A 72,089-nucleotide genomic window follows, 5' to 3' on the forward strand; every position below is an offset into this window, starting at 1 on the left:
AGGCAGCTCACAGTCACTACAACATCAGCTCTGGGGAAATCAGATGCCTCTGGCCTCTATAGAGAGAGCCTGCACTTAAAAGTACATATCCATACACACATAAACATGTAACTAAAATACTATTTTAAGAGGAGCTTTTAAAAAACTGGTTCTTCTAATTAGCTGTGTGACTTTGAGCAAGTTTTTTTAACCTACAGTATTTGTCCATTGATGTGTTAGACGCGCGGCTCCAGACAGACCACACCAGGCCAAACGGTTCCACGTGAGGTTTATTGTAGGAGAGAAGGGCAAAGGTGGCAAAGGTGGGGGCGAATAAAGGGGGGAAGAGGGAGAGAGAGGGAGAGAGAGAGAGAGAGAGAGAGAGAGAGAGAGAGATCAGAGGGGTCTTCCTTTTATATGGAAAATGACATAGCTGCAGGAAAAGGTGGGAGATGAGCCAAGTGGATTCTATGAATATGGTGGCTGTTGCCTTGGCAACAGGTGTGTGGGTTGCTGTCACCTAGGTGTGATGTCACTGGATTCAGAGCCCATCCTGATACCAGCATCCATTATGCAAATAAGATAAAATTCAGGAGGTTTAAAAAATAAAGATAAAAGTCAAATATATAGTGCTTCAAGCAACAGAGGAAGCAGGTAGTAATGTATCCTCAGTGAAAATCCTTATTTCTATGACTCTGGAAATGTGTTTCACAATAGGAGAAAGGCCAGTTTTATATGGAATGAGGAATACAGGTATATGACTTTTTGTACTTTCCCCTTTCATCTCTCCAGCCTCTGAGTTGTCCTGCCTTGAACCATTCCCGTATCTGTGCTCTCAGGTTGATAGCTTCCTTGTCTTTATTATCTTTACATACACATATCTCAAAAAATGATTATAAGTATATTCAAAGAAATTAAAAACGAAAATAAGCTCCCAAATGTAAGGTAGAATGAGGTAAAAAAAAGACCAATGGTTAGGTACTGATTTATTGACTTAATTAATGGTTTGCTTAAAGCACTGCCTGTGCTGCCTGTTTGCTGAGCAAGACTTCACTTGTAGTCTGCAGCAGAATGACCTGGAGAAATAACTGAGACAACGGGTCATTGCCTTTAACAACCTGCTGACTGTCATGTAGGCTTGGTGTGTGTATCCTCAAACGCGTATACCTGAAATAAAGATTCTCCCCTTGGCTAACTCACCTATCTCTTACTAAAGCATCTGAAGAACTAGCTGCATCCTCTGGGTTAAGTTAGTGTTTTGTCTTAAATACGAGTAATATAATTCTCTCTCCCCCTCCCCCTTCCCCTCCGCCCCACCCCCCAACCCTCCACTCCCCCACCCCCGCTGAGTTTGCTTTCCTTGGTGGTGCATATACTGTAAGTGTTGCAGCTCTGAAGGGAAAGGTATCCTAACAGCTGGGAACCAAGGAAAAAACGATACAAATTCACTCCGCACAAAAAACGTCACACAAGGAATTTATTGGGAGGGAAAATCCTAAGAGGATGGCTGCCTCTGCTCTAGTGAGAAGACAGCAAGGGGTTGAATAATCGAGAGGAACTTATATAGATTTTTGTTTTGTTTTGTTTTTCAAGACAAGGTTTCTCTGTATAGCCCTGGCTGGCTTGGAACTCACTTTGTAGACCAGGCTGGCCTCGAACTCAGAAATCTGCCTGCCTCTGCCTCCCTAGTGCTGGGATTAAAGGTGTGCATCACCACACCCAGCTAGATTGTTTTAAGGGGTGGAGTTTTCTGCCTTTTCCCTACATGGGTCAGGAATGGAAGACAGTCCTTGCTGTAGAGAGGCACTTAGGGAGGCTGGAGAGGAGGTACCATCATAGCTGAGGCAGCTCCTGCAGTGTTACCTCACTGGACAGAGGCAGTGGCGGTCCCCACAGCTCACTACTCATGAACTACATATATGATTTCAGAAGGGTTTCACTTCCGGGTAAAGTTAATTCTCCTCTCAGTGCTCAGAAGTTTCCTGTAGTTCTTTGTCTAGGTTTGGGGACCCCGTGAAATTTTCAACCTTCCATGTTAACACGGCCATGGGCATTTCCACTGTCTTAGGAATATCGGGAAATAAGGAGCTCATTAGGCTTACAGAAAGTATTTATGCATGAAGACTAACACAAGATTCGGTTGCTAAGACCTACAGATGCAAATTAGCTATCCGCTGAGGTTTAATTCTGGAGTCTTACTCTGAAGTTAGAATTTTATTTCTGTAATGCGTCGGCTGTTAAATACATCCACCTCTTGTACAGCATACTTCCTATGCCGCTAAACTGGGATTCTGAAATCTCTTTTGCTAAACATGTGTAAACTCTGCCGATAATGGAGACTGAGAAACCCAGGAGGCTACTGGAAGAGAGGCTGGATTTGCTGGTTTGCATTTGCTTGCTAGTCATTTCCATGTTGCCATAACAACAAAGCCTTAACAACAAAGCACTGGGCAATTGCTTCCTGTATCCAAACCAATTTTTCTTTCTTTTCATTTATTTTTTTTCTCCCTGCTCTTTCCTGGTTTTATCATACTCTCACAGGGATTTTAGAGACCACCCTCAACTTGTTCTGAGAAGTTTGAGACCCAGATTTTATTCTCAGATGGTCCCCTGGAGTTTCTGAACCAGGGCACTAGCTGCAGGGGATCTCTGCTCAAAATTCTGCATCTATAGAGCTTCGCCTCCAAGCCCCAGGCTCTTACAACTTCAACATTGACAGTGGTGTTGATAATGCTTCCAAAGCATCAGTAGCAACAGGAATTCAATGTTCCTGTTTAAGTTGCTCAGTTTTGAAGTATCTCCTTAACACATTTCTTACATTAAGTTCTGGGGCATTGGTACACAGAACAACTCTTTTCTGAAAGGACGCTGACTGATACCCAAAGAAAAGATTTCCCCTAATACTAGGTCACCTACCCTTTACTAAGGCATCTAAGGAACTAGCTGTTCCTGTTCATTGGGTTGTTAGAATTGTAAATGTTAAAGACAATTTCCTGGGTCCAGCTACCTCAGGAACAAGTTCCATCTTGCTGTCAGGGCCCAAATGAGTTTATGTTCTCAGGCCCCAGAACCATCTCCTGCTCCCTCAGGTTTTTATGTTTGTCTGTTAATCAGTAAAGGATATAAAGAGGGAAGTTGCTGTTATCTCACGATCTAAACTAAGGTACAGAAATAGTAAATGTACTATTGCTTGTCTTGATTTAATTGACTTCGTGTAGCTTGCCCATTCCTCTGTTCTCTGATCATTCTAAATTCCAGACCAGAGTCCAGGAGGGGACCTGACTACAAAAGCAGAATCAAGAGCCTGAAACCAGGTGACCGGGATAAGACCTAGTCACCAATGTTAACTTCCTTGCTTACCCCCTTGTGTCAAAATATGATTGGTCAATGCAATAGTCTACACTGCCCTGCCCCACCCATTTATGTTCCCATCCTATAAAAATGCACAATCTCCTTTCATGGATGGAGTGCAGATCCCACACTGGCTGCCGCCCTGCCAGAAAATGAACCTTTCCTTTTTAAGCTTTTGTCTGTGAAGAGAGTTTTCTTGGCTTCTACCCCAAACCCAACAGCAAGCCCCTTGAGATACAATTTCTCTAACAGATATAATGGCTCTTTCCAGGTCCTTGATGTGGGTGAACGGCCAGGCCTTCCCTATAGAGAAAAAAAAGAAAAAAGGTCACGCCAAGAAAACCCCACCAATCCCTGAACTTACTCCAGGGTCAGGCCACAAAATCCCTTGAAATCCAGGTTATCCTGGAAAGCCCTCCCCACTTAAAACAAACAAACAAAACCTATATAAAGCCTGGTTTCTGCCTACATATTTGCTGCTTTTCTCTCAAGCAGAGGCAGTCACTTCTCGCCTGTTTTTCCCAAAATTCTCTCGTGTGAGGTTTGTTGTGTGGTGTGGCTTTGTGGTATTCTTTGGCTCCCTGACTGCCGGGATGCCTTTCCCTTCAGAGCTGTAACACTTTAAGTATAGTATCATAAATGCAGGGAATCGTATGACTTTCCATGAGCTATTAAGACGTCACAAATCTCTGCTTGCCTTAGGGGCAGAGGGCAAACATCTTTGTGCCCTCACTCGAATTTGGTCACCAAATAGGGTGTGATTACTGAATCCCTCCAAGATCAAAGATTGAAAAAGTGTTTTATTCTGAATCACTGAGAACAGCTTACGTGCATTACATTAAAGGTTATAATAAGAGACAATGCCGTTAAATATTGTGAAAAGTGTGAGTGTTTTGTTTCTTTCTATGGAATATTTTGGTTTGTTTTCTATTTCTGTACTAACCATCTGAAAAAGGTTATCTTGTTTATTTTGTGGATCCTACAGAAGACTCCAGACTCTGGGAACAGCTAGAATACACTTTACATAAGTGAGTATAAGATTTAACTGTCTATCCAAATATTTCAATCCCCCAAATGATATTATTAGGCTGAATAATTTTGAAGCTAATACGTCTAGAATCTCTTTTTCATTCATCTACTCATAGAATGAGTTTCTCTACCATGTCCAGAAGCATTATCCACAATAATATTTGAAAACATACCCCTCCCTTTGTCTACACAGATGAGACTGGATAATGTTGACTAATGGCTGTTGGCTTCTCAGCCAACATGTACAGATCTTGTCTACTGGACCTGGAATCTGAGGACCTGAAAGGATGAAGCAGACTACAGTCTAATGCTGCAGACAATCTCATGTTTGTTTTGGTGTACTTTTAGACGTGAATGTGACAAAGGAAGCAATGACCCAAAGAAGGTTATTTGAGTTCAGAAAGACATAATCAGAAAAACATGTAAACAAACATTAGTAAGCACATGCTAAATATTACCAGAGTAATTTTTTTCCCAAGAACTTTCTGAAGACAGACCAACATAAACATAATTGCTTGGCATGTACTAATAGATTATATCTAGCAAAGCATGAAAACAAGGCAGAAAGCCATATGAAAGTTCAGGGCATACTGACTAGATTGGGTTCCAACAAGAATAAACATTTTGTATAAATTGAATGTAAAAGTTTGTCACAGGAGGCATGAAAACAAGTCCAAAAACAATCCAGGAAACAAAATTCAGAGGTAAAAGGCCCTCTGCCCTTTTTCCTGAAGCCTCTCCACAGGTCACCAAGGCATTGGTCATCATGGGTCATTCCTTTTAACCTGTGTTCCAACAATTGGCAAGTCAGCTCCAAGTGGAGGGAACTACAATGAGCTATAACTGTCAGTTTACAAATGAAAACTCCAGTGAGAATAAATAGCTTTCTTTTCCTTAACTATACAGAGTTCCCAATTGTGTTTTTAGAAAAGTGAACCAAGAGCTGTAGAGTGACCAAAGCTAAGGTCCCTCTTGGGGTTTAGTAATGAAGACAAAACATGAAGATATCTGTAAATTCTAAGGCTGTTGGCCTCTTTTGTGGGACAGTCCCTCATCTAACCGACCACATTCAACCTGACTTCCCTGACACTGGGTTTTTCCATGGGGCTCTCTATCTGCTTTCCCTCTCTTTCCTGTGCCCTTTCTGTGTCCATCTCCCTGCTTTTCTCTTCCTCTCTCCTCCCCTGCTCCAGCCACCAGCTTTTTATTCCTCAAAGGCCACACTTCTTTCTCATACAAAAAAGCTATTAGCATAGTGGGAGAGATTCTTCCCCACCAAGGCAGCTTGCCTGGCTTTTTAGGCAGGTGAGGTAGCTGCAAACATTTACATATCCTGGCACCTCTAGCATAGCAATTAATAATAGAGAAATTAATAATAGATTAATAATGGCTGTCACTCTGCAAATGCTGCAAGTGGAACACATCACTTACACTCATTCATTTCAAATGGTTTCAGTCAACATGTATGAAAATCTAAGTTAATCAGAGGAGCCTGGGTAGTATTTCACCAGCATAAGTGTGCATTGCGGGGGGCTGTTATTGTGTACTTCTTTGTAAAAGAAATCGGATCCTCATCTGTAAACAGAATTTATGGTGATGAAAGAATATTGGGTTTTCTGTATATTGTCTATGAAGATTCAACCTCAGACTCAACTTGGAGGATTCTAGGTGGGAAATAGTCTTGAGGACATTATGCTAATAATTTTATTTCTTTGTTTCCCCATTTTATTCTTGTTGGGTCACTTCAAAATTCTGACATTATCCAACTGGATGATTGAAGGTGTTAAATTAGAGATGTTTCCTGCCAGTAGGATGGCAAGAGTTTAATTTGTCATTAGTTGAATTAAATTGGCATTTAGTTTGCTGTCATTAAGCAGCAGCAGGCACTCTGTAGCCCACATGCACTTGTAAAAGTTCCTCACAATTTCTTACAAGGAAAGGTAATAACTGAGAAGTGAAGAGAAGAAATAAGATGGAAGTCCTCAGAAACTGTAGCCACCTGTGAAAGGCGGGCCAGGGCTGAAAGAGATCAGACATCGAGAAAAGAATGAGGCCAAGACAAACCTTTCTGTTCAAAGCCTCAGAAGTTTACTGAGAGTCCATACTTATAAAGAGGGTAGCCCATCCCCCGCCAGCCCATTCTTGGTGCCTGGAGTCAGCCCGTAGGCAATCTACAGTGTACGTCTCCGGAACGTCTCAAGGACCTTTCAGCAGGAAGTAGACTCTTGGAGAAGAGCAAATAGAGCCATCAAGGTCAGAAGGCTCTACCCTAGGTAATCTTCTTAGTGGCAACAAGGTCAAAGTCTGGATCAGCCTGCTTCAAGGCTGAGGGAGGCTACAAGAAACCCCCCAACATAAGATATTTCTATCTTATTTGCATTGATTGCTATATAATAGAACTATGTTTACACTTACTGGTTAAGTCACATAAAAATGTATTTCTCTTGTACACTCTTATGGCTGGACTCAATTATTTGTTGGTTCCCTTTAAAGTCGCTAATACGGCTTTAAGTCTTTGTCTACTGCATATGGGCAGCATGACCTAAGATCACCACATGTAGTTGTTTAATGAGGATACCTCCTATAGGTTCATGCACTTGAATATTTGGTTCCCAGTGTGTGTCCCTGTTTGGAAGATTTAGAGACCTATACATAGCCTTATGGGAGAATGTATATCACTGGATGTGGGCTTTGAGGTTTCATAGCCGATGTTCTTCTCTGTTTTGTGATTGTGGTTCAAGACATGAACTATCAGTTTGCTGCTACAACTGCCATGCTGCCCACCTGATATCGTGGTGCCTTCTGACAGTGATAGACCAATAGAACATGGGTTTTCAACCTGTGGGTCATAACTCCTTTGGCGAACTTCCAGCTCCAAAAATATTTACATTACGATTCATAACAGTAGCAGAATTACCATTATGAAATAGTAACAAAAATAATTTTATGGTTGGGGTTACCATAACCTGAGGAACTATATTAAAGGATCATAGCACTAAGAAGGTTAAGAACGATTGCTTTAGGACCATAAGCCCAAATAAGCCCTGTATCTATTAGTTACATTAGTTAGGGGGTTATATCAAAGCAATAGAAAATTAACTAATACACTGCACTCACAAGGTTGCTTTGGGTATTGGCTGTTACAAAACCAATTTTCCCATCTTCCAGTAGTCCAACCTAGGCTTCCTTCCTCTGTGGTCTCAAGTCCTTCACATGAAAACAGAAGCTGAAGTTTGCAGTAGTACTTCTTAGTCATGGCAAGAAACAAGACCCATCCAAACACGAGTCACAATATAGAGACAGTCATGTAGCAAGGATGGTACAGTGAGAAGAGGAATTCTTCCAACAGTTTCAACAACTATACAGTCCCCTTGCCTCTCTGAGGCAAGTATAGTTTCATTTTCTCTAGGTAAATTTCCAAGGAAGGATTTAAGACAGAGGTTCTCAGCCTTTCTAATGCTGTGACCCTTTGATATAATTCCTTGTGTTGTGGTGACCCCTGAATAAAAAAAAATTGTTGCAACTTCATAACTGTAATTTTGCTACTTCTATTATTAATAATGTAAATATCTATGTTCTCTGATGGTCTTAGGTGACTTCTGTATAAGGACGGTCTTTTAAGTAACTTTAGTGCTCAAATACACTTTAAAATAATTTTGTCCTATGAAAACCATTTATTGGGAGTAAAAATTGGACAAACTACATGCTAATGTTTGCAAAAAGTCGACCCTAAACAGAAATAATTTACTTTTTGTTATCTCAAGTTTCTCTTTCCCAAGTGAAATTTGACCTAACTCAGCCAATTCAGTAATTTTTCACTTTCTTTGGGGGGGGGGGCAACCATTCAGATGACTTAGTCCAAACCTTCTCACTTCCGTTACACTTTTTCCAGGGAGGACATCTGACACTAAGAAGTCAGTAATTCTATGGAATCTACTCCCCATGTGTTTACTGGCCAACATCTGTCTCGAGCAAGCCTTGAGTGTGTCAGGAAAGCAAGCGTTATAGAGATGCCATGGGACTGGGATATGTTCATATAAAAAGGATCTTCACATCAAAGAAGGTTCATAATATTAAAGGCAGGAGATGGAGACTTCCAGACACTATGTGGCTACTCTGCTTCTTCAGCTTAGAACACACTCAGTGTACCTTATCTATAAAACTATATTTCCATGAACAATTAGCTTAAAAAATTACTCTTTTTTTATACAAATAATCTTTTGTCAGTCTTTTCTGACACTGCTCTTTTATAGGTGGTACTGTGTTATAATCTTGTCTCTCATCAATCAAAGATGCAGGTATGCCATTTTCCTGTTAGAGAATTGTAGCGTGCCTCTTCTAACCTCCTTCCAGTAGGAGTATATGAAATTACATATGGAAAGAAAGCCCTCTTCCTCGTAGTGTGAAACAAGAGAAAGGGCATATGGAATGAATTTGTCTGCTTCCTTGATCATCAGCCCTATCTCAAAGACTGAGGCCAAGGCATGCATTTCTCAAGGGAGTGACACAGTCCCTTAAAGTGCAGACACTCAGAAGTTAAAGAGCCCTGGCACACATTCTTCTGAGACAGTTATTGTGGAACTCTCTCTTACTGTATGAATTGATAGCCCCAGAATGTAACTCAGGCCTTTGTCACTGAGGCATAGAGTCCATTTTCTTCAGTGTGTTATAGATAGGTTCTGACAGTGTTTGAACTAGAAGAAGACTACAGTAACATAAGAAAGCTCTGAAGACATTCCTTCAGAAACATCTCTTGAGAAGGTCTTCAAAGAGCCCTCACAGGTCTTTAGTCTCCCACATCTGTCTGTGTGAGGGCAAGACTAACTTTCAGGCCCTCTAACTTTTAGTCTATAATGAAACTTACTATGTGAAAGTAAATTTGAGGTCCCTCTACAGAGGAGGAGAGATTATCTTTCTTTTATGAATTGATTATTACAATAGCAAGTGCATAAGTCATCTTTATTTCAAAAAGCATAGTAATTGCTCTAATTTTTGACAATATTAAAAACACAGGTAACCAATGACAGTATCTGAAATTACAGTTAACCATTTTTGAGAATACAGATCCTTCAAAATGTAACATAGGATGAAATTTATAATTAAACTAATATTTTAGCAAAAGTGTGCAATTTTCTTTCCACTCTATAATAAAAAAACATAAAATGAATAAATTCCCATCTTTCCCCTAAGTCAAGAAGATACACCAAGAATGCTGAGATGGTATAGATGTTTTAAATATAATCCAAAGACCGTAAAAATTGATAAACAGTACCAATGAGTATTCTTCAGATGAAAATCCACTTAGATTTTACCGCTTTCCTGGGTGAAGTTATATGTATCATCACCCTTATCTTCTATATTTTAAAAAGAAACCAAAATAGAAAATTTTGATTTCTTAAGAATGTGAAACTATTTTCTGTGTTATCGATACTGTAAGAAATTCTGCAGCAATGTTGGTAACTGGAGCTGAGGGATAAGATGGAACCTTTGTCTTCCTATGTAGTTGCGAATGCAGAGTCGGCACAGTTGGCAAAGAGAGCTTGGGGTAGCTACAAGAAGACAAGAACATATTTGTTAAAAACAAAATTACACATGGTAAGATATAGTAATTGAAAGCATACAAATTTTAATTTGGCGGATGACAAATGTCTTTTATTATTTATATTGCCTTTATTTAAGAAATCTTGAGGTATATTTCATGAGATCTCATGACTGAGAAATGTCCAATATATGTTCTTTAAAGCATTAAAGTTCATAGTATTGGAGTTAAGAGCACGTGCTGCTCTTACAGAGGACTTGGGTTTGATTCCCAGCACCCACGTTATAGCTGCCAACCATCCTTAACTCCAATTCTAGGGGATCTGGTGCCCTCTTCTGGCTCCTGTAGGCAGCAGGCATTCAATGTACTTGCATGCATACAGGCAAAACACACAGCATACAAATAACTGAGAAAAGACATAATTATCTTAAGATTGTCTAATTATTCTCTCACTGAAAGTTTCAAAACAAATTCCGATCTTTAATGGAGATCTAAATCAATCTAAGATACATTACCAAAAGGCACAATTTTAAGTTACAATTATATTTCTGAACTAAGGTTTGCAAATTTTGTTTAAGAGAAAAACATAAAAGGTAAAAGTAAAAATATTTCCTCCAGAACACACACCATCCCTTATACCATGGTGCATGAATGGCTTGGAGATGGAGCACGGTTGGGTAGACAGCTTGCTGGAGGATATAGAGATCTAATTTGAACCACAGCACTGAATAAACTAAGCATGGCCACGCATGTCTAGAACCCCAGCCCCAGAGAGGCAGAGGCAGAGGATTAGAAAAGTTCCAGGCCAGCCTGAGATACAGGAAACTCTGCTCCCTCCTCCCTCCAAAGAACAGCAACAAGGGGAGGGAGTGGTTGGAGAGGTATTCAGGTGCCTATAAATGTGGCTCATTGGTAGAGAACTACCCTAGCGTGTGCTGCTGTGTTGTGTGCTAGACCTAGGGCTCAATTACCCAGTACTCAAATATACTTTTAAAATAGTGATGTAGCTAAAAATTGTGTCAGAAAACTACACATTATACATTGTTGAAACATCCAACATATTATACTAAAGAAATATAAATATTTAGACACACTAAAAGAATTCTAAAATTATATTTTCCTTACATAGGACCTAAATTGAGGTTTTTTTTCCCCCACAATAAATAACTGGAATTTCATGCCACTGTTACTTCGTACATTAACAAAGCACTTTTCACTTTCATCTATTTTGGGAAAGTATATTTTTCCATTCACAAGCATTCCCATATTTTCTCTCTACCTTCATGTTGAAGAAGTATTCTTTCTACAGCACTGTTAGATGTAGCCAAGTCGACAGGCCGCAAAAGATCCGTGTTCTTTGCATTGATATCTGCTCCAAATTCTAGCAGTAAGTTCACGATTTCGGTACTGGGTTGTTGAGCAGCAGCATGCAGTGGTGTGTCCCAGTACTTGCCTTTGTGCACATCAGCACCTGTATGTGAACAGGGAGGAATGATGAAAAGGCAATCACTCACGAGGAGTTACCTCTGTAGGGAAAAGAGGGGAAGACAACATGGAGAAGGACACATAAAGGACCTTTATTGATAATGAGCGTTTTGTTCATAATATAGACTTCATAAATATTGCATATATAAATTGTTAAACTTGGTATCTCTGGAGATGCAATATATACATTAGTTTTTTTCAAATATTTAAATGCTGTTCTTGTAAGAGTTGCCTTGGTCATAGTATCTGTTCACAGCAATAATACCCAAACTAAGACAGTAGGCAGTAAAGTTTTTCAAGTACTTAGAACTCTAAAGTTTTGTGGGATTTGTTTACATACTTAGCAATATTATATTCAGTCTGGAGAATCTTAATTTTATGACTGCTTACAAAGAAAGGCTTTTCTACTCAATTATGTAACAAATGTGTTCTGATTACTCAGCTGCAGCTCATAGAGAGTGCATATTCATCTATGAGCTTTTTTTTTTTTTTTTTTTTTTTTTTTTTGGATTTTCGAGACAGGGTTTCTCTGTATAGCCCTGGCTGTCCTGGAACTCACTTTGTAGACCAGGCTGGCCTCAAACTCAGAAATCCGCCTGCCTCTGCCTCCCGAGTGCTGGGATTAAAGACGTGCGCCACCACGCCCGGCCATCTATGAGCTTTGACATATTCTCATGAAGTAGAAGTTTCCTTAGTAGACTGCATATGCATAGGTGAGAGCACTTATAATAAGAACCTTTTAGCAATGAGATGTGACTTTTGAAAGAAGCTAGTTAGACGAACAGATAATTATCTACATGTATGGATAGAATGGAAAATTACCAGCATAAAGAAGCTTCCAGATGCAATGGAACTGCTGTGACATACAAGCTACATAAAGAGGAGTTCCCAAGTGAGGAATGTCTTGGTCAACGTCTATGCCCCAGGCTATCAAAATGTCGAGACATTCATGGTGACCTGCCAATGCAAAGGAAAGACAGCTTTACATTTTGTCGATGCTCTCTTGAACACATACCTCCCCCTACCCATGTTTCCCACAGAAGTAGAATCCATTGAAAGACAAATCGGCATATGCATTATCCAGAGATATTTTCCTTTTAAACTCCACCCCACCCTGTTAACTAACCTTTACTGGCAGCCTCATGTGTTGGAGATGGAAAACAGGTCTCCAGTTGGGCTTTGGCGCCATATTCCAAAAGGAGTTCTGCACAGCTTGCGCTGCCTTGTGAGCAAGCGTTGAACAAGGGAGTCACGCCATCTATGGTGATTGCGTTTGCCTAAACAAAACCCAAAACCTGAGAATGAGATTTGAAAGCCATGTGGGACTAAGGAACTTGTTTATGCACTGTCAAAATTTCTATGACTTGCAAGTCTGACAATGTGTATTTACTTCATACACATCAAAGAAAGAAGCTTAAACCTTCGAGAGATCATCGAAATGTGATGCGGAAGAGGAGTCACAGGAATGGGGACCCTACTATTGAAATGCATTGGAATAAAAACACGAGTCAGGTACAGAACCCAAACAAATTCAACAGGAAGTCAAAAAAAGAAAGAAAAGAGAAAGGAAGGAAGGAAGGAAGGAAGGGAGGGAGGGAGGGAGGGGGGAGGGAGGGAGGGAGGGAGAGAGAGAGAGAGAAAGAGAGAGAAAGAAACCAGTAATGGTGAAGGAAATGACAAGGCCACTTTACTAGTAGAGAGTTAAATATGGCATATCGTGGTTGTGTGTGTGTGTGTGTGTGTGTGTGTGTGTGTGTGTGTGTGTTTGAGAAGATCTCACATCACCTGAGCTATCCTCCAACTGTCTATATAGGAGGATCTTGAACTCCTCATTACCCTGCCTCCAAAGATACAGAAATACAGGCATGCACCAAAGCTATTATTTCTGAGAATTTATTTCTGGAGACTTTGTCAGAAAATAAGCAAAGATACAAGATGCAGATGCTCATCTTTTGTTCTTTTGATTCACAGAAGCAGGAAATCTAAGGAGCCCCAGTGTGCTACTCTATACAACGGCTGGGATTCCTTTACAGGGTGTCCTGAGGAGCTGAGGCAGTTCTAGGGCACTGTTCATACATACTCTTGTTTTCCATACTACTATGAAAAAGAGAGAGAAAAGGAAAAACGAGAACCTGGCTTCTGTTGGTCAATAGATGTGAAATTCTTAATTTACTTTTTGAACTTACATTAGCCCCAGCTTCCAGGAGAGTCCTTGCACAGGCCACGTGGTCACCCAGGCAGGCCTCATGGAGTGGAGTGACATGGTCTATGGTTACTGCATTTACATTATAACCCTACAGTAAGAAGAGAAGGTACACAATGTCATTCATCCCCATAAATGTCACAGAGACTTTTTTACAAGATGAAAGAATCTAGTCAACTGGTTTCCAGTTTAGCAGTTGAGCCAATCAATTGTTGAAACTCCTTAGCCCCCACTTCTAGCTACACACAGTATGCATGTTAGGCTACTGTGATGTTATCTGACTTATGTTCTAGAATTTTTTAATTTCAGCTAATCATTAGTCTGTCAAGTCAACTATTTAAAGCTTTCCTCCATGTGGCATTTGTGTCAATTGCTTACTTAATATTCTGCATTTCATTTTACTTCTGCTTCTTTCCTTGAGCTTTTTAGAGGAAATGTCTAACTGACAGAAGGAGGGCCCTTTCATTCAGGACAAGTTTATGAGTTATATCCTTGCTGCTCCTGTTCAATGTTCTCAGCTTTTGATGTGTGTGAATATAACAAGCAGTGTGGTGTGACTGGCTGGCTCCCCACCCCAGCCCCAGCCCCAGCCACCCAGCCTCTTCTGCAGAACAAGGTAAGCCAGAGCAAGCCTTTCCCCTGAGTGCCTTCTTGCAAGACAATTGGTCTCAGTAATGAGAAAAGTAACTGATATAAATCAATTATTTTTCTTTGCCCTGTCACAGGGAATACTGTTGAAATATTCCTATCACAGGAATGGGTTGTAATATTATACTGTACTCAATAAATATGCTCAATTATTAAATATCAATCAAAATTGATTTTAGAATGTTTGAGATGGAAAGGTTAACTACCTTTTATCATTATATAATATATACATATTTTATCATACCATGCCTATGAATATGTAATCATTTTAATATGCCCCATTCACAAGACTAATTGAAGCTTAGGAACCTCATGATTACTATAGCACTCTTACCCAATAATGTCAAGCATTTTGTTACTAGATTCTGGCATGTTTTCTTTAGAGTTCGTTTTCTTAAGGTTTCTCATTTGATAGGATTAAAGACTTTTTATAAACTGGATAATTTGATTTGACTGTGATTATACAATCAGTGGTTAATCTAAACCAGGAAAATAGAGTTTAGTAAATTGATTTATGAATGTGCCACTCAATAGTTATTCATTTAATAGGTAAGATTAAGTTATATAGTAGGATTGTCTTCAAAATTAAACTTGTGTTTAAATTGTGACTCACACAATAATCATGAACAAATACTTTGATTTCTAAGTTTTAGGGTAGTCATAAGAGTTAAACGGGATACATACTTTTACAACAATTATTACCATTTCCAGTGGGTAGAAAATAAGAGATTTCATTCCATTTTCTACATTAATCCACTTACTGTGCTCCAGTTTAGCTAACAATATGAGGTTAAATCATATAAAATTATTAGGATATAAATTTCTTTGCCTTGTAGAGGATCATTTATAATTTATTGCCCATTAGTGATCATTTTACTAAGAAAATTATATGATGTTTCAAGGCAACAATATCTTCCTAACATAGTACTGAGTGTCATAAGCTGTAACAGGGAATAATATGAAGCCATAGGCATAGACAGCCACACTGTATCTTTGTGGCTAGCCAGCGGCATTTTTAACCATCCTTGTCCTTTCCAAGATCTGGAGTTCCTAGTAAGCAATTTGGTTTGAGGAGATGCTACCACCCCCTAGTGTGACCAGATACCAGAAACATGTGAGAGGGCTCGGCTGGAGCCTCTCTGTTCCCTTAGCCAGCATATCTGTGGACAGGAGGTACATTGAGAAACACTGTGACTGCCTTCCTCTAGAAGCACTAGGTGACCCTCTCCAAATGATTATCTCTTGAAACCACTGACCTTTTTATACAGGTCCTTCCCCCATCATGAAGTAATGAGCAAAACAGTCACATGGCTGTCACAGGACTCCAAGGGAACACCTTGGACACATGGTCATGTTACAGGTGAGAAAATGAAACTCTGGGTAGCCCGTGGCTGCCCTCAAGCGTCAGGTGTTCAAACTAGGTTGTTAGGAACTAACCTTTCTCATAGTCATCTGAGAAATTTCTTTTTATGTCACATGGGGAGTTATTAATGCCCCAACACTGAGTATACATTACAGTCAGATAGGAGGCTGTGAATATTCAATGGGCTGATCCAAGCTAAGTTACTTTCTGTTTGTAGGAGGAATCCTTGCCTTTCTTTCTCCCTCTGCTCACTCTGAAGAAGCAGGCAGGCATAGAAATAAGTACTTTCTTGCATTCACAAGCAGTTTATCATAATATTTCATAAACTACCATAATGTAAAATGTGCTGTTTCCACATCAGCTCTGAGTACCCCTTTGGAGATATTATATGACCAAACTAAGTCTATATTTAGCTATACATATTACACCAAATTAAGAATATTTAGAGTAATATGTAATACATAAATAAAAGTGCTAGTCTAAATATCTTTATTAATGGCCAAATATACTATGAGAGACAGTTGAAATAGGAAGACATAGCAATATAACAAAGCATTCATGAAGGAATTTTAAATGTAAAATGGAAACTATGGTCTTCCCTAATACAAGTTACAAAGAAGGAACAGTAGTGACACTTTTAAATTCATTACTTTTGAGTGGATTTGTTTTGAAGGTGTTCTATGCACATAGGAAGGGAGCTGACATAAAGTAATAGTTTACTTGTGATAGCAATGTCCTCAGAGCAAGAAGACGGCCTTGACTTGCAGCTTCATGCAGTGGTGATCGATCTGCCCAGGATCCTGTCCAGAACAACAACAAGGAAATCGTGGGGTCAATGTAAACTCTATTAGGCTCCATCAGTTCTAATATCATATAAATTAGACACAGTCAGCATTTAACAAGGTGACCCAGTGACTGTTCCGATCTTAGGAAACTTGCCCATACATAACCAGAAATAAATGCATTTACTGTATTTTTAGCAGTGCTCACAGCCAGACTCATGTCTCCACACTCTAAGCCTGTCCTGTTATTCCTCCTAATCACAGGCCTCACACTGTCCTGGTCCTGATGTGAGCTGTAAAATGTTGCTAAGAAGGTCAAGTAGCTAATCCTGAAGTCTGAAACATAGCATAGCCTCAGGGGGTCCTAGAAAGGGTAATCAGAGGGGCACAGGGGCAGCTATTTTTGAAATGGTGCTACTATTGTCAAAGGCTCACTGGTAGAGCATCATTCTCCATGTATTTGGTGTGGGTGGGTCAGGGCACTTAGCTCCCAACCTAGATGTCATGCCCCATAATTTCCCCTTCTCAAGTGACTCTTATGCCCCACCCACTAGGTAAAGCAGTCTTCTTGCGTGAACTTTCTTCTCTTCCTCTTCTAAGAGACACATCAAGTGCTCCTACCTCACTTTCCCTGTGGTCACTTAAGCAGTTAAAAATTATTCTGGGTATTTTTCCTGCAAATTCCTGGATATTATAGATAATATATTATAGATTCAGTGTGATTACTTTAAAGGGCTTTAAAGTGATAAAAACAGACAGAAAACACCTATTCAGATAAATTTTAAGACATAAAAGCAACACTGACTAAAGAGAAAATGTTCATAAAATAGTATGGTTATGACTACTAATATCTATCTTCTTGTCTGCTTCTCTTCCACTGTTAAATTCATAAGATATGGTAATAATTTTACAGGTTTTGATTGGTTTTACTATACAAATTGTTATAAAGTCACTTGACTGTTCATAAAAATGCAAGTTTTATGAAACACTTTCTAAATAAATCATAAAATTATTAGAGCCATAAGTACAGAAGAATGCTGTATTTTAGAAATGATTTCATTATTTCCATCTTTTAGAGAATTTAAAAGCCCAATTTGATTCTACCCAAGCTTGACTAGAACCCTGTAAATGCTGGCCAAGTAATTCCAGTGACCAAAGTCTGGATATATGTGACAAGAAAAAGAAGAGAGCACATGAGTGTGACATGGAGGCTTGGAGTCACTTGTCAGTCAACAATCTCTTTATATGTAATGGCATAACAACAGTTTACTGAAAATTACAAATGTTAGAGTAAGGGGGCAAGAGAACATTTTCTCTTTACTGTTGACTTATAAATCACGATGGTGTTAGTTGATGTTAAATTGACTATGTGTATGACACTAGGTCTAAGCACTTTACATGTATGCACACGTATATACATGCAAACTGACATGCACCCAGGCACATACTCACACACACATATTCAAAGAAGGAAGGAAGGAAGGAAGGAAGGAAGGAAAGAAGGAAGGGAGGGAGGGAGGGAGGGAGGGAGGGAGGGAGGGAGGGAGGAAGGAAGGAAGGAAGGAAAAGGGAAGGAAAGAAGGAAGCAAGCAAGCAACCAAGAAACGACAATTTCATGGCTGGTGAAGTGGCTCAGCAGGTAAGGGTGCTTGCCAACTTGAGTTGGGTCCCTGAAACCCCCAAAATGGGTGGAGCTAACCAACTCCCACTACTTATGTTCTGTCTTTCATATATGTGCTGTGACCTAGTTTCCAAGATGAAATATAATGCTTCACAAATCACACACATTTGTTTGTTTTATTACTAAAGATTTTAGTGCAAAATGAAATGTGGGGGACTTCAAAATGTAGATTAATCCTTACAGTGAGCAGTCAAACAGGAAAGAAAATGTTGGCTTTCAAAACAGATCACATATTGGGACTACTACCCTTAGTTTCGTCCACAGAGAGGTAGAAAATCAATGAGTTTCAAATAATCAGTGCTTGAATTCAGTAATGTATGATATTTGCAAGGTCAAGGTTTTAGTTCTTTTATAATGTTCTTTTATAATAAAGTTCTATTTGTACTTGTCTTAAAGACAGATGCCAAATTATATGATTCTGCTATATTATGACTACCCATTTTTCTACTGTCTCTGACAAGACAGACAGATGCTAAGATTGACAAAGGCCTAAAAAACTGACACCTGAAGGTTTGTTTTTAGGGCAGGTCCTTTCCAGTGTTATGAAGGCCAGTGTTATGCTTCTTAAAGCAGCAACAAAGCTAACAAGGTTTATAACTGAGAGCTTCTCCACAGCCTTCCCAGCAAGCTTGCCTCTGCATTCTAATGTTTTGTTAACCAGAATGACTGCACTGATGCTCAGAAAAATTGGTCCCATCTACACCAAAATAAATAACTGCATTACACTTTTTCTTTCTGGATTAATCAATTAATCAATGAACCAATTTATTAAAGAAATGATTTATAATATGCATACAAGCCTATACAAAAATCATTTGTTAGCCAAAAGGTGATGGCATACATATTTAATCCTAGCACTCAGGAAACAGAGGCAGGCAGATCTCTATGCTTAAGGCCAGCCTGGTCTACAGAATGAGTTTAAGGACAGCCAGGGATACACAGAGAAACACTGTCATGAAACAAACAAAACAAAACAAAACAAAACAAAACAAAAACAAAAACAAAAACTGGTTTGTTTTAAATTCCACTTAACTAATTCCCAAATGACCTCATATCACTTGCTTCCTCTAATTCCTTAGGAAATTTTCTATAATTAATCTTAGTAACATGAAAATCAAAAGATATTAGATTGCATCCTAATTCTGTTTCAAAACCTTTTCACCCGTCCCTTCTATTCCTAGTCAAAATCAGAAACTTAGCAACTATAAGTTGCAAGTATCTATTCAAATACTTTCAGTGTAAAAATATCATACTTTCCCATATGAACATGATTTATATTATTTTTATATGTTTTATGTTTTCTAAGATCAAACAAGATATAAATATTTTCATATATAGCTATTTCAATCTCTGTCCAGTATCTAGGAATAAAATCCTTACTGGAAAAAAATATTCAGCTTAACTTATCAAGATAAATTATCCGTATGAAATTGTTTTACAAAATATCTGTAAACACATACTGCTATGGTCTGAGGAGCTATGTGGGGTGAGCGTCTGTATTTAGAAACAGCACTCGTTCTCAGACATCTGGTTTATTATTACATGGTAAGAGCCTGCTCCTGCTTTGTAAATATCACAGCACAAGAGCAAAACATTCATGGTTTAATATCTATATGTATACAGTTTCATAAAGATCTATACCATACCTAAGTCACCATCTCCCCATGGCACTTCAAGCCAGCCACTGCTGAGGTAAACCCGACTCATCTTTTTTTAGAAGCACAAAAAGAAAAAAAAAAAAATCACTTGTCGTCTACTAGTTGTGTTCAGCCATTTTAAGGACCTTGAAGCTCCTTGTAATATGACTTGGTGCTTAGAAAATCCGATCTATCTTCAAAAATGTTTTCTCACCCCCTCACTGAGTGCCCTCTCTGAGAAATAGTAACCCTCGCTTATTTTTATCCTTAAGACCACAGCTCCTGTCAGGAAATGAAAGCATTTTACTTTTACTTCTGCCCTTGCCTATGACACGATCTATCGTGTTAGTTAGTCTTTGCCTGCTTAGAATCTTGGCCCCATCAGTGAAGTGACATCTAGACTCTCTGAAGAGCCAACTTAGCAATGTTGTAAAGGACTTGGGAGTTTGGGAACACCTGCTTGGGTTTTTTGTTGTTGTTGTTGTTGTTTGTTTGTTTGTTTTTGTTTTGTTTCTAATAGAATCCTTTGTAAAACTCTGCAGCTTGAAAATTTAAAGAAGTCCCCAAACATATGTAAGCTGCAGGCCCAACAGCATTTAGTCAATATCCTTTCACATGTTTATAAATAAGTCACCAGACAGGAAATGAGCTATTTTGTGTGCTTTCAAACAACCAGATTAACAGAAATTCTCAAGGTCATGCTTACTGTGAGGGAAGTAAACTGTCAAGCCTGTGTCTTCAAGAACCGAGACTGATCATGTCTTGCTATAATTATCATCTCTATGAAACTTTCCTTTTAATAATGTTATCCTAGATTTAGCTGGACTCTCAGTTGCTACAGAATGATAGACTGAATTACATGGTCATGCAACTTACTCTAATTTCTTATTGTTCACTATGAGTCATTCAGATTCTCATAGGACAGCCTATATGCCTATGGGGTTAGACAGAAATACAAAAGCTAAGAAAAATAAAACCTGTTACAGTTTATCCTTGGGAAACGAACTAAATGTTCAATGTCTTCCCCGATCATTTTTTTTCTATAAATATCCCCAAATCAAGAGATATGAATTTGAAGATCATTTTCAGGAAAAAGTTTTAATTTGAGGGAGATAATCTAATCATACCCGTTAACCACTGTAGATCAATGGTGCTTCCACACACTCATAATGATCTTGGACATCAGATAAGATATTCTTGTTTTTTTTAAAGTGTACATAAGTAACTACCTATGTGAGCTTCGGAAGTCAGCACATGAAAATCAGGTTTTGATAACTGCAAATGTTTCAATAACTCCACCTCCTTCATGGAATTGAAGGCACTGTTAATAAAGTACTTAGCCTAGTACTTTTATAAAATAAATATTTTCATGTTTCTTTCTCTGGAACTTTTAGATGTATATCACTTTTTTAAAAAATTAAAAATTGTTCCTACTTTCTAAAATCATTGACAAAAAAGAAAATAGTTGATCATATATATGTATCATATATATATATATATATATATATATATATATATGGTAAAAATGTTCACAGAAAGCAGCTAACACCACTGCTGAGTTTATTAGAATCAAATAAATAAATTATGACTACATAACTATACTCAACTGATTTTAGGTAAGTTTATCTTTTTGTCATAATTACAAAAAAGTCATAGATTCTACTGGATTCTCAGCAATCAGATCAGCATTGTAATCAATAGACATTAGTGGCCATTTTTGTGATTGCTGATTAAAATATTATGTGAAGCCAATGAAATGGAATAGCACATTTTATTTGAAAGCCAAATAGTGATGGTATACTTAACTACTTTCTTCTTTAAAACCGTTAATAATCACTTGTCATACAAAATGTTTTAAACATATTCTTTCTCCTTTCTCATTCTCCCAATTCCTCTCATATCCTCCCCACTTACCTACCCAGCTAATTTCATGTTTTCCCTACACCTTTTCTAAAAACAAAAGAAAGAAAGAAAGAAAGAAAGAAAGACAGACAGACAGACAGAAAGAAAGAAAGAAAGAAAGAAAGAAAGAAAGCTAAAAATGGGAAAGTCCTCCAAAAAGAAAAAAAAAGGAAATCAAAATAGAAATACACTAAATACACCAATAAGACAAAAAATATCAAAACCAAAAACAGACACAGAAACCATGGAGACAAGTAGAGGACTGGAAAGAGTTCAGTAGTTACAAGAACTTGTGCTTTCAGAAGACCCTGTTTGGGTCCCAACACCCACATGATGGTGCACAAGCATCCATAACTAGAGTTCTAGCATGAAAAACCACCTCTTCTGATCTCCACTGGTACTAGATGTGCACAGTGCACATACACAAATGTACGGAAAACTCTCATCCCTCATACACATAAAATAAATGTAGAAAATTGTTTAATGTTATACTTTGAGATGGACTCTTGGAATTAATGAGTTTATGAATAAATACATCATTAAGAGATTAGCATTGTACAAACTAGCAGCTAAGGCTTTGTGTCTCTTCACTAACTCATGAGATCTTTACCAGTCCCTGGGTATAACTATCACCCACAGGTTGATCTTTCATTTCCACCTAGCTATTCAACTTCTTCATTTAGATGTCTAAACAGGCAATTCAACTTAAGGGAATCCTTCATTTGAGGCCCCTAAAGCCCTGCTATTGGCAAATGACAATTCTACCACTAGTCATAACTTTAAAAAAAAAATGAGCATGTCAATTTGAGATGCAACCACACTGTTCACACTCCTTTGAGTCTACTTGGGGTTTTGTTTTCAAGGTTTTTAGACAGTATAGTCCAGGCCATACTGGATCTCACTAGGTAACTCATGCTGGCGTTAAACTCAATGGAAATCTTCCTGCCTCAGCTTCTAGTAGGCTGAAATTACAAAAGTCACCCACCATGTCAGTACTCTGTTTCATTTAGTTACATTGTTTGATGTCACAAAATGAAATTCTGTAATATTTTACATAACCACTATATGATAGAGTCCAGTTCTGACAGCCATACTATACCTCACCATATATCAACTAATGATTAATATACTTTTTATTACATTTAATTGTTTAATGTGTGTCTGTGTGTATGCATGTACATGTGTCACATGTACACTCAGGCCAACACATGTGGGTAGAGGTCAGAGAACAACTTGAAGGAGACATTTCTGTCTTTCTACTATGTGGATTCTAAGAACAAAACCCAAGTTGACAAGCTTGGCCAGAGGGCATATTTCTCTTATACTCTGAACCATTATTCTGGGCTTAAACATTCCCCACATATTGGTGACTCCAATTGTCTTCTCAACTTGATATTCTATTTCTAGCTGACTACTTAATGACTCCCCTTAGATATCAAAGTAGATAACCCAACGGAATTGAACCCTTGATTTGAAGGCCTTAAAATCTCCTTATTGGTAAATCATAAAATTCTACCTATCTATAATTTTCCTGGCCCTCAAATGACTTCTAGATTTAGGAAATCAGCAGAATCATGTACCTTTGTGAATATCCCTACACATATGCTTAGGATAAATTTCTAAAATTTTGATCTTTATCATCAAATGACCTGCATCATGTCTGGACCTATTTACACTCATATTAACAGGGTTGGAAAATTCTGAACCTCAATCTAACAGAAGTTTGCTTAAATAAGTCTTGCTTTTTTCCCCCTGAAAATATATGCAGACAATATCTCATTTCCCATAATTTCAATAGGTTTAAAGTAGGTCAAAGGTCATTTATCAAAGTTAGATTTGGAATGTAATTTTATGGCTTTCTTTCAACCTTCTATGGAGTTTCTATCAACACTAAGATGCAAGAGACACATTGAGATGAATTTAAACACTAGATTTTTGCCATCTCCCACACAAAAATTATCACTACTTTCTGAGGTCTACCACAGAGATCTTTTCCTCTCCATTCAGGAAAAGTCTGTAAGATCTTCATTTCTACCATAATCACTGTGGTCACTGAAGACATAAAAGCTTATAACGTGCTGTGAGGCTACTTATTGATGCTTTCCGAACCCTAGCAAGTAATAAATACATTATAAAATAACATTGAATCAGGCTTTTGCATTTTAAAATGACAGCTCATTTGTTTCTGCTTGCTTCCTTTGTAGTTAACTCTTTGCTCATATCATTGGGCGATTTTATTGTTAAGCATATTGATAACATTTAAAAAGGAGACAGGTTTGTAATGAGAAGACACAGTCCAACTGCTTGTTTCAATCTTTTAAAGAAAACAACATATGTTCCTACTTAAAAATGCTTTGTCTAAAAAGTGACCATCATTTACAACTAACCATCTTCAAACCCTATCTTATAGTAAACACAACTGTTAAGGTGGGATGACACTGTTTCAGACTCTCTATTTCCAACATTTAAATCATCTTTTATGTGTATATAAAAATTTTATTTACAATTAATATTTTAGTAAGTAGATAAAATGAAGTACAAATAAACAGGCATATGACACCCAGGGCTAAATCACATTTCAATCTTTTATGGACTATATTGGCGTTCTGTTCTGCTAAGGTGTTTTCTCTTTTTAACATAAAATTCCCCCATAATTGTTCCTTTAACTGCCATGTTCATCCTTTTTATACTTAATATGATTTTCTATTATTAATATTCACAAAGTGTGAGGACATCTCCACAAAAGTCTCACACTCATTTTCTGAAATCATCCTTCCAGCCTATGGCCTAATTTACATGATTTTTAAAAGTCGATGTTGCTTAAAAACAGCCTTTTCCTGCTTAATAGCCAGCATCCATTTCCATGCCAGTTAGAGATACTTGATAAAAGGAAAAGAGGATTAAGCCAGACTCTAAAAGTTTACCATCATCTTTAATATACAATCAAAGTGGAGAATCACTTTTGTGGCATTGTCACAAAACTAAAAGATGAGAACGCTGTTCATGCCGTACAGTCACACCTTAAAATCCGCATTCTGGAAAGCACCCACAGTTTCAAGTTAGTATTTGCAAAAGAGGTCACCATAGTTTATTACAGCGCCTGCTATACTAACCTTGACTTGTCAGAATACCCCAGCTAGCTTTTCGCTTAGAAGAGCATTCCTCTACATTTGCTAGCTTTCTTTTCATGAGCATTTGCTCAATGCCGTTCCTTTCAACAGCAATGTCTGCAGACATACTTGGTTGGGTTGGTGGGGTTTTTTTTTTTTGTCTGTAACAAAGCAGGTGTCACAAGAACAAGTGCTCTACCCAGAAGAAATAGTAGCATCTGGCTTTCTACCTACTTCTTCCTTCCCTTCAGACTTTCACAAAGGTTCCTGTGTGCAGTCTGGAGAAAGGCTTCAACATTGAACTCTACTCAGAAATACTTGGAAAGGGGCTGGTAGATGCAGTGTGGGGGGAAGGGCCAGACATGCTGTACCATTTTCTATTTTTAAATCAGAGACTCTCGGCAGCAAGAAATGTTTAACTCTTTGTGGGATCCAAAATGGGAAACGTTACTAAGACAGCTTTTCTTGGTAAGAACAGAAGACAAATAAGCTGTTACTTTGGTGTCAAAGCCTATTTGTATGATATGCAAGTCAATCAAATGTAAAATTGCCCACTGATGATGGCTGCAGACAGAACTTCAGTCATACAGCTCAGTGATCAGGGAGTGATTAGGGAGTCTAAGGCTTGCTCCACCATCATCAGACATAAGCATTATGTGTGCATTAGGACCAGATGGTATCTAACTCATGTCTTACGTTTGTGAGGATCTAAGGTTAGAATTTAAAACTTGCAGACATCTTGTTTATATAGGCACAGCTCATTATCATGCTTTTTCCCCCAGAGGTCATTTCTAAACCAAAAGATGTCAGCAGGCAATTTAAGTACAGCTGAGATTTTTTACCCTAAATGGTAACGGAAGGAGAAGTTGGAGGGATGAGAGGAAAAAGTAAACATGTGCCTGTTCTCTTTTGCTGGCATGTAGCGCCGAGCAGGGCTCCCAGGCCATGATGGAGGGACGAATAGCAACTGAACTGCGATGGGACTCCAAGGATTAACTGAGCCGCTCATCATGTTACCGGGTATTAACAGACTGAGATCTGCCCAGATGAATACTGGCGACAGAGCCTGATATCTGACTTCGTTATTACCATCGATAAGGCTTTAGCTGCTATCGGCTCAGAGAGGAAACGAAATAGCCAGAGCTCTATCTCCCTGCAATAAGTCAAGTAGGAGGAAAAATATTTAATAAAGAAAATGAGTTTCCACACTACCTGTTTACATCTGCTGCTGTTTCAGTGCTGGTATTTACATCAAATGAGTCCTTAACGGATACCAAAAAAAAAATGTCTTTCTTATTTCAAGTTCTGGGCTTACTATTTGGATGTCTCTGGAAATTTCACCTAAAGATATCCCATCTTCGTTTCCTTTACCATAGGTCATGTGGGTGTTATCATAGTCTTCTAACTATAAGAGTCTTTGATTCAGTTTTTAGGAGTCACACACAAAAGAAAAGCTAGTACATGAGTTTTAGGTACAATGTATTACCACTGGATATATACCACTAGAGGGGCTTAGATACTTCCAATAAAACTTATACTCTGGGACAGCTCATCTTAGGCAATTTGCATGGGTAGCTCATTCCCCAGATGAAATAAAGGCTAAAAAGGCCTTTTCAGTTTTTGGTGTTCAACTTGAGCCAATGATTTAACTATTGTGTCCTTACTGCAACGTTTATTCTTTCAAATAAAGTATGAATTCTTTACAATAAAAGTAAATATTATTTTTGTTTAATAGTAATTAAATCAGTGAAAGGAAATTCAGTTTAAAGCGCGGGATTTTTCAGTTTCATGTTTTTATTAATGTACAATAAATACAGGAAGCCTCAGATACTGGAGTAACTTTGTCCTTAAAACAGTGGTAGAGATGATGAATTCCACTGAACTGTCTCTGTGCTCAGCTCTCCATCTATGCTCTGCAATTAGATTGCAAAGCCTGAGTCATTACGTTATTTCCCAGGCCTTCATTTCTTAAATGCTGTGCCACTTTAAAGAGGACTTGACATAGAAATTTAAGAATGCCTCAGAAGTTTCTCTATGGCTCTTGTGTTATAAACAAATTTCTAGTGCAGTTAGGGGGAAAAAAAAACAACCAAAACAAACAAAAACCTATTATACCCACTTTGCTAGTGCAGTATAAGTCCTTACTACTTTCTAAGCACTCTCTTTATACCCACAGATAAATGTAGCTCTCACTCCTCATCTAAGAAGCTTCTCTTGGGAGCAAATGGAAACCATCACAGAAAACCACAACTGGACACAATAGAGAGATCAACAGATGATGAGAAGCCTGGCTCCAGTGGATCCAACGCCATCATAGCTCTGCCACTATGGCTCAAAAAACATTGGGGAAGAGAGGGAGGAAAGGCTATAAGAGCTAGAGCACCAGAAAGTCTTCTGTGAATCCAGTTCTCCTGTAAATGGCTGCATGAGCAAGACCACGACAATGGCAACATCAGTGGATGTGTTTATGTGAAAGGGAGAAAGTATCACAGGGTCCCATTCCTAGACAAAGAACTATGGGTCACAAATGACTTCTGGGAGAAGGAGAATTGGCTTCTACTAAGAATGAACACACTTATTGCTTTTCCAGTGCAGAGGGGAAAGTGATATACAAATGACTAACCAAATCAGGTTCTATCAAGATACATATACACATACATATGTGTGTATGTTAATACATATATACACATATAAATATAAACACATATACATATATATAAAACCTTGGAGAGAGAGAGGGAGAGAGAGAGAGAGAGCATAATAGTTAAGGAAAATATCAACTTGAGGAATAATTGGAGAAGTTGGAGTGGAGGGAGGGTATCTGGGAGGGTGGCAGGGAGGAAAGAGGAGGTAGAGGTGATGCAATACTATTTTAATCAATAAATATGTATTTTAAAAATAAGACATTAGCTTTGACCATGTCTATGTATGTAATTGAGTTATGTTCTGGCTTTGAGATAGACTGTAGCAGATTTTTCTTCTTCTTTTTTTTTAGGTTAGGAATTATTTACTGAATAAATTGACAGTGGTAACTGTGTACAGATTGTGTTAAGTATTATGGGTAGAAGGGTAAATGCAGCAAAAATAAAAACTGTGTGTTAGAAGCATTTAAAGGACTTATTTTCTTCTGTGTTTCAAATTCCCCATAGTGTTTTTACATTGATTTTATAATTTTTTAAAGGACATTTTTTAATTAGGTATTTTCTTCATTTACATTTCAAATGCTATCCCAAAAGTCCCCCATACCCTCCCCCCCACTCCCCAAAACTCTTCCTTTTTAATATTGTAAATTATTCAGAAGAAAAGTAGATTTTTAAAAGTGATGTCACAGATTACAAGATGTATAATAGGTCATTCAATTAAAAAGTACAAAGTGTTGAATAGAGTCTGATCATATTCCGCATGCTCTGCTTAGCTGCATGTTTCCTTAAAATAAAACACAGTAAAGACTTGACGCAGATCCCTTCAGATGTTGCTTATCTATGTGCAAATGAGGATGGAGTCTGTAATCTCCTCTCATACAGATGAATCTAAGAGCATCCCTAGTGCGAATGGAAAAAGCCAAGCTGGATATATTATAGAATATCATTAGGTCATATAAGTAGGTAGAAGGACCAAGATAAAACCAAACAATAAGTTAATTAAGGAAAATTAAATCTTATAGAACTCTAAATCACTAAATTTTAGAGAAAAAGCAACAAAAATATATTTTGAACTAGAGATGACCCAGTATTTATATGGAGAGTGATGGGATATGGAAGGATCTGATGTTATTCCCAGGAGCTATTTTATTCCCATTTTTATTAGTGCCAATGTGTCTGAACACACCGAAATCTTTGATGTGCTCACCAATCTCCAATCAAAAAAGTGAGGTTAAAGTGAGACACGTTTTCCTAGGAGCCTATGCCATGGACGTTCTTATAGAGGGCAGAAATCCTGTCTTGTAGACACTGCGAGCCAGAAAGCTAAGAGGCGAAGCTTTGTGACAAGACAAGATCCACATAACACTGTAAAGCAGGATTAGGCAAGAATAAAACTGTAAAAAAAATAGAAAGTGGGCCTACCTCCTGACCACTTAAAAATCTAAACTCAAGACACACATTTAAACTATTTTGTTATGTCAGCATAGCCATGCCAAAAAGAGACTACTGCTTCTGGGAAGTACTGTTTAGATAAGTGGATGGATGCCAGACAATCCCCTCAGCTCAGCATTTCTGAGAGACATTTCTGAGTGATGGGACTTGGATCCAGAACAGCTTTTCTCCCACTGTCAGAAAAAGACAGAAGAAACAAGCAAACCCTGCTTATATCTAGATTGGCACCTTCCCCAGAGTTTAACTACTAACAAGTCTTTCGAGTACATCCACAAAGCCATCCCCTGCCTCCAACAGTTACCAACTCATAGTTTGTCTCATCATCTATAATGTACTCTGAAAACACTTCTAGGATTATTTGATGATAAATCTCAGTATATCATCTCATCCATAAATATTTTGGCATCTGTATATTACCTTTTCACTACAATCACAGTATCCTAATCAAGGAAAAACTAATTTTACTATAAAAACAAGCATAGGTTGACAGTTTTTATTTCTTATAGAAGAGCTCAACTTACAAACTGGCTTCTAAGGGGATACTTTCATTTATATAACCTTTACTATTGGGAAAAATAACATATACAACATACACTTGTGATCCTCCCCAAAACACTAAATAGTGTCTTTTACTCTCTATTATATTTTGTGTATATGGTGTGCTTTTGTATTTTTGTGTATGTGTGTGTGTCTGTTTTAGTGTGTGTATATAGTGTTTGTGTGTATATGGAGTGTGTTTATATGTTTTGTTTGTGTGCTTGTGCCTGTATGTTTATAGTATATGTGTTTATGCATGTGTGTATGGTATGCGTGTATGTGCGTCTGTGTGCATGTATATATGGTATGTATGTGTGTTTGTGTGTGTATATAGTATGTACATATGTATGTGTCTGTGTGTCTGTGTGTTTGAGTGTGCATGTATGTGTGGGGTGTGTGTATTGTGTGTGTATGTTGTATATTTGTGTTTATGTGTATATATGGTATATGTTTGTGTGTATGTATATGGTGTGTTTGTGTGTACAAATGGAGTGTGCTTGTGTATGTATATGGCATGTTTATATCTCCTTGTGTATATGGGGTGTGTGTTCATGTGTGTTGTGTGTGTTGGTAAGTGTGTGTTTGTCTGTATATGATATGTATGTTTGAATGTGCATGTGTGTCATGTGTGTGTATGCTGTGTGTGTAAGTTGTTTGTATATTTTGTATGTGATATATATATATCACATAAAATATGTATATTAAAATGATAAAAATGATTAAAGTGATGATATATACACACACACATATATATATACACACACATATACACACACACACACACACACACACACACATATATATATATATATATATATCACATGTGCCACTCCAGGGGCTGAACTCAGGATGCCAGATAGTCATAGGAATGCCCTCACTTCACTTTGTAAACTCTAACATTCTCATCCTTAACAGATGTTTATTTAGTCATCCAAATTACTGATGGGTTAGGGAGTATAGGCAGGATCCTTTTCACCTTATGCCATCACAGAGGCACCTAAGAATGGCTTACTGCTCAGTAGAAAGCTTTCATCCTTACAGAGCCGCATGGCTCACTCCCAAGAGGCTGTGGTGGAGCTTCCTCACAAGGCCATGAGTTCATTCAGTTCCTAGGAGGTGTTCCTGAGCCCCATTCTTGCTTCATCTTACTTCCTATTCGATTTTATTTAAACATGAACAGCTCTAAGTCTGCTGGCCCAGTGAGATTCAATGACCATAGACTGAGCCTGAGGCAAGTCAACCAGGAGTGTGTGGACTGATTGTTATCTAACAGTTAGCCTCTGTTTCAAAAGTCAGTGAAACCTACAGTGGCCTGTCTTGTGGTCCATGATACTTCCCCTCTTACCTAGAGCAGACTAAGTAGAAGAGGGCGCAGGCAACTTAAAAGATGACTTGACAGAAACAAGATAGCACATACGGCTAAGTAAACAGTGTGGCAAAAGACATTTAGTCACGTGTGGAGAAAATTTTGACAAGACACGATATCTAAGTGAGATCTAAATTTTGCCAACTAAGGTACAATTTAACAAGCATAAGCAGGGTGCCCGGTCCAAGCTGGAGGGATGGCTCAGTGGATACTTTCTTTGATCAATCTTCAGGAAGATTTGCTTTCAATTCCCAGCACCCAAGTGGCAGCTCACAATTGTCTGTAATTCTTATTCCAGGGGATCTGACACCCTCATACAGGCATATATGCAAGCAGAAGCAATGCACATAAAAATAAAGGTTAAAATGGTTAACAGGGGTGCCTATTAGCACACCAAAGCATATGCTGTCTTTAGGCTCTTTCAACAAGTCCCTGTTACAAAGGCTGCTGGCATCCTGGCTCCTCTTAGCAATTCAATCCCCACCCTTTACCCTAAATGTTTTCAACACATGGGCTTCCCTTCTCCCAGCTTCTTATTCATTTTTAGCCCTGCCATTTCAGTTGGTGCGTGCTCTCTTGGATCTCTTTGGTGTCTTGGTTCTCTTGACCCTCTCTCTGCCCATCAACCCCTACCCACCTCCTCTCATGGCCAGGTTAAGTTTACTGCTTTTTTTCCTTGCTGTGGGCTCTTCCTAATGCCTGCAGTGGCACTCTCCATCAACCTACCATAAAATCCTTCTCCTCAGCCACACCTTGGAGCAGTAGTGTCCTTATTTCATTCAGGTATAAAACACATTGTCTAAAAGATCAGCCATTTTCATGTGAAAGAATACTTCTGGCACTCATCTCAAGGGGAGACTCCAAGGCCTGACACTATTACTGATGCTATTAATGATGTACTTACAGACAGGAGTCTAGCATGGCTGCTCTCTGAGAGGCCCAACAAGCAGCTGACTGAGACAGAAGCAGATATTTAGACTTAACCTATGGTCTGAAGTCAGGGACCCCTGTGGTTTAATGACAGAAAGGCTGGAAGAAGCTGAGGAGGAGGGTGGCCTCAAAGGATGACCAGCAATCTCAACTAACCTGGACCCTCAAGATTTCTTTCTGAGCCACCAACCAGGCAGCATACATGAGCTGATATGAAGCCTCCAACACATATAGCAGAGGACTGCCAGGTCTGGCCTCAATGAGAGAAGAGGCAACTAATCTCTGAGAAACTTGAGGCCCCAGGGAATGGGGAGGCCTGGCAGAGGGGGGTGGGGGGTTTAGGGACATCCTCTTGGAGACACGGGAGGAGGAATGTAATGAGGAACTGTCGGAAGGCAGAATGGGACGGGGATAACAAAATAATAAAAAAAGATAAAGCAAATACTTTAATAACTAGGAATCAGGAGGTATTCTAGGTTATTTGGTCTTTATTTCTTATTCTTGCTTTTAAGATAGGGTCTTACGTAGCCCAGCTGTCCTCAAATCCTCTGTAGCTGACAGACTTGAAGTATATAGCTCTGCAGTACCCTGTCAAGCTCATAATTTAAAAAAAAATACAGTGTCCAGAAGAGGACACAGAGTTCAATGTAAACGGAAATAGCAATACGTTTGAAGCCTAGAAGTCTCCCGATTGTTATCCTGACACCATCGCTAGAAAGTCTTGGTAAACTATGTAGCCTCGACAATGTCTACCACAGGTTTGCTGGCTTGCATTGAATGCTGCTGTCTGAGGATTTCCCTAGGTGTCCTTGAGATCAATAGAGAACTAGTGATAATCAAGTATTTAAAAATGTAGTCTTGTTTGTTACACTGGAAATGTCTTAATAAACTCAATTATCTATACCCCAAGGCTTTTAACAAAGTGGAAGCGTACATAATCCAATTCATTACTTCATTATGTCAATTCACCAGTCATGAATTTTCCCTGATTATCTCCAGATTTTATTTCTAATTTCATGGCTTCTGAGGCCAAGCTACCAAAATACCATCAAAGAGCCTAAGAAATGAAGCTGGCTGGAAAGCTCTTGCTTAGTACATACCAGGCTTTGACCACCAGCCAAAAATAAAATTAAAATAAATTAAATTAAATACAGGAATAGTTGCTGTCAGTGCTGCCCCCATCCACTGGCTACCACCCAACCCTTCATTCTCTACTGATTAAGTGAAATGTCTGAGGTTGTCTTCAAAATAATTTCTTGGGGAAAACTTCACAAGTTTGTCAGTGCTCTTTTACAAAAGCAAATTTGTATGTATTAAAACATTACTTATATTTTTCTTCCCAATTTATAACCAGGGTGTTATTTCAAATAGAAAACATTCACAATAAAATCTGTTGAAAGCTCATTCATAATGTTGGATTTAATTAGTGACTAATTAAAATTTCCCTTCGTAAATATCTGTTAGCTTGATCTCTCTGAGTATGAAGGACATGTTATGCTAAATTATATCTTCAACCTTGGTAGAGTCTGATTAAGAAATCTCTGTGCCAGATGTTAGGCTTGGAGTCACTGCAGTCGACCTCACTCATAGTTGGCTCTGAGAGCTAATGGGAAGCAAAAATGAAGCAGAACCTATGGGGCAAGCGTATGGCCACGTCTCTCTATAAATATGTTCCTGCTCAATTACAAAGAATAAGAGGAGGAGCTGGTGTCCTATGTAAAACTGTTTGTTGGCCTGACTTGGGGACATAAGCTGATCAAATTGGGGTGGGGTGGGGGCCAGGTGATGAACAGACTATTGGCATGATAAAAACAGCCACAGGACCTGCCGCCTCACACTAAGTTCATGGGGTGAAACAGACAGCTTTGTTATGCTGCTAGCAAATCTTACACTGAGTTCTCAGGTCTGGCCAATGCCATACAGAAAAACACAAAAATGAGAGTATGAAGGCAACATAGCACAAAGCCTCAGCAACTGGCACAACAACAACAACACAGTTTGAATGATTTTAAAATAGAGGAAGGCATCACCAAGAAATATAGCTCCATTAAGGTAAAGAGAGGTCATATTTGTTTTTATCTGATGACCTTTATTCCATATTGAGTATTATTGGGTCTCCTTGCTCTCTCTGACTGTCTACATCTTCTGAATACCTGTTCTAGTGAGAAAAATAAGAAGGTAGTGTTTCTCCCCATGTACTCCAAGGAGTAAATGCTCATCTTTGTGGAGCAAAAGGAACACTAAAAATGACCTAGCAGCATTTTCTAAGCACATTAAGTATGCATGGTGGATGTGATGAGAACATATGCAAATAAAAGAGTAATTTCACTCACAATGTGCTTCAGCTCAGCATGGAAGATACTGGAGAGGAAGTGAATGACAGAAGTATGTATCATTTGCAATGCCACAGGAAGTGCCCTAAAATAGCTGCTGTTTGAAGATCTGTTGAGGACATTCCGAATGTTTACTGAAGCAATGGGATGCATGAGATCATGAGCAAGAGGTAACTTGGGCACTCTATGCGGAAAGCTTTTCTGGGTCAGAAATAATTAACTACAAGTCAAAATATGAACTATAGCATGTTATAACTAAAAACAGAGTGAGGTACTATCAATTCCCAGACTCACAAATACCTTCAAAGAACCTTACGAACTTAATAGGACTGACAGAGGGTGCTGGGGTGGGCAGGACTGTGTCTTGACCCAGGAGAATCATGCAAAGTATCAGCTACTGCAGTGAGCTTCAGATCATTACAGAAAAGGTCACGAGGATGGGAGTGGCTGGGTGGGATTCAACACGACTGATCCTGTCTAAGGCATTTTGATGACAAAACTTGAGGTAAGAAAGATAAAGTGTTATTCTCAAAGTCAGCACTAAGATTGAGAGGAAGCAAGAAGGAGGACCTAGGGTAACTGCTTTTACCTTAAGCTCTCCCCTGCATATGAAATTGCTACCAAGCATGACAGGCTAACACATCTGAACCAGTGAATAGAACGTAAGGGAAATAAAACCATACGTAATCTCCAATACCACATACATCACTAAATGTTGTCTAATGAAGTGAGCTCATAAAGGGACATGGTTAGGACAGCCCCCAGCACTTGTGTGAGAACATGGTGTTCAGTAGTCTCATAAAGTAATGTTTTCCTTACATGCTGTTACTTTGGTAACATACATTTATGTCTCTGCCACTTGCCGGCTTGAAATCTTAGAAGGGTCACAAATCTGTACTTGGAGTAAAATTAGCAACTTGTGTTCTCTAGTCTGAATACAACTGCTGGCAGAAAAAAAAAAAAAAAACAAATACGCTGTGTACCTTAAAGACTTTACATGGAACTCTTCTCCTCCAGAGGACTGCAGACACAGAAATTGTACCATGATGAAGCATGTGTTTATAGACGACTTGGGTTTCTGGTAGCTGTTAAGATGTTATGTTATATTCTTTTTGTTTCCAAATGAAAATTGGAGTTTGTTTGCAAATGTACTTGAGAACAGCAAACATAGAAAGCCATTTATCATGTGGGCCTCAATTCTAATGTTAAGTGCCAAGCTGGCACCTCATCCACTTTGACAGCTTAGCCTTGAGTGTTGGACTGGTACTGTCTTTGTGAAACAGAAATTCTGACCCACTAGAGAGGATGCTGTTCTCTCCTTCCTTGTTACTAAGATGACTACAGGAGCATCCCTAGGATGCCCAACGCTAGAGATAAAATATTTCCTCTCCTTGTAGTTCCCAACAGACACTCAAATGAATAAACCATCTGTGTATGTGTGTTTGTGTGGCGGGGTGGGGGTGGGGGTGGGGGTTCTAAAGTAAAATGTCTAACTTTTGCTAATTAAAACAGGTCCAAAGATTCAACAAGAATCCAAAAAGAGAGTAGCATAACAAATAAAATCTAAAAATGAAGTCTAAAGTACTTATTGTATAATTATTTCCTCCTAACTCAAGCATTCCCTCTGGAAGGATGGATCACAAATCCCAGGAAGCTAATTGAATTTACAAGGCTCAGGAAGCTCGTGACACTTAGGCATCTCACAAAAGTTCGAGGATCCAAAAGGTTCCTCTCCCACCTTACAAGCAAGTTCAGAGGAGAAAAAGTTTTCTGGTAGAGCTGCCTACAAGTTGAGCAGGGAGCTACAAGAACGTAATGCAAGATCATGTATGGATCATCATACATGATCTCTATTTACCTGCAGTCTAGTAGGACCAGATGTTTGATAAGATTTTAAAAACAAATAATAATTTTAAAAAAAGAATGATATCTGTTCAAAGAATTTCTATGAAGAAAGAAATACTATGATATAGTTAAGATCAAAGAAAAAATTCTTGCAAAAATTTTCGTAACTCCCAACTGTGAGCTAGGTTGTCTAAACTTAATCCTGCTTAACTTGTGGCCAACTAGCTAACCATTTGCACTATTATTCCGAATCTGTGTAATGCCTCAGGATGGCTAATCTTTCTTCATGAAGGCAATCACAGGATCCAAAATAAGCAAGGGTATCCTGAAACCTTGATTTAAAATTCTCTGCTTATCTTGCTTAGATTTTTGAAGAGCTTTGTGGTTTGTAGACTTTTTGAATAATTCAGACTCTCTGATACTCATCCTTCTGTACGGTGGAAGCCAGTAGAGAGAGCAGGCATTATGGGACAGAGAATCATGAATTTGAGCATCAGGGTTTTCTTTTCATTCATTCTGTGCCTCTTTTCTTACTGTGAAGGACTAGTGTTGGAGTCCACAGAACCTGGTTTGAAATGTTTAACTTCTAGATACATAATGAACATATGACAACTTAATAAATATTCCAGGGCCCCCACTGATTAGTGCAAAATGACAAATAAAATCAAACACTTGAATTCTGAAGTTATTTACCTAATTTATTAACACATTATTAGAATATGAGGCATGCTTAGTAGGTACAACCGGCATGATTACATGCTTCCTGACAAAGAGAGCTCATTATTAGAATTCAGTGTTTTCTTTTTTTTTCTTAAAATATTTTGGAGTTCCATGCTTGACAATTCTGTATTTATGTCATTTCCATCCCTCCTTCTTTACCCTATAGCTACTTCCACCCTCTCTCAAATTTGTGACTTCTTCTAGAATAATTATTGTTTTACACACACATACACACACACACACACCATGCTACTTCATTCTAAAAAGTCCTTTTGGCTTTCACTTGATGGGTGGTAAACGCTATTATGTTTCTAGTAACTGAGGCAGGACTTAGAAAACATGAATGTTTTTAGTTCTCATCAGTGGTTAGTTAAGGATGTGTTTAGTTGTTGTTGGGTTGATTCACAGGGGCATTCTTGCTTCTGAACTCATAGTTGAAGCACCATTGTGGTAGGATTAAACCTTTTGAGATGGATGGCTTCCTCTTACACTTGAGCAGCCTCACCTGGCTCACTCTAATAAGGCACTTTGTGACACTATAATGGAGAACAACAGATTTTCAGTGAATAAACTTTAGTTTGTAGTTGTCATGTTTTTTTCTGACTCAAGCCGCACACTTGACATGGGATGGGAGCCAGTGCTTCTATTTAAGAACTCGAGTGGTATTCTGGTGTTACATTTCAGTTTGTTTGTTCTTTGTCCGGAGTTTAAGACTATAAGCCTTCTGGAAAGAGTCTATGGGTTTCTGAAGGTTTCTATTTTCCTCGGTATGTAGTGGTGCCATGGAAATTGTGGCTGCCCTGTTGGAGAAAAGTTGCCCTGGTGCCACTTCAAGTTAGGCACATTCCTAAAGGGCCCCAAAATGTTAACTGTTCTTCTAATCCCCACCAAAGGCTGTTGAATGGATGTGTGGTGATGGTCAGCCATATTAGAACATTATTTGGTTCTTTAATGATGCACATAACTTGCTAAGTTATATCTTATTAAATAGGATGGTTTCATTGCAAATATTACCTTATTCTACTCTTTGAAAAAAACTTTGCCTATTGCCCAGTTTAGGAAGACTCATAAAGATAGAATGATTCCAGCTAAAGAGCAAAAGGAACTCATCAAAACCTTATTTTCCCTATACTATCCTAGCCTCTTAGTCTTTCAGCCTCTCTTAGAACTCCCTTAAATATAATAGAGTGACTTTCAGACTCCTTTTCTTGAAGAAACCAGTGGGGTTTTACATGATCACAGGAGGATATAGCATTCAATTTGTCATCAATCTAATCCTAACATGAACTTCCTTACTCCGAGTCTCAATCTGTAACAACTGGCCATTCCCAGTACAGCAGGCTATGGTTTACTTTGTAGTGTTACTGTAAACCTGGAAAGGAAAACGGTTCCCTATGTGGCCAGCAAAGAAGAACTGCTATACATAGCTCACAGCCCATACAGCCATGCTTTTGTCCTTCATCTCTCCCTTCCTCCCTTCCTTTCCTTCCTCCATCCTTCCCTTTCACTTCCGTGTGGATTTAGAGGAATAGACATTCTAAATCAATAAATATCTTCTGGATCACATCACCTTGAGCAGGGGATTCACTGTGAAAAACTTCTTCTAGTTTAGGAAATGTGCTTAGTATACTAAAATTTTGACAGGATCTGTGGAATACCCATGGAGCCACTATGAGGGCATGTACTGCTATGCCTACAATAAGAAGATCACCCACCTTCTCTGATAGTATTTTCTGCAATGTATAGCATGACACATCGAATCATCACAACAAGAACTTTACAAAGTACTTATGGTGGTAATTATTTCTACCATCAGCTAATGACAACTTCATATGCTTAATCCAGTAAAGACATTAGAGAGCTTTGAAAAGAACAGTGAGTGCTTGCATCCAGGATTTGAGAAAGTGTGTATCATCTATTCAACCAGCCATCATTACCTCTAAGACTCTTTGGTAAAAATAAACCAGAATTCTTATGGTTCTCATTTTAAATTTACCCTCTTTTTCTTTTTATGTAATTAGGTTTTATTTATACTTCTTCATAAGTATATATTCTCACTCGGAAACTATGTCATCTCTATGAATAGACCTCACTCTTTTTCCTTGCTGAATTCTAAGATAGCAGTAATTGTAAAATGTGGCCATTTCCAATGCAGTACTTTAGGAATCGCCCTTGTGTGCTGTTTAGTTATTTTACATATGCAACATTTGCCTCTTAGTGACATTGTCTCATTTTATTCCAAAGTAATTTATTAATTACTACACCACATATATGTTGTAATGCAAATATATACCATTTGATATATTGTGATATCTAGACAGTATATAGACATATATTATGCACGTTACAATGTGAATACAGCAGTGTGCCAGGAATAAAGCAGAATTCAATATTTGGGCTGAGTTGACTGAGAACTATGTCAGTTTTATTAACAAGTAAGAAAATTAGCTTAAGCCGTTACCAATTTCTAAATGAAATAATAGTAAGACAGGAAACAAGTTAAGGACTTGTTTTTTACTTTTTTACTGTCTGAATTGATAGGAAATTTTAATGAGTTTATGGACTGACCATGCCATTTCTTCATGAAGCTTAATAGAGAATACCAGCATGTGCCTTTCCTAGAAATATTAAGCAGTGAAATGAATTTTGGGTAAATCTTTATGTATGTGATACGTGATTAAGAATTGACAAGTAGCTAATTGAACAAGAAATATGGAACCAAAGTGAAGAATTAGAAATTCTGAAGAAACCATGAAAGTAAACATGTGCCCAGTTCAGAAAGAGAACATGAATACTGTTAGTACTGCTCGGAGCTGATGGGTTCTAGGCAGGATTACTCCTAGCTTTGTCCTCTCCATCCATATTCCCATAGCAATTGGTTGACTTTGTAAAATGTCACTTATAATGTCTCTAATTCTTTTGTTATTTATCTCTCCCACACATTAAGGAGACTGTGGGCCATGGTATATTTTATCTGAATGACTATTATAGTAGCTTTAACTTTGGACAAAGAAAAACAAACAGTGCGGATTTTTTAAGGAGAAAAGATAGAACTCCTGGCAAAATTTATCCTGTAAAAGCTATCATGAGCTAAGTCGGGTTCTTTATCTCTAGAATTAATGTATTTCTCACCAACGATAGCAGGAGGAATTATAAATATATTAAAATCTCACACTCATTTATAAACTTGGAACTTTGTTCCCAATTTGTTTGTTTGTTTTTTTAATTCAAAAGAGAACAATAGCCTCTTCTAGAAAAGGTGTGCTCTCATTCTAAAATATAATGGAGCTTGGACAAATCAACTCATCTTTTGAGTGTAACGTGATATCATTTGTCATTGAAGAGCAGGTCATGATTTCAGTTCTTTCTATATAGAGCTACTTCACCTAAATTCAGTAAATGTGCTCAGGATGTTTTTTATGCATTAATATAATGGATGTCACTAAAGAAGTCATCATATTTGGCTCATGAAAGTATTCAGTGTTGAGATGGCAAGTGTTCCTATCATAAGCAATTGCATAAATGATCACACAGTAGCACAAAACCCACTATTCTTTGGGAATGATAGAATGAATATCACTTCTGACATTGCCAACAGCTACTGTAAAGTTTAGCTACTAAAGTGGCTATAAACACAGCATGGGCTTTATCAATACAGAGCAAAAGATATAAAGTAGCTTAGGGCTATCGTTTAGTTGGACCACACTTGCCTCACTTGTATGACATCTTGACTTCAATGCTGTTAGATAGAATTCTAATTTCTTTTTATATATTGTATGCATCATCTTTTCAAAATGACAACTCACTTCAACATTTGGCTGTAGGTGGCATAACATATACATATTATATCCTGCTTTCAAGTCTCAACCATATGTGTGACAAAAAAGTACATGGTAACTATGAGGCCAAACCTAAGTTTAGAAACTTATGAATTCAAAATCACAGCGAAAAATCTGCAAGCATCTTCCTCAGAGAATCTCAACCACAAAAGGATTTCCTTGTGAGCTTCAGTGTCCCCATATAATTTCAAACCCACAGCGACATGTTACCCCGAGGTATTTTCCATAGTCCAAAATTTTGTCTATGGCCTTGAAGGATCAAAAACAATTCCTGCTTCAAAGGTGCATTTGCAACTCCAAAAGCTCAAAATAAAGAACTCTGATAACAAGAGATAAATATTCTAGCTCAAAGTGTTTAAAAATCTCGGATAATCTAAAACACACTGGACAGAAAGCCAGACAGTTGCTGCAGCAGGGAACAAATCATAATCAGAAAGTTAATTGGCAATTTTTAAGTGAAGAAGGGTTATACATCAAATAAACACAGCCAAACACTAAAACCAGACTCTAGCTTTGCTAGTCCTGATTTCTCTTGACAGTTCATAGTGAAGTGCATAGCCCAGCAGACTCACAAGACAGCCAAGCATTCGCTTTATGATGTGCATAATGCCTGTGTGGCTGCTCAATTCAGAGCTACTCTGATCAACATGCTCATGTAACTCTAGGACACCTAGGTTGGGTTTTAGGCTTAATATCATTCAGTCTCATATTATTTGGGGGGTGGGGTTGTTGTTGTTTTCTTTTCCAGTCATATAGTCATAGTCACTCTCAAACTAATCAAGGTCTCCATCATTGTTCAACTAAAATTTCACTTAGCATACAAAGAAATGTGTTACATTGTCATAATCTCTCTCTCTCTCTCTCTCTCTCTCTCTCTCTCTCTCTCTCTCTCTCTCTCTCACACACACACACACACACACACACACACACAGATGCAAACACAGCTATAAATTTAAGTAGTTCCTTATATCCTCCTATCAAGGTCCAAATTGGTCTACTTATTGCAAACATGTCCCCCCTGGGTAACTTCAACAATTACTACAATGTAAATCTATAATAAATTATGGTTTTATTTACATTTTTTTCTATCTTTCCAACTTCATTCATACCCAAACTCTAATGACTTTATACTAACTTCAAAACAAACTGAAATTTTTTCTCATATTCAAATTCTTTCAAAATATGAGTCTCATTTGTTGCTTTTCTAGTTCATGAACTCTTTACTTTTCCCAGGGCTATTTTCTCTCTTGTGCATCCTAAAATTCATGCCTGTGGTCCTTCCTGAGATCAAGAAAACAGCTGCCTTCTCTGGGAAAATATTTCTGAACATTCAAGTGTGAAAAGGCACCTTAATTCTCTGAATTCCCTTCCATTACTGAATCTGAGAGTGCTTGTTTTGTTATGGAAAAGAACCACATATTTTCAGTCCTTATCATCTTGCTATCATAGGGACTCAAGAAACAGATGTTAAGAAGTGACTCCATTTGCTTACATCCTAAGATTAAACTTGAAAAATATTGCCCTTAACACCAGAGAGAGCTCTCAACATGTCCTTGGTGTATTTATTGGTATTTCATATCTTTATCAAGAGTTTGAGGATTTTTGCCAAGTTAACATATCCTTCAATATTATATTTTCTTCACTGTTTAATATTACAAGTAAAAATATATTCCAATTCTTATTAGTCTGACTTTCAATCTCAAAGAATAGTACAAATTTCCAACTGGAGTCCTCTGAAAGGTAGAGGCTCTAATCAGAGTCTTTAAAAGATGCAATGATAGGGAAAGTCGAGAAGCTAAGCAAAAACTAAGTCTCTTCAGTGTGATGTGGGGTCAAGAAGGCTTCAGAGATGAAAAGGCAGGGTCACGAAGCTTACTGGAGTTCTCTGGGGGCTCATGCAAGAAATGTCTTTAGCCAATTCACCTATCATTTAGCTCATTAGGTTTCTGGTTTGTAATCAGACCATCTCAAGATTGACTGAACAGGGCTTAGCAACTCACAACAGCTATAATGACAGAACAGCCTTCATTTATCTAACACTATGAGCTGCCTTGAGATAGCAATCAGGTAAGAAAAGGGTTTTTTTGTTTCCCACTGAAAATATTGAAGATGCTGTCAATAATGTCTCCACTATTATGAAAGACATGAACTACACATTATCACCCTTACTTCATGCATTTGGCAACTGCACTCCAGAAATTTTGGGGAGCAATCTGACTAAACCCCAAGAGTGGAAATGAAGAGCTCAATTCAAAGAGGGATGATGGTGATAGCCTAAGAAATGAGGAGGAAACTTCTTGATTAGGCAACAGTAATTAAACCTGAGTAGTCAACATTAAGTATAAGAAAATCAGAAGTGGTATAATTATGATTTAAAATTGTAAAACCTTCATAAAATAAGAGAATATTTTAAGGCATTTGACTTATTTTCCTAATGTTAAAATAAAACTATATATAATTATGCTTACCCTGAATAATATTTAAAATTAAGTACTACTGTGATAAATATATAGCAAATTCTATTTGGTGTTGAAAAGGAGAAGTTTTTTTAAATAGAGCAAATGTTATAATCATAGCAAAAGTTTTCAAAACTCTGTTTGCAGGAAATGTGCTTCGACTAGTGAGTATAAATTTCCACCTTACTATCTGGGACAAAATCTTACAGTTCTAATACATTTTAAAGGACTATTGTAAGACAATGAAACATGAAAGCCATTTCATATATGCCCAGGAATTGTCTGATTGATCATGCCATGGTCTAATGGGAGATGACTGGTTCTCCTATTTGCCAAAATACACAGAAAGATGTCTCCTTGGTCTCCTCTGACACGTTGGTCAAGGTACAGACATCTTTCATCCTTTTAGCCAATATTTCACTGCTTTATGTAAGATAAGTCTCATAAGATAGAAACAAGGTCTAACTCTGAAATAATGAGCTGTAAGGTTCCTGTGACAATAAATTTTATCGTCGTATAACCTCATAGTTTTCTTACTCATGTCTGGAAGTATGACGTATGTTTTACAATCTATTTTTGTGTTTGTACTTGGTATACATATAGTGCATTCACCAAATGACTTTTAATTTATAGTGGATTACAAAGTAAAGATGCAGCCGGGCGTGGTGGCGCACGCCTTTAATCCCAGCACTCGGGAGGCAGAGGCAGGCGGATTTCTGAGTTCGAGGCCAGCCTGGTCTACAAAGTGAGTGCCAGGACAGCCAGGGCTACACAGAGAAACCCTGTCTCGAAAAACCAAAAAAAAAAAAAAAAAAAAAAAAAAAAAAAAAAAAAAAAAACCAAAGTAAAGATGCTGCTTTAAATTGCTAGTTCAGAATCAGTGCTGGGAGATACAGGGTCACTGCCTATTTTATCTAAGGGTTCATTTTCCCTATGAGAATTTCATGGAGCACATAGATTTTCCTAACTGACTGTGTACCCAAGTTCCTCCATTTACACAAGAGCAACCCTCCATAAGGGAAAACAGTATCTTCTTCACAAACAATGACAATTCCCCATCTTTATTCAACATTCCACCACACCAATAGTAGTCTAGATTTTAAAATGAATTATGTAAAAAAAAACCCAACACATAGGAAAATAGGTTTAAACATAAAGTGCTCTTTCTAAAAATGCTATATTTTCTAACTATGTGGTGCTACGTTTTGATTCTGAATGTTTAAATTGCCTTGGAGGTATCAAGGTACACAGTGTTGGGGCAGATCTTGATTGATCCCAAACCAGAAATAAACAGAAAGATTACAAAAAATTAAAGTGTCACTTTCCCAACCAACACATGAATCATTTTTGCTATCTAGAATATTGCTCCAATAAACGGTCTTACAAAATTTAAAATCTATAAGTAGTAGTACCATTACCAGTTTTCATTTCATCTCAGATTTCAGATTTACTCTAAGAAGCACAGCTGCACCTGGCTGGACAAATATCAAATTTGCTAATTCATGATCCCATCTTGTAAGGAATGATTTCCACAATCCAAGCAAAGCTGTTTCAATCCTTTTAGAAAAATATATGCTGAAAATATTAACTGTTGTCTTATTTAACAATAAAATTATAAAATTGTAATGAAAAGTAATTCTGAGATCCTCTACTTTTAATTACAATTATTTTACTTTAATTGCATTTTCAGTGCTGAGAACTATGGCCTTTCACATTCTAGGCAAGCTCTTTCCTGCTGAGCTGTAACCCCCACCCCACCCCTGCCTCAATCCAGTTCTCAAGGGAGACAGGGTCTCAGGAAACTACTTCAGCTTGTCTTGAACTCACTGAAGAAAGGCCTTCAGGTTACAATCCTGCCTCAGCCACCTGAGTGGCTGGGTGTACACGTTGCATCACCAGGACTGACACAACACATTTCTACATGACTCCAATATAGTGTTTAAAATATCACAATACTAAGACATGCTAAAGGACACATAACAAACTAATTATCTCTTCATGATTCTCTGAAACAATGATATGGAAAGTGAAACATTTAAAGTTTTTAAATGTTTACTAATAGATGAGGGCCTCTATACTTAATGCTGTATTTTCATTCTGCCCAGACATTTACACTGCAAAGCAACTTTCTTTTTCATGAAGTCAATGAGGTAAGTTACAAGAACTCCCTTCCACTGAAGTTTACAAAATGTCCCATAAAGAGAACCTGTGATGTTTTCTTGGATTGCAGATCAAATGATAGTTCTACTCAACTTGAAACAGGAGCCTGCTATCATAAACATACCTTGTCCTTGGCTTACTCCATAAAACTCAGCGGCTATCCTTGCGGCTTCCTTTCGGTTGCCTTTCACGATGTAGAAATGACTAAGGATGGCAAGGCTGATCTTCACAAAAAGTTTAAAACAGAAGAGGGAGAGTATTGTAAAATAGACATTAGATAGCTGTTGAGCAAATGGCCGGCTTTCTTCTAACACCGACATTGCTGCAGAGAAATCTGCCCCAGTGTTAGGTCCCAGCCAAATCTCAACTGTGTCTGGCTCTGTTCCGGGATGCTCTTGAACAGCTGGTCCGAAGGGAAGAAAATATCAACTGGTAATGATGTCTAAGGCTCAAATTATTTATACTGTCCATAAAAGTTCTTCACCAGCTCCTATTGGTCTGACAATATTCCATGGAAGCAGCCGAATCACGTTTCGCAAGCCTCCTGATTTTCCATTCTCAGTATAAAATGATACACCCTCTTTCAGTTCTGGCTTTCAGGAGTCGAATATTGAAATAACTAAGGCCGGTGGTTTCCTTTTTTGGTATTTAATTATCAAGACCAACTTGGGCTCAGTAAATGCATCTGGCACCAAGCCTGGAGACCTGAGTTCCATCTCTTGAGCCCCACATAGGGGAAGGAGGGTTGTCACAACTCACACACACACACACACACACACACACACACACACTCAATAATAAATAAATGTAACTTTAAAAAGAAAATTGTAAACTTTTATGTATTTTATCCACATAGTTCATGTAATAATATTTATAATACTGAACAGACATCAAATATTCTAACTCAACTCTAACTTTATTAACCATGAAATAAATCATTAAATAGGTCATGGATATGACCTGAATGAGGACTCATTGAAATAAATGATTACATTGAATTAGTTGTTACACAATATTTTTTATGACTGATTAGACTGTCCCATCATCTATTAATAGATTTACACCAGCAGTGTAACACTTTAAAACACCTGTCAGCTGCTTTCTATATGTTAAATAGACCAAGAAGACCTATCTATCCCTGCCACTAGTATAGCATAGTTTTACAGGAGAAAATGCAAGACCTCAGACAAATAAAAGACAAAGCATCATGGCAACATACCTAATGCTGACAGGAAAGTCTGAGAGAGCTTCCTGGAGGTGTGGATAAAACACAAATGAATTATTAAACAAATATAACCATTTCACAAAACTGCAAAACCAACCAAATTAAACTTAATAATAGATCTAGTTACAGTACACACATAAGGTGCTTTTTGTACCTATAGTCTTGGATAACTATGATATTTTCAGGAATAAAATTTATTTGGGTATCCTATGCATATATGGCTAGTCTTAAGTACAACCACATGTAAAAGATTAAAAAAGAAATAGAATCATTTAGAAACATAATGTGCAGTGCCTTTGTTTTCATAAATTCCTTTGTTTCTATTTCCTTTTCTTCTTTTGAAACAATACTTTTCCTGTCAATATTTAAGAATTTAACTGAAAAAATGCACTAATACAAAATATTGTGATATATGTTTACATCACCAGGTATAGGGTCTTCTCGTTTTGGAACATCTCTTAATGCTGCTAAATTACAAAGTAACAAGCAAAAGACATAAGCAAGTAACTGTGGCTCTGGCTGAAGAAAGGATTATTATCTGTGATATGGCATCTTGATAAGTGTGACACGTCACTTTCATGCTGTGTATCTTATTGGGTTAGTCTGATTTCACCAAATGTTCCTAAGACAAGGGAGACATGGCCATTGAATACATGTCCTAAAAGAAGGGAGCTGCTTCTGCCCAGGTGAATCACTTGCTCACTGAAACATAAAATAGATTGATGTCTTAGAAATCACCAGCTCTTTGATAGCGGTCCCTGGTGTCCTACCCTTCAGCAATACAGGCAGCATAATTACAAATGGACCTGTGCACCATGGCTCATGCTGTCTGGGACACAGCGCCAACCCTGCTAAAGTGCTGAAGATAAACCACTACATGGTCCTCTCTACCACTGATGTGGAAACTGTGTCAAGCCAGTGAACTCATTGCAGTTACATTCCCGTGAGTCTTCTGTCTGGCATGGGGACGCTTGAGCACACACTGGATTGGAGCCTGTGGACAGCTGGCCCATCACAATGCTCTGAGTCACAGTGTGACTTCCACTCCAATGCTTTGGAATCAGAGATAAACCTGCCTTAGTCACATCTAAGTGCCTGTCTAAGGTTTCTCCCCTTTCTCTTACCAGTAAGTGTTATTAAAAATAATTCCCTCCACAGCAACTACTCAGCAGCTTGGATTCTTTGGGGCTAAGCAGCACTCCCATTCATTAAGGCTGTCGTCATCGGTTCAGGAAGTTTAAATCCCTCATGCTTTACTAGGAGAAAAATATCATTCCTCAGTATTTAGAATTTTATTCACAGATGTAAAATTTAGGTTTTACAAACTCCTTCATTCTTTCCTCTTTGTTTTATGAAGACAACACTCACCCATAATAAAATTTGTCACCTGCTAGTTTCTTAATCTGAAGGTCCAATAAAATAACTAAATATGAACTCAGAAATGCAAATCAGATGTTAATTTTCATATAAGACTCTTCAAAATGTCATTTTAAATGATTGATGATATATAAAAGACCATGAAAAGTATGTGAGCATCTATTTTCTTTGCTTTAGATTTTTTCCTCTGGGTCAAATACAATTTTTAGTTTTTTCCTTTATAAATATTTTTTGAGAATTTCATAACATGAGTACTGTATTACATTGTTTCCATCCTACCTCCACCCATGCTGTTAAGTCTAGAGGAAAGGATGCAGGGTTCCGGTGCTATAGAATGGAAAATAGAAAAGGATTAGGGGGCTGTGTTTAGAGAGTGGGAGGGAGGAAAATATGGAGGGAGAATGAATAAAGTACAATATGTGAGTTTGAAAATACAATAGGAAATTATATTATTTTATGTTTATTTAATATGTATATATAATATGTATGTATGTATACACATAGTTGAAATGAAATTAGTTGAATGTGGTTATAATGTACATCTCTCCCACAAGGTTCACAGACTAACAGAAACCCTAGGAAATCTCAAGGGAGTCCAAGAGATTGAAAAAACAATAGAGAATACTGTCATTGTCCTTGGCTGCCTCCAAGAACTTAAAGGGAAAACCCAATTGCTGAAGACATCATGCACTTTGGACACAGTCCTTGTGGAATTTGAACTGGAACTGACCTGGAAGCCTCCTTCTTGAGGACTAGCTACCACAGTACCCAAAGTTGCTCTGCAACTGCCAATAGAGAAAAGCAGTCCACAATTGCAGCTGTAAAGCCTATGACCCACAACAATGACCAGCATGACAAGATACCCATAAGGATGCAGCAATGACACATATGTCTTAGGAGTAAGTAGAAACAGTCTGATTGGAATTAAGGCCTGTAGAGTAAGAGGGAATTCCTGCCTAGTATTGGTTGTTAACTTAGCCATCTCCCTATGGCTGGCGAGATCATGAACCCTAGAGGAGAACCTTCTGCTGCCCTTTTCCAAAATCAGTCGAATTCCTTACTGAATACTTACTCTTTTAGTCACAGAGAAGTGTAGCTTTCATCCCTTCACTAAAAAAGGTTCCTTTTTGTAGCACAGACCATCGCATAAATCTTCAACTGGTCAAAATGTAGAGAATCAGTGACTATGGGATGCCCAACTTTAACTGCTTCATTCACAACACAATCCCTCCACCTAAGTCTCATGTACCATTAAGTACTGAGCAAGGGGATAGAAACATTGTAAGAGCCAGAGGACCTGGATATCTGCTGTGAGATGCTGTCTTCTATAAATGACTGGGAGCTGCACTCATAAAATCTTAACAATGATCACCTAAACAAGACCTCCAAAACACCAGTTGACATTCCTCAGTAGATGATGAAATCTCATAAGGCTATATCCTTTAGATGAAGATCTACAGGTAATTAATTTTCCCTAGAGAGGGTGAGTAAGTCTTCTCCAGGGATATGTTATGCAATCCTAAGCGATCAGCCCTGAACACATACAAACACACAGAAGTGACACTAAATGGACTCAGAAAGTTATTTTTATACAGGCACACACATATACACACATGTAGCAACAATTATAGACATCATGAATTGGAGAGTGAATGGTGAGGCACAGGAGGAGGTGAGGGGAGAGGATGAGGTGGAAATTATGTAAACACAGAATTCTTTTTTTTCTTTTGAATTTTATTAGATATTTTCTTCATTTACATTTCAAATGCTATCCCCAAAGCCCCTCTCCTCACCCTGCTCCCCAACCCACCCACTCCCCCTTCCTGGCTTTAGCATTCCCCTGTACTGGGGCATATGGTCTTCGCAAGACCAAGGACCTCTCCTCCCATTGATGGCCGACTAGGCCATCCTCTGTTACAAGCAGTATTAGCCCAGAAACTTAGAATATCCAAGATATAATTTGCAAAACACATGAAACTCAAGAAGAAGGAAAACAAAAGTGTGGATACTTCTCTCTTTCTGAGAATGGGGAACAAAATACCCATGGAAGGAGTTACAGAGACAAAGTTTGGAGCTGAAATGGAAGAAATGACCATCCAGAAACTGCCCCACCCGGGGAACCATCCCATATACAACCACCAAACTCAGACACTATTGCATAAACACAGAGTTCTTGTGGAAAATTTTTCAAAAATTAGAAAATAGATCAAAATAATTTGATATTATATATAATTCTAGCACTCATAAAGACAGCCTTTTCAGGATATTTTGCATTTTTGACTATGTCTTCATACCCTTTCATCTTTCTTTGCCCTTTTTGTATACAAGACATAGATTCTATAAATGAAATCAAACATGCATTATTTATCCTTCTGAATCAATCTCAATCTGTTTAAGTGGTCTGGTTATTCGTCCTCCTTCCCCAAATCCTCAAAGATTTCCCCCATCTCCCTTTTCATTAATGACCAATTAAAATAAAGATACATTCTAATTAGGATTAAAGTTAGGGTAATATTACTTAAATTTTTTTTTTTGGTGGGGCAACTTTTGGTGAGAACTATTCTATGTTTGATGATAGGACTTGGGAGTAAATGGTTATGTTAGGTTTCCATAGCAATTACCAGTATAATGGACCCAAAAAATCTGCTAGCGTTATGATAATCCCACAGAAATATTGCATGACAAGATTTCTTAAATTTAGGTTGTAGGCCCTCTAGGGAACATCATTTACTTTTTCTGAAACAGATCAGATTCTGTCTATACTTTGAGTTATATCAAACTCAAACATTTTGATTAGATGTAATTATAAGTTGACTTATATTCAACATGCTCTCATCTTTATGTGCAGTCCTAGGAAACATGGCTAAAAGCCAGCAACTATGCACATTTAACTTTAAAATAATTATATCTTATTATGAATATTTAGGAAATACTTTACCCTAAATACTTTTCTAGATATTACATTTTACAGTGTATTTCTACATTCTAGCTATTGTGTTTTGTAATACTATATACCACAATAGAATTGGTTTTACCTTTCAATTTCTTGTTTAGTTTACAAGCACAGAATTTCTCTAAAGGATATCTCACCCAATTTTTTCCAGTCACTTAATTTTCTGGTTCACAAGAAGGATGCTTGACCAAACAAGGCCAATGAAAGATGCTTTTGGGAATCTATCTGAGGAGTTAGAAATTTTCTTTTACTCTGTAGGAGAAGCAGACTTTCTAGGATCTCGCTAACAGTAAAGAATGGTTGGTGTGTGGCTCATGCCAGTAAACAGGGAAGCCCAGTCAGTATTTAGGCAAGAATCATCAGGTTATCTTCATCTGAGAATCTGGGTACAGGTTTAACTGAAGCAGGTGAATCCAATACTAATATGAATTTAAAGTACCAAAAAATATTAAAGTCTTACTTGTTAATTAAATCAGTCTTCAGTTCATTGTTTTCCACCTTATAAAGAAAATGTCCTGATATATTTTGTGGAGTCTTTATGAGGAAGTTATGAAGTGGGTACGAAGGAGCTTTAAAAAAAAAAGCAGGTATTGTGAAAATTATATAAATGGAGGTGGGAGCACTAGATTCCATTTTCATGGCCATTCTTCTGAGAATGCTGTTTAAAAAGTCAGCACTGAAGCACTCACAGTGTCGAGTTTACCCAGTACCTTCTGCTTACCACACCCTTTGATCGTAGCATGCAATTGTGCCATGTGTGGACTATAAATAGCCTTTGGCTAAATACTTGTGTACTGCAGTGGGCTGAATCCAATGGGGTCCACTCATCCCTCCTGTGATTAAGAATTTGCTCTAACTGACACTTTAGCTAATCACATATTTAAGAGATTATATTTCCATATACCATGTGTTGAAGATAAAATGTGGGACTATATTAGAAATGAGATGGTTAGGTCATCTTATAGGTATGTCCAGCCTGGTAATTTGATCATGATATTTAGATACTTATATAAATTAATAGTTATCATTTTTCCTGAAATAAAATATATAACTAACCTAGACTGTAATCAATTGGGTATTAACATTGGCATATTTGAACAATTCTGGTTAGCATTCTGTTGCCGTTTCCTTGGCAACAGAGGTATTGTCTGGAGGGCTTATAAGCTTATTTTTAGCATCAATTATGACTTTCAGGGGAAACCACAGCTTAAACACATCCCCATTAGAGTATGGCTTAGATTAGTATCTTCATTACTTAGAAGAACTTAGCATGTCACCCTTCCAAAGTGCTTTACGTTCTTTGTGTTCTTCTTCAGCCTCTCATTCCTCACTCCAGTGTTATAGAAACTGAGCAAAGCCCAGTCAGCAGAGGCTCGATCGCTTCCAGCACCCCACCACTGTCAACCTTGGGCTGGTCTCTGCTAGTCTCTGACACCACTCTCATCTGGAAATAGGAAGAAGGTCAGAGGTACATTATAAAAATTAACACAGCTGGAGAGAAAGGAGTGTTATGGGAACTTGCTGCTTTTGCAGTGGACCAAAGTTCAGTTCCTTGAGACAGGGTTGCTCTGTGAAAGAGTCCTGACTGTCCTGGACTTACTTTATAGACAGAGCTGGCCTTGAGCTCACGAAGATCCACCTGTCTCTGTCTCCCAAGTCCTGGGAGTAAAGGTATGAGCCACCACCCAGGCACATCTCACTTTTGAAAAAGATCAAATAAGATTTCAACAATTTTTTTTAATCTTTCTGATTCTGTATGCTCACTTACAAAGAGGGATATCTGTTATCTCATGGATTTGTAAGGACCTTGAAAAAACTGTCTAATATTTTGTTGCTCTCTAATAAATGTTCATATCATTTAAACACAAATCACTGGTTTTATTGCTTTTAAAAGTAGTAAGCAAATCTGATGATGTCTATTTATAAATAAAACTCTAATTCACTGCTGCATACCTAACTGCAACCACCTCTGCTCTGCTTCACATGTCAAGAAGCAACTCCTGCGTTCACTCACGTTTTTTCAGAACTTTCTGTGAGCAAAGTGTTCCCGGCTTACATGGACAAATCAGTGAGCAGACAAGTGAGATCTGTGTCTTTATGATGCTAATCTTGACATTATCTGCTGAATCCACACCTGGAGCAAATAATATATCCAAATTTTTCAAACAGTCCATTTTCTGCCAATTTTGCAATTTGTTTTGCTCCTTTCTATAGCATATGGATTGTAAAACCACAAGAAAGTCAAGAGAAGCCTTCCTCTGGCTGTTGTCTTCAGTAATAATTTGGTATTTATATCTTCTTTTTTTCTTAGATATTTTCTTCATTTACATTTCAAATGCTATCCCAAAAGTCCCCTATACCCTCCCCTGTCCTGCTCACCAAACAACCCACTCCCGCTTCCTGGCCCTGGCATTCCCCTGTATTGGGGCATATAATCTTATAATCATATAAAACCTAGGGCCTCTCCTCCCATTGATGGCCAACTAGGCCATCCTCTGCTACATACGCAGCTAGAGACATGAGCTCTGGGGGGTACTGGTGAGTTCATATTGTTGTTCCTCTTATAGGGTTGCAGACCCCTTCAGCATCTTGGGTACTTTCTCTAGCTCCTCCATTGGGAGCCCTGTGTTCCATCCAATAGATGACTGTGAGCATCCACTTCTGTATTTGCCAGGCACTGGCATAGCCTCACAAGAGACAGTTATATCAGGGTCCTGTCCTCGCCAGTTGGAGTTGAACAATTCTCAAACCTAAATTTTTCTTCAAAGTACCTTTTTTGTTTGGTTTCACTTTGTCATGAAAACTGTTTCCTGGCTTGGCTTGGTCAAATTCCAATTGGAGCATCCTTTGGATAACTTCCATTTGGCCTTAGTCTATGTTAGCATCAAAGGTTGTAATGAGCTTTCCAACTACTTTGCAGAGACACAGATGCAGGACAATGAGGTCCATGATACCAACATCAGATTATTTTTGTAAACATTTAGTGGAAGGCTGATATCAAGATAACATGGAGGGTAACTGGCAAGACAAGGCACTGAAGCCTCACATACCTGTCATGTGGACTTGCAACCTGTATGGGACAAGATTAAAGATTTCTCTCTAAAACGTGAATGAGTATTAGTCAAGAATTCTGCTTTTCCCTATGTTTCATTTATCTTTTGTTTACTAACCCTACAACTTCATCACATTTTATATGTATTCATTTTTGTGTGTGTGTGATAGTTCAGGATAGTGAACATCTGAATCATGTTTGATAGAACTAGTTTTCGAAGGTTGCATGAGTGCATATTTGTGGGTTTTCATGATCAGATGTGAACACTTTCAGGGACACAGAAGTCCCTGTGAAACCTAGGAATCTAGTTCAATGAGCTTAGATAAGTCACCTCGCTTTACTCTTCATTTGAGGAATATGAATACCTATATCTATTGAGGAGTTGTCAAGATGAAGTTAGTATTTTAAAAGTACTTTGAATAACATCTACCACATGCAAAATGTTTTGCCAGGATTTATTAAAAACCTAAGTTTTCAAACAACAACAAAAATATGGCTGTTGTGGTTTGAATGAGAATAGCCCCTATAGGGTTATATAGTGCTTTGCCCCCAGCTGGTGTTTGAGAAAGATTAGAAGGGTTAGGAAGTGTTGCAACCTTCTAGGCGCAAACCAAAACAGAAAGCTGATGCAACTATAATTCAAGGAGGGAGCCAAGTTCCTGCCCCAGGAAGCAGAAAGAACTTGACAGCTTTGGCTACGTTGTTCTGTGTGGTTTTTTGTTTGTTTGTTTGTTTGTTTTGTTTTGTTTGTTGTTGTTGTTGTTTGTAAGATTCCTAACAGTGGGAACTATTGCTTGTTTCTGAAACTTTGCCTGCTCTTGGGAGACTTTTCCTCCTATTGGGTTGCCTTATCCAGCCTAGGTAGGAGGGCTGCTACCTTGCCTTACTGTATCTTTAATTGTTACATTTGTTTGTTGTGTCTTGGAGGATCCTCTTTTCTGAAGAGAAATGGAGCAGGAGTAGATCTGAGGAAGATGGAGAGAGCTTGGAAGGAGTGCAGGGAGAGAAAATTGTGGTCAGAGTGTGTTATATAAAAGAATCCATTTTCTTTTTTTTTTCCATTTTCAATAAAAAAAGAAAAGAAATAGAAAAGAAAAATACAGAACTAAAGGGGTTATGGAAACTTCCTCAGTGGTTAAGGAAAGCCACTGAGCTCAGGTGTAGGACATGTATGACATGAAGATGCAGATTTGGAGCTTATACTGCTTGGCTTTGCCCATGCAAAGTATTTCCTTACTATGCTTGCTTTCTTCCCTTTTGTAATGGTAATATATGTTCTGTGTCATTGGAGGTTGTTGGAACTATGTGATCTGCCTTTTTTTTTTTTTTTCCTTTCATAAAGGAAGGATGTTATACTTAAGAGATTATCTTGAGTCACAGAAGAGATTTTCAACTTTGGACTTGTAAGCAGTCTTGAGACTGTGAAAGATTATGTGGCTTTTGAAGTTGGGCTTTGCATTACAATGTGGCTACAGGCTTATCTAGTGAGTGGAATGTGGTTAAGATGAGAACAGCATCTACAGGCTCATATTGAACTGTTTAAGAAGGATTAGAAGGTGTGGCCTTTTAGTGGAAGTGCACTACTGGCGGTAAGCTTTGAGATTTCAAAAGTCCCAACAGGCCCTGTGCATGTTTCTCTTCTGCCTGCTGCCTTTGGATCAAGATGCAAAGCTCTCAGCTACAGCTACGGTTCTTGCTATACATGTCAGCTTTCTGGCATTATAATAATGAACTAATTCTCTGAAAGTATAAACAAGGTCCCAATTAAATGCGTTCTCTTATAAGAGACGCCACGGTGATGGTATTTCCTTACAGCAATTGAACAGTGGCAAAGACAATGGCATACAAACCAACCAATGAGGACTAAGATGTAGGGTGGTGCCTGATATGTAGCTTGGTGGGAGAAAATCCAATAACATGAACATGGCTCAAAATATGAATTTTTCTCAAAAAAGAAGATCAAATTCCAAGGATCAGAATGTTCATGAAATGTATAGTTATATGAATAAAAGGAAAAAACATTTCAAATGTCATCTGTATCTTATGGTCTACTTAACAGTGTAGTACAGTGGCTGAATACAAGAAATAAACTATGTACAAACATATAAGGATTTCAAAATATGTTAAACAGAACAGATGCTATGCAGTAGTTTATGATATGAAGGCTAGCAATATACATTCTAAAGAAATTGAAAGAATGATTGCCAGGGGTTGCAGTGAGGTGAGAGAGCTCACTGGAAAAAAATGATGTAATTTTCTAGCAAAGAAGAAAAATTTCCTAACTTTATGTAACTTATAATAAATAAGATACACATAAAAATGTGTATCTTAAATAAATCTCTGTTTTCCAGTTGAGACCTATGCCTTGAACTACAGGAAATAAAAATTGTTGCAAAATCAACAAGAGAAAGGAAAGCACAGTGGTACCTGAGAACCCAAGGCAGGAAATTCACAAGTTCAAGTCTAACCTGAGATACATAGTGAAACCCTATACTCATGTATCATTAAAAAAACAAAACACCACAAAAGCACACACAGGCACGCACACACACACATACACACACACACACACACAAAGAAATGTGTAATGATCCCTAATATGTCTTATTTCTCGCTTCCTATACTTTATAGAATCAAAGTGTACCTCCTTCAGGGTCCCCATTTGTGATGCTCCATTCTGCTCCCACAAAATTCTTTTGGTTTACTACAACTACAATCATGACTTCTTCTGAATTATACTCATATTCAGACTTTCTGTCCATGAAAGACTAGATATAATAGAATGGAGAGATGGCTCAGTGGTTAAGAGCACTGACTGCTCTTTCAGAGGTCCTGAGTTCAATTCCCAGCAACCACATGGTGGCTCACAACCATCTGTAATGGGATCTGATGCCCTCTTCTGCTGTGTGTCTGAAGACAGCTACAGTGTACTTGTCACATATATAAAAATAAATAAATAAATAAATAAATAAATAAATAAAACCTTAGAAGGAAGGAAAGAAAGAAAGAAAGAAAGAAAGAAAGAAAGAAAGAAAGAAAGAAAGAAAGAAAGAAAGAAAAGTAATCTTGATAACCAGAAAGACCTGTTTAGCTCTAAGTTTGGTCCATGTGAGACACTGTGATGAGACTTGATAATCATTCTCCACAATGCATTTCATTGTCGTTGTCAACATCATTGTCATCTTCATCTTATCTAGAATCCTATCAGGCCAAAAGTTAATTAATCAGTCATTAGAAAACTCAACTCAAGTGAGAGTCCTCAAAATCTCCATTCTGCAGAACTTCCACCAGGACTGTGTGTTGACCAGACAAGATCCAATTGCTATCCAGGGAAAGAAAGCTAACTCATGTTCAGCAAGCAGTCAAGGTAGAATCTTTACCTTTCAAATTATTTATATGGATCATGCCATCCCTTCACTGTGATCACTTCCTAGGAATCAGAGGAAAGGATGCTTTTCTGATACAGTCACATGCAGTGACCAAGGTGCCTAACCCATATTATACAGAGGGGAAGGGAGATTAAGTCGTTTTCTCTAGTTTAGGTTTGGGTAGGTTGTTCCAAAGCTCAACAATTTAAGTTTTCTTTAGCGTATCGAATATGCAAGGTCTATGAAAATATCCTGACTGTTCACTCACTGTTGAGTAGCTTTAAGGTTAAAATGTAGACCGCTGTCAATCAAAAATAGGGCAAAAGGATGACTATAGGACTCATTCACAATATTGAACTATGGTCTCAATATCTGCCAACATTAATTTGACATTTTATTACCAATTAAGTGGCACTGGGAGATGGGGCTTTTAAGAGGTATTTAGATTATGAGGGCATCATCCTCATGGGTTGACTTAATGTCCTGATAAAGAGCTTTAAGGCAGTAAATTTTGTTTTGTCTTTTCGGCTCTTCTGTCTGTACTGTATGGAGCCGAGTCCATCCCCTTGGAAGAATATCAGGCGGGAGCACCCAACTCAATAGCCTCTTGACCTTGCACTTTCCAGAACTATAAGAAATGCATTTTTGTTCACTTTTTATGAGTTACCTGGCAAATGGTATTCAATTATAGCAGCAAAGGTATATTGTAAACATATAGTCATAGGAAGAGAAATAATAATTGAGGCAACATACCATCAATAGCCATACCAGTGTATCAAAGGTCTGATATAGTCAGTCTAGCAGTGAGAAGGTTCACATGCCTAACATGTAGCTTTACTCTCTGGATTGAAAAACAACTCAGTTTCATATGTCTGAAGCAGGCATAGCCTATGCATCAAAAATATAAAATTCTTGGGTTGTACATCTCCCCCTTCTGGACATTCTGTAGCCATTACACTCATCAACACACTGGATTTTGTTAGCTGTACAAGATTGAGCCCATCAATATTTTATCACTGGTGGGTTTGAGGTATGAGGCCTACCCCTACTAGAGGGACCATAGGCAATTAACGCTTGTTGCCAGGGGAATCTTGCTTTCTTCAATGGTGTAGCCCCATTAGGTAACTTCCACTCATGGTTGGCCAAGTAACTGAATTTAAACACAGCATGCTACACACAAATGGAAGACATGAAAATAAGAGGTGACTCATTGAGAAGAAGGATGCTATTGGAAGAGGAGGATGGATAAGGAAAATGGGGGTTGAAAATGGCTGAAATTTATTACGTAAAAACTTTAAGTAATTAAAAACAAACAAGAAAGTATGTCTGTAAGAAGCACAACTTAAATTTGCAAGCTTTAAATGATTATCATAAAAATGAAGTGGCATAGATAAACTTGATAGCCTTTAAATGAACCTTTAGTTGCTTATTTAAAAATGCAATTGCATAATGCTCAGAATTTTAAAAGCATCTAGTCCAAATGCTCATTAGAGTATTTAAACAAATATATATCAACAATTATGTGTTATGTTTTATTCATTTTTGTATTTTATTTGTAAGTGTGTATATCTGAGTGTGTGCTGGTACCCACAAGGTCAGAAGAGGGAACCAGATGCCATGAAACTTGAGTTAAAAGTGGTTCTGGGCTGCCTGGTTGTGGGTTCTGGGAACCAAATCTGAGTCCTCTGTGAGAGCAGCCAATGATTTTAACTTCTGAGCCATCTTTCAAGTCCCCTTATGTTGTGTTTTAACAACCCATATGCTTTTGTTTTCATTTACTCTAATTTATTTGCCTGTTTATTTTGACAATGGTGTTCTATAAATGTATTCACTTTAAAGGACTTTGAATAAACTTATTTCACAAGTCTGTACATGCAATACCATCTAGTTAACAATATATCACTAGATTTCACTTTAACTTTTTATTATTAGATAATCTATAGTTTTGAAATTAATGAAGCTTCATAGAATCACTTCCAATAAACTCGCGAACTAAAATTTAACTCACAATCTGGCGATGACTCTGATGGTCATTTTGACTCTTTTAAGACTACTTATTCTTTGTGTACCTTTATATTTGATTCTTTGACTACGTCATAGTTTTGCTTGAGAGTACAGCTTCAACTTGTATTTTGTATTAGTACCTCAAGGAATAAAAACAATAGAGTGAATGAGGATTAACTAGCCTGGCTTACAGGATGTGATCCAGGAAGTCCAACAACAGCTGCCTCACACCAGAAAGGCTGAGACTCAGGAGTTGTTCAGTCCCAGAGGCTGGCTGTCTTAACAGTCTCAATCTGGCTCTAGGATCCTGGAGGATGCCTGGAGAGCAGCTTCTCCTCAGCCTCCTCAGAATCCCAAAGAAACTGATTCTAACACCTGTGAAGGCATGACGCCATAACAAAGAGATGAACTTTCAGGGAATGTGAAAGCAAGCAGGAAAAATAAGCAGGATTTTCTTTTTTGTGTTATTTGTTTTTCTTGACTGCCCCAGAAGGTGCCACCAAGACTTAGGTAGGGCCTTTCTGAGTCAAATGATCTGATATAAAAAGTCCCTTATAGGAATGACCAGAAGCTCAGATTTTAGTTGATTCCAGATGTAGTCAAGTGTGCAACCAAGATCAAATTATACTTAAATGTAGAATGTCGGTCATATTGATTTTAAGTTTAGAATCTTAGTAGTGTTTGCTATAAACAAAGTGATTAGCTGTCCTGCATTATAAAAGTGACTTTTCTTTTCTCCTAACATCTAAAAGATCTAGGATAGAAAGACCTGGGCTTCAAGTAGATCCTGCTCCAGTTCTCCCCATAGAAACATCTGTTGATATCAGTAGCTAAGAAAATGAATATGAAGATCAATCAGCAATAGCCTGTGGCTATTGCTATCCAAGTGCTGTGTGCTGAGAGCTCCTCACATGAGTTTTTCTATCATCATTTACCAGGAGCAGCCACTAGCCTTTGGACTCTACAGAATGATCAGTATTTGAGTGTAACAACTTAAATTAGGTCAGCACAATGAAAAACCGACTGAACCGTGGTGAAGAGCTGGCAAGCATAATTAAATCCGTTACAGACCATCAAGCAGTGTGGCACTATGACTTTGGTGGATATGTATCCTTTTGGCCTCTAGGGGTTCCTTTCATTAAAATAATTTAAATGCCATTAAACTGTTAAAAAACATATATCAGGCAGCGATTGCATTGGTATGGAGACATGTATTTCTTCCTTTTCTTCTTCAAAAATTAAATAAATGAAAATATTTCTGTGCATCATAAACTATTCTCCAGGCTTAGATGCTGTGCCCACTGTGACGAAAGGTTAAGTCAGCTCAAGGACAGGTTTATATGATCTTTTTACACATGACCGTCTGAGGCCCAAGCTCAGGCTTGGAAAGCTTACACGGGGTTAAATATTTAATCACTTATTTCTCAATGATCTTTGGCCAGTGCAACAAAATAATGAAGTCTTGAAGGGGCCCGATTAACATCTTTATTTTTCCACATAAAGAAGATAAATTAAAAATGAGAATCAAAATATTACCTTTGTTACTAATAAAAACAATATTGGCCCTTGTAGTGGTTTTAATGAAAATAGCCCTCATAGGCTCATAGCAAGTAGCACTATAGGGGGTGGTGGCCTTGTTGGAGTAGGCGGGGCCTTGTAGGAAGAAGTGTGTCACTCTGGGTGGATTTTGGGGTTTCAGAAATCCAAGCCTTGTGGCCTTGTGGTACTCTCTCTTCCTGCTGGCTGCCAATCCTGGTGTAGAACTCTCCAGCAGCATGTCTGCTGTGTGCTACCATGATGACAATGGCCTAAAACTCTGAACTGTAAGCCAGCCAATGAAATGATTTCCTTTATGAGAGTTGCAGTGGTCATGGTCTCTTCCCAGCACTAAAACCCTAACTAGACAGCCCTTACATTTACTTATAAGAATGGTAGTAGCAACAGCAGGAGCAGAGGCTGGTTGTCTCTGACTCAGTTGCCTACCTTTGGATCCTGTTTCCCTAAATGGGCTGCATTTTCTGGCCTCAATGGGAGAGGATGTACCTAGTCTTGCATCGACTTGATGTGCTCAAGGGTAGGAAGAGTGGATTAAGAGGGTGATACCTAGATGGGGACCCTCCCTTTCCAAAGGAGAAGAGGAGAAAACAATAGGGGAATATCTACTCAAGAGGGTACTCGGAGAATATTGGGATGTAAAGTGAATAATAATAATAATAATAATAAAGAATTATAGTAGCTCTTCCGAAACAAAGAGGACCACTTTAGTAAATTCCACCTATCTCCTACAACGTAAGACATAGAAAGGAGAAGGTACACCAAGCCCACCCACACTTTCCTTCCAGCACTGCTGTATCAGATAATTCACTTTATGTGAAAAGTAACAAAAAGGGAAAGTAAATTCATGGCTGCTGAGTGCAAAATCTCAAAGTGACTAATCCCAGTTATAAAATGCTACTATAAATTTCCACAAAGTCATTAAATCGTCCAAGAAAAGACAGACCTGGGGCTTTGCATGGGATATGTGGAGGAACAGGTCAGTTTGCTCAGGTTCTAGAGTTCAGGTTTTATTTTATTTTTGACATTGATCTCTCTAGTCACAGGATTTTAAAAGCAGTTTGACTGACCACAGTCCTTTTACTGTCTTTGTGGAAAGGAGTTTTCTTTTTTTTCTTTTTTTTTTTTTTTTTGGTTTTTCAAGACAGGGTTTCTCTGTGTAGTTCTGGCTGTCCTGGAACTCACTTTGTAGACCAGGCTGGCCTCGAACTCAGAAATCCGCCTGCCTCTGCCTCCCGAGTGCTGGGATTAAAGGCATGCGCCACCACGCCCGGCGGAAAGGAGTTTTCTAAGTAGAGTCACCTACTGGAATTTTCAGAAGCAGAAGGAGATGTTGATTGAACAAAATAGCAATGGAGCATTTCCCCATCATTTGACACTTCCTTTGCAGTGGATCATCCTCTCTAAAATCCTAAGTCTTAGCAAGGTCATACTATATGGTGGCAAAAACCCTTGGCATAATACCTAAATAATATATAAATAATAAATAGGATGAAAACATCACTTTTCAGAATTTTGTGGCAGATGAAACAAATCCCTTAAACTTTAACAAAGGTGACTGAGTTAAAAATAGTTATTGGTTTTGTCCCATTTAGAAATATACAAGTCTATTTGTACAGCAACAATTTTCCTAAACTAGACTTGCATTTGCATGTATATATGCGTGTGTATCAGTTGCAAATCATTTTAAAACACATTGCTTTACTATTTTTAACACACAGAACAACCATCTTATTGGCTAAATGCTGAGTAACAGTAAAATACAATTTAGTTGTTATTACACTGCATCATCTAAAAAATGCTATTAATTATTGAAACCATTAACTCCTTTGCAACTTTAGGCAGCAGTGCCAGCTATAAACCAATATTTCTCATTTTTAGGATCTCTACCAATCAGGCAGCTTAGTCAGCATCTGAAAATTCAAAAAGGAGATGGCAAGATGACTGGAAAATGGCCAACATATAAAAACAAATGTTAAAAGACTGATAATGATATACAAATTACAAAGCAAACATCCATCCGTCTCTCCTCTTTCTTCCTAAGTAATATGTCATATAAAAATTCTGTCTTTTTACATCAATGAACATGCTTTGATCCCACCTCATTTTCATTGTGTCAAAAATCCATGTTTAAATTATGTGATACATGAATCGAGGACATTTGATTAACTAGAGTTATCAAACCCAGCAATTATACTGTTCACTCTTAGGGTGGCTTCCTCTGCTGACATTGTCTATGAAAACAAACCTTGTTCAGCTCATATTTAGTGGGTCATGTGGTAAGACTTTATGATGAAGGGTGAAGACTACATTTACCCGTGGGCTTAAGGACAAATATTTATGGATTGTTAAGGATTATGATGGTTTACTAAAATAGTGAGTATTGATCCATCTCTAATATCTATAACTCACTAGCACTGGATAGTTAGCTAGCTTTCCAGTACCATAGCTTCCCTCCTGTTGAGAGGCTCTTAAATCCAATTAAAAGGCCAGTGGTTATGCTAAGCCAATCAGGCCACTACTACACCCCCTTAGGGTTATTGTGCCATGCCATGCAGTTCATTGATGTGGTTCATAGATGTAATCGCTTGGTAGGACTATGGTTGCTTTTTACTGCTGGAAGTCAATCAAGGACACCAGTAATAGATTGTATGCCTGGGGAAAACCGTGGCCAACAATTCAAAAAATGCTTTCCCATGTACTGGGTTTTGTGTTAGGTGGTCTTTGGATCCTAGAGGGAGCATTTTCAGCCCAGAGGAGAAAAGTTCATCAAATCTATACATGTATTTTTATACAGTGAATTACATGCATAATAGATCATTTTAGGTAAATAGTTAACAGTATGATTTCCTTTGGCTTTTTTAGAAATCCTTTTTGTTTTTCTTGTCTTCCTCCCTTCTTGCATTTACCCCCTTTTCCTTCCCTGGAGAAGCGACCTTTACCCTTTCCCTATCAGATCACTGTACTCTGCCTTTCCTCTTTAACATGCTCCCACCTTCTGTATACATCTCCCTCTCTCCCTAAGAACCCCCGCTTCCCAGTTCCCTGATCAGATTACTTGTACCCTGCTAGCCCTCTCTCTATTGCTCCCCAACTCCCCAGCCTTTTAATGCTCCTATTTTACTTTCTTGGTTTCTACAAGCTATGCATTTACATTGGAAAATTGGAACTAGGAGCATCCAATGAGAAACAACAACAACAACAACAACAAAAAACATGTGAAGTTTCTCTTTCAGAGTCTGGGTTACCTTCCTCGGTATGATGTTTTCTAGTTGCATCACTATGTGCAAAGTTCATGATTTCATTTTTCTTTACAGCTCAACAGTATTCACAGACAGGTTTTCTACAATTGTTGAGATTTGGCCATTTGCTTGTATTGTAATGCTAAGTGTGGGTCCCCAAGACCTGGAGAAGAGGGAGTCTACACATAGTGAGCTGTGTGACCTTGCCCCCAAGTTATTTCATTGGTGAATAAAGATACTGACAGCCAATAGCTGGGCAGAAGAGACATAAGCAGGTTTTATGGTTCTCGGGCCCTGGGGGGAGGGGGTGTTGTTGTTGTTGGGAGAAGCACAAGCAGAGAGAAGAGGAAGGAAGAAGAGAAAGTTAACAAGGGTTAGGAGTCATGGCCCTGTGGGCTGGCTAGTTGGAGTTACAAGCAGCCCACATGAAACATGGAGTAAGTAATAACTCTGGGTTATCGATAGGAAAGTAGATTCTAATACCACAGAGGGTGGATATCTGCCCAGCTTTTATGCTGCTTAAAGCTTACTATAAATATAAAGGTTGTGTGTGTCTTTTTATCCAGGAACTGAATGATCAAGGGTGGGGTTAAGACCCCAAATTGAGATTAAATATTTCCACAGAATTCAACAGGCCATTACTTTCCCAGGTATACTTCAGCCTTTTGTTTCACAGGTACTTCTTTACCTACTGGGAAGAGATTATTGGGTGTGTCTTACATATACCTCTAAGTGTTCAGTATATTTCATAGCATGTATCCTAGCACTCATCATCTGTAACAACAGGCATCCTTTCTCTAAGTTACTCTATAGTAATAATACTAGGTAGTGTGTGGGCTGATTTGTTCTGTCTCACCACATACATGGCTTCCTCATTTTGTCTCTAGCACTATGTATTTATACCTGTTTTATAATTTAAGTTGCTGCTTTGATTTTGATAACTTTACTCAGTTATAAACCTAATAGGATACAAAGTGATCAATATACTTTTGGGTCTCACTTGCAGCACAGTACCTATTTATTAAAACCTTCCTTCACTGAATACAGTGTGGCTACCGGAGAGATCGAATAACCAAGGTTTTAAACACATCTAAAGACCACTCTGACTATAATTACTACATATTTCATTTATTGGCTCTATTCTATTTGAGCCAGGGTCTATTCTGTAATAGTCTTCATTCGAGGCCTAGAATATGTGCTAGGCAATTCTTAATGATCCTGCCTGTATGCTGTATGAAAATTAATTGCATGGTAATGACTGAGAGGAGTTTAATCAATATCAGTTTCTCATTACCACCGTTCATGGTTTACAGCAGCTGTTGTACAACAACCTAGTTTGGATAAGTGGAAATATTTGGAATTGTGGTATAAAACACGTAACTTAAGTAGAGGTTCTGTTCTCTGTTGAAAGCAAAGCAACAGGGATTTGACTAATTGTCTAGTGCGAAGGCTGCACACCAACACTGGTGTCCCTGCCTGCTATTTAGGTGCCTGATTGATTTCATTTTTCCTCCTTTCTAAAAATGTCCAACTTTACCAGCTTTGATAGAGGTGAGCTGGGACCACGCGTTTTGAAAAGTGACTACCACAGAACAGTTAAGGAGCCGCTGTCTTTATAAACTTAACTGAAGGTCAACTAGCAAAATGCTGCTTCCCCTACCAAGCCACAGAGGCCCTGGAACAACTGAGCAGTGGAGGAGGCGGGTCCCCCCCAGCCCCCCGCCCCGTGGCAAAGCCCAACCCCCGTGCTCTTTGATGATTGGCGGATTCATTGAAAGCATCGCCTTCCAGCGCGTGCACGGCCGCCCGGTGGGTGGGACCCAGAAGGTGTGGGAGCGTGCGCGCTCCTGTCGGAGGACCGGAAAGGGGGCGGGGCGGGACGTGCGCACTCGGTGCGCGGGTGGGCGGGGACTGGTCGGCCGCGGGAAGCAGCGCCTGAAGTGCGAGTGTAGGAGCCGGGGCCGGGAGGGGAAGGTCGCCACGATGAACACCGTCCTGTCGCGCGCGAACTCCCTGTTCGCCTTCTCGCTGAGCGTGATGGCGGCGCTCACCTTCGGCTGCTTCATCACCACCGCCTTCAAAGACAGGAGCGTCCCAGTGCGGCTGCACGTCTCGCGGATCATGCTGTGAGTGCGGCCGGCCGGCCCCGCCCGGGGCTGTGTGCGCGGTCCCCGAGGGCTTCGCCGCGCGAGGGTCGTCCACTCCGCGGATGCGCGTCCCGGGGGCCCTCGGACCCCAGCCCTGCGCGATCGTCTCCCGAGTAGCCTGGGTCAGCGCTTCCCTTCCTTCCTGTTCTGCAAGTCCCTCACCCACCCGGGCCAATGAGGGAGCAACACAACAGCACACCCGCGCTTCCGCCCGGCGCCTCCCCGCCTGCAAGCGCGCGTGGGGACCCCAGCCAGCCCCCAGTTCCCCCGGCCTGGGTGTCCACCCAGGCGCCTCGGTGGGTGGCTCTGGTGTCACGTCCAGCCCCAGTTGGTTCTCTTTGACAGTCCCTGAAGACGTCTGTCCATCCTGGACAAACTACTTGGCAGCTGCTGCCATGAAGTTAGGATGTGCAGGATGCACAGGGGCGGTTTAAACATCCCAGTTTCTTGTCATTTTTAACGTCATTCTTTAGCCAGCAACCTGAGTAAGTCTTAGGAGACATTAAAAATAGAATTTCGAAATGACTGTTCTTTTTTCCTACTGCCTGTTTTATTTATAGCATTTCCCTCCATTTTTCTGGCACTTTTATCTTTCACGCAGTGGTTTTAATTTCTGTATGCTCTGTGTGAACTGTCTTCTGCAATCTGCCCCGTTCTTTTAGCCTTGGTTTACTAATTTGTTTGTCAGAATCACCAGTAAGTGTCCCCTCTTACTACTGCTGCTGCTTTTGATTTTTTTATTCCTCCCCCCACACACACATTTTTGTTAGGTACTATTGGTGATTTAAATAGACTTAGCTCAGGATACCGGCCCTGCCATCACCTTCAGTGGTGACCTAGACAAACTTGAAACATATTAAACGTTGTGATCTTAAACAGGTTTCTTGCTCTCGCGGGTGTTAACATTTGTTGTAAGTGAAGAAAGTCACTGGAAGGATTGTTGTATGGATTTCAGATAATTGTGGAAAGTGCATGTTGGCTCTGACATATGGCATGTGTTTATAAACAGGTGCTGCGTTCCAGATTATCTTGTGGCCTGCTCCGCATAAAGTATTTGTGTTTTCGTTTTTCTTTTCTTTTTTTTTTTTTTCTCTTCTCAGGGCTCCTCGTTAGGCAGATGAAAACCGCTGACTGCCTTCTCTTGTATTGAATTATAATATTTATTTTCAGACAAAAGCTTACTCTTAAGCTTACGATTTCGCTGTTAAACCTAGGTTTGACTTCTGCACACAAGGAGCCCTTCCTGTTTCAAGTTGTGTACGTTTAGTGTGATACTGTGAGGGATGGTAAAACTTTTATCTTTACTTCTAGAAAAAATGTAGAAGACTTCACGGGCCCTAGAGAAAGAAGTGACCTGGGCTTCATCACATTTGATATAACAGCTGATATCCTTCCAGAAAACTTGGCATTGCTTTTTCTGTACATTTGAAATGAGATGCGAGTGTAGGAGATTGGGGAAGAGGGCGAGTGGCTGTTGACTCCACCGCAGCCTGGGATTTATGTGCATATATCTTAAGTCTTCATTTAAACATCAAGTTGAAGGTAGGAAAGAAGAGATACAGTTAAATCATTTTGGTTAGAGAAGGAAAAACTCTCCAGAGCTCAGCCTGCCCAGAAATAGCCTGTTTTCAGTCTCAAATAATCTCTCATCTCTTAGGAGAGAAAACAAACACACACCTCCTATGTTTCAAAGGACGTTGCATCGGCAGTGGTTTGTTCAGAGGGCCACTGATGATAACTTATGTCAGCGTTTTACCACCTGTCTGGTCAGATGGATCGTAATGAAGCATCTTTGATCAGCGAGGATGAGTTATTTTCTCTTTATCTTGTGTCTCTGTCTTCACCAGATTGACATCTTGGCAACCTTAGTCTCCTTTAGGGCCACAGGTTATAATCCTGGCAGTGTATTATCATCATCATTATTATTAATTATTGGTTAAGGAGACTGTTGTATAAAGCAGCTGACCAAAGTGTATGTCTGACTGGTTTTCCAGCTGTTCATCCTTAAACTATTTGCAGTTTTTAATTAAGCAAATTATTGGATTCAGGTATAAAGTAGGAATTAGTTTATGGATTCAGGTATAAAGTAGGAATTAGTTTAAAATGTACCTTTTGTGGAAATACAGATGCCATCAGAAAAATCTTGTTTAAATTTTCATGCCCTTTTAAAATCTTAGATGGGAAGGAGCTTAGGCAGAGATGGAAGCAGTATTTTGTATTCTAGAAAACCACATTAAGTCACTGGGAGTGTAACTCATTTGGTAGAATTCTTGCCTAGCGTGCATATACAAGTCCTGATTTCTCTCCCCAGCCCTGCATAAAACTGGGTTGTGGGGCATGCCTATAACCCCAGCACTCCAAAGGAAGGGGCCAGATTTGAGATCAGAAACTACTTATTGTGTTTATACACTATCAGTCTTATAGTTTGTTCAGATTTTCTTAATATCTCCTCATATTTGAAATTGTCCTTTTCGTTTGTAAAGAACAGCTGTAGACGTCTCTATTCTGAACAATAACTGGTAGTGGGTATACTTTAAAATTAGAGTGTAATAAGCCTATCAATATGTATATACATATAGAATTAATAATTTATAGATAATATTTAATAGAAATTCTCATGTTAGCTCTTATCAGTGTGGCTTAGTATTGTAATCTCTTCTAGTAGTACATCTCCAAGATGAATGGGACCCTGTTGGTGTTTCTTTACTGCCACCGCAGAACCCCACACACTGAGACACTGTGGTCAGGACTGATGTGTAGTAACCACATCAACGTGTATAGAGTGCTGTGCTTGGTTAATGACTTGAGCTCAGTGCGCATGTGCATGTTAGCTACTTTGAATAGTGAGGATTAGTTCTGCTTTGGAGCTCTTCTGAAACTGTTTTTCTCTGAAAGACTAAGTCCTCATTCTTTTGAACTCAGTGGACAGAATTAAAGTTTCAGTTTCTTATGTTTACTTTTTTAAATAAGTCAGCTAGTTATGTTTACAAGAAGAGGGGGGATGGTAACCTACACACACACACACACACACACACACCTTTGGAATGGACTAGATTTTACAATATAAGTATCCAGTATTTTTGTTTTTAGTTAATGTTGGTCCATTCATGGACTGCCTGTTCTGTTCTGTTTCAGTGTTCATGGAGCGGTGGATGTTTTAAGAATAAGGTCTGTTTGAGAGTTGTGTGCTGCTGTCCAGTCTTTAGAGTCCTTAACTGGTTTACATCTAGAGAATATATTTGATTGGAATGTTAAGCAGTTATTTCTTTATTTATCCGCAGAGTATTCAACAAAAAATAATGTAAGTATTTATATAAATATATTATAATAGTTTCCTTTTAAACATTATTTCTTACGAAAATATGTAATTTCAAAAAATTACTTGTTGGACAATCAGTCCTCCCCTCAAGGATTGTACCCCACCCACTGAGGTGTGTCACTGACCCAAGAAGATACATTTTTATGTATTCAGAACATATTACCTTCATAGCTTAGTTTAAAACAAACAAACAAACAAACAAACAAAAAAACTCAAGCTATAGAGAGAAGGCTGTAGTGAGGAAGCTTTCTGTCCTGCAGTAGCCTGTTTAAGCTATGTATGCCTTGTAGCTCTGTAGCATTAAGGGCCCAGAAAGGTGTGCACACTGTTATAGCAGGCTATTTCTTAACTGCCTTAGCTTCTCTTATAGTGCTGATACTGAAAAGTATGGAGTGGCTTACTTAATATATCAAGCTGAGATACACACAAATAAGACATTGCTTCTATGTTGCTGCCAAAAGCAATTCTGTTTTTCATCATTGTAGGTAGGTGTGGCGATTTGAATAAGTATGTTCCCCACAGCCTCCTGTGTTTGAATGCTTGGCCATAGGGAGTAGCACTGTTAGGAGGTGTGGTCCTGATGGAGTAGGTGTGGCCTGGTTACAGGAAGTGTGTCCCTATGGAGGTGGGGCTTTGAGGTCTCCTATGCTCAGACTCCGCCCAGTGTGGAATCCTGTCTCCTCCTGCTGCCTCTAGATTAATGTGTAGAACTCTCAGCTCCTCTAGAACTGTGTCTGCCTTCAAGCTGACTAGCCTCTGAAACTATAAGCCAACCCCAGTGAAATGTTTTTCCTGTAAGAGTTGCCTTGGTCATGGTGTTTCTTTACAGCAATGGAAACCCTAAGACAATAGGTAATTTGTAATTACAGGTGGGTCTATATTTTATATGGCCTCTATTAGTATTTAGCAGGCAGCATGTTAAACAACTTCATATACTAATTTTTGGACCATATATTTTATGCGAGATATTTCATTAGACATCGGTCATGGGTGAATGAACTTAAAAATCAACAAAACATTTTAAAGACAGCAGAGAAAGCTCTCCTTCAAAATAAGAGTTTTGATCTCTGCCTTAAAAATCAAAATATTTTAAAAATAGAAAATTTTATAATAAGAGTATCTGCTGTATATAAATACTATTGAGTGTGTATCCAAAATTTATGAGCATCAATGTTACTTTTGTGATGGGTATATCAAATTGTTTTTATAATTCTGCTTTACCTCAGTAAAGCCAGTAAGATAACACTAGTTTGGGATTAAATTATTGCTTTGGTGAGTAATCAATACACTTCCATGCAGTTGTTCAGCTCTTTGCTTACTTAGGCTTTGGTTTTGAAGTGAGAGTGTCCCTGATGAGTTATCTAATTACTTTCAATTGATACAGGCTCTGAACCAAGTTGTCCTTTGGGACAAAATTGTTTTGAGAGGTGATAATCCGAAGCTACTTTTGAAAGATATGAAGACAAAGTATTTCTTCTTTGATGATGGAAATGGCCTCAAGTGAGTGCTTCTTTGTTGTTTTTAACATTTTTAAGTAATAGTAGTAAGAGACTGATGAAATGTGTTTTTATTTTAAAGAAAAAAAAAATACTGTTCCTGGGGAAATAGTAGCATTGACCTGGCATGCACAGGATCTTGTTCAACTTCCAGGAGAGTTAAGAAGGGAAGGGGATAAAAATGTTAGTACAACAGTTTGGGAGAAAAGTGTTTGTGTGTTTTGAACTCAACTGAAAGACTGAGGAGGGCTGGAGAGATGGCTCAGTGGTTAAGAGCACTGACTGCTCTTCCAGAGGTCATGCAACCACATGGTGGCTGACAACCATCTGTAATGGGATCTGATGCCCTCTCCTGGTGTGCTTGAAGACAGCTACAGTGTACTTATATAAATGAAATAAATAAATCTTAAAAAAAAAAAAAAAAAGTAAAAAAGAAAAGAAGAAGAAGAAGAAAAGGAAGACAGAGGAAAGAGAAAAATTGGCATTGGTCATAGTAATCAATTCTCTAATGATGCTAAATGCTGTAATCATAGTAAAAGTCCACCGCTGTTACAGTTTGCTTTCTATTGCTATAATAAGCACCAGGGAACAAGTCAGCTGGAGAAGAAAGCCTTTATCTATAGGCTTACAGGTTACAGTTTATCATCAGGGGAAGCCAAGGCGAGAACTGAGGCAGACACTGGAGAAATGCCTCTCGTTAACTTCCTCAGTTTGCTTTCGTATACACCCCAGACTACCTGTCCAAGGATGGCACCACCCACAGCAGGATAAATCCTTCACATCAGCCATTAGTTATTAATGCCCCGTAAGCTTGCATGCCTGCCAGTCTAATGGGGCTCCTCAATTGAAGTTCCCTGTCCTGAGATCACTATATCCTGTGTCATATTGACAGAAAATTAACCCGTGCAATAGCTGTTACTATTGAATATACAGGGACATGGAAGGTGGGTGCGGGGAGGGCTTTCTCATGTGTGGGAGGGGCGCCACTGTTACCTTAAAGCTCTGCTTTCTGAACTTGAGTCAGGAGCCTGCATGAGGCCTCAGTGTGGTGGGTGGAGACCTGGGATCCTAGTGTTGCTTCTTTAACTTACTCCCCCCTCCCCCCACACCCCCCCAAAAATTCAGTTTACTCTTCAGAAGAAGAGGAAATCAGAATGATTGATGATCGGGATCTCAGGCCATTTTGACCTTTGATGCTTTATAAGATTTGACCTAATCACACCTTTGGATGTGCAAATAATATGGATTTTGGTAGATTTTGATCTGCTTCAGTTTGCACCTCTAAATAATGGCAAAATTAGATTTCACACTATTGCCTTTTGATTCCTAGCCTGAGTCTTGTTTTCTCCTTGTTGTGTCCTAT

The 72,089-nt window shown here is 38.5% G+C and overlaps 2 protein-coding genes across 4 annotated transcripts in view; one reads left to right on the forward strand and one right to left on the reverse strand.

The window, feature by feature from the left end:
- Positions 1-9,284: 9,284 nt before the first annotated feature.
- On the reverse strand, positions 9,285-45,369 carry Asb5 (ankyrin repeat and SOCS box containing 5). Of its 3 annotated transcripts, none has more exons than XM_021170729.2 (7): positions 45,114-45,369; positions 16,318-16,397; positions 13,570-13,677; positions 12,510-12,660; positions 12,206-12,340; positions 11,178-11,369; positions 9,285-9,908 (listed from the first exon to the last, which is right to left on the reverse strand). In XM_021170729.2, exons 1-7 carry the CDS (start codon positions 45,307-45,309, stop codon positions 9,781-9,783), a joined length of 990 nt encoding a protein of 329 aa, XP_021026388.1. In that variant the 5' UTR covers positions 45,310-45,369; the 3' UTR covers positions 9,285-9,780. The 3 variants fall into 3 exon arrangements, with proteins under 3 accessions (XP_021026388.1, XP_029336662.1, XP_029336663.1); XM_029480802.1 differs by lacking the exon at positions 45,114-45,369 and adding an exon at positions 24,713-24,971; XM_029480803.2 differs by lacking the exon at positions 45,114-45,369 and adding an exon at positions 19,707-19,832.
- A 20,281-nt stretch (positions 45,370-65,650) lies between these two features.
- Positions 65,651-72,089, forward strand: part of Spcs3 (signal peptidase complex subunit 3) — a 9,619-nt gene continuing 3,180 nt past the window's right edge. The window contains exons 1-4 of the mRNA XM_021170719.2: positions 65,651-65,890; positions 67,223-67,296; positions 69,136-69,212; positions 70,615-70,730. Of these exons, the coding sequence (XP_021026378.1) occupies positions 65,748-65,890; positions 67,223-67,296; positions 69,136-69,212; positions 70,615-70,730 (410 nt within the window). The 5' untranslated portion in view covers positions 65,651-65,747. The remainder of the gene's footprint in view (positions 65,891-67,222; positions 67,297-69,135; positions 69,213-70,614; positions 70,731-72,089) is intronic.

Source organism: Mus caroli, unplaced genomic scaffold (assembly GCF_978045245.1).
Source record: "Mus caroli unplaced genomic scaffold, Mus_caroli_1 scaffold_10, whole genome shotgun sequence".
NCBI classification, from domain to species: Eukaryota; Metazoa; Chordata; class Mammalia; order Rodentia; family Muridae; genus Mus; species Mus caroli.

What these genes read in the sequence shown, in the direction of transcription:
- Asb5 (XM_021170729.2), bottom strand. Translation starts at nt 45,309, where the DNA reads ATGTCGGTGTTAGAAGAAAGCCGGCCATTTGCTCAACAGCTATCTAAT. An exon ending in TGGAGTAAGCCAAGGACAAG is followed by an intron (nt 16,398 to 45,113) that starts GTATGTTTATGA and finishes TGTTCTGGACAG; the next exon opens with GATCCTGGGCAGATCGATCA. An exon ending in ACATGAGGCTGCCAGTAAAG is followed by an intron (nt 12,341 to 12,509) that starts GTTAGTTAACAG and finishes TTGCATTGGCAG; the next exon opens with GTCACCATGAATGTCTCGAC.